Genomic DNA, 72089 nt, shown 5'->3' on the forward strand with positions numbered 1-72089 from the left:
ATGTCAAAGAGACAACAACCCGACCACAGAGCAGACAGCAGTCGAAGTCCATCAATATTGCAGCTTAAAATCCTGTTAATTATGATTCATAAAACATACGTTGACATAAGATAATGCTTTCAAGCAACCGTTGCAATTGTTTTTCTCAAAATTTATTAATTACGAGTAACACATGTGGAGCAGCATCTGCCTACCCTTCAATGTCACCTGAGATCGCTTTCGTTTTTTGTGGGATTCGTGTTACTCAGTCTCTACTTTTCTATGATGTGTTCTGTATACGGTTGTTTGTCTTTTGGTCTATTTCCCTTCTTTTGCCATGGCGTTGTCATTTTATTTTCGACTTTTGAGTTTTGGATGAGCCCTTTGATATCTTTTGACGCTCTTGTAAAAATTAATCATTAATACATGCAATCAATAAAAAATTATATCTAACAATATTCCAAAATATCTAATAAAGACGAACAAAATATAGTGGTAAATTAAAAGATGTATTTTAAAATGTATCCCTACGTACTGCATTTTATTACATTCATGAATGTTGAAACATATTAATTATTTATATTTATTAATAAACTTTACTTTGGAATTCTCAACACTAAGGGGCATAACTCCTAATATCATACATTCACTCTGAAAATGTCTACACGACTGACCACGATCTTAAACTATTAACGTCATTATTTATCATGGGCCTGCTTTTGTAAGAAAAGGTTTGACCAGGTTTAAATTGACAGGTAGAACAATCGCCTTGTTGATTTTGACATGTCTTAAAAGGTTTAAAACGCATGATGTCACTACCAATGGAAGCGGTAGTTGATTTCATATTTTTGCACATTAGCATATCGTTAGTTCAAAGGCGGATTTCAATTAATTTGTTCTACTTGTCCAATGGTTTCATATAGATGTAGGTCAACATCTGATCGTTGTTATCAGTAATGGTATCGTTGTCATACACCGTTATTGCATCAGTCCCACTCTTGTCATGGGTTACATGCATACTATCTTCTTTAGATACTTGCACCTGTTCAATGGGTTCATACAGATGAAAGTCAACATCTGGATCTTCATAATCGCTGTTACCAGTAAGTGTAACGTTTTGATTAACCGCGATTGCGTCAGTCTCACTCTTGCAATGGGAAACATGCAAACTGGCTTCTTTTGACACTTGCACCTCACAATTTATATAGTTCCATGCGTTTGTATATGCATTGGCATCCGATGTTTGATATATTATGTCTTCGGTTATTTCATTCACTGCAATGTTTCCTGTAGTGATTTGGCTAACAATTTTTGATATACCTCGGAATAAGTCACTATCGATTTCATCATGATAGTGCGTTGTATCGTCATCTGAAAGTTTTTGTTTCCTGTATTTATTCCTATAGTATTTCCGTATACAAATACTCATACATGTTACAATAATAAGCTTAGCTATAAATGAGACTTTGCATAATACCATGAAACGAGATTCGTTTGGACTATCTGAAAAAAATATTGTCATAAATGATAAACAAATGATTTTACATTACCAAATTGAGACAGTATTGTCAGTTTTCCTACCGAAGGTAGGTGGTTTTATCCATGCACTCCAGCTTCCTGCACAAATAAAACCGACCGCCATGAAATAGCACAATAGTGTTGAAAATTGCGTTACACATCAATCAATCAATCAATTAAACAAATCTAAACACTTTGCGTTTTCAGGTTTCTTGTACGCTTCATATTGTAGCAAAATTACATAAAAAAGAACAGTTTTAGTTAAAAATGAGATTTTTTAAAACATATTATTGAATTATCATTATATGGGGGAGAAACGATACTGCCTAAACAGTGTCGTGTGTATACACTCTTGGACGAAAAAAAAAATTGTCCGTTACAGTAACAGTCGTTCTACGACTGATATATTTGTCAAAATTGAAGCAGTTGATAAATTTAATTGTTCCAACTTTAAAAAAATGTTTGTCTCTAACAAAAATCGACGGCTTCAACAACAATACAAAGAGTTGTCACAGTCCTTATGGAACTGAAATAACTATTTTAAAGTTGTAACAGTTGATTTACAACTGCCTTAAATCGAATAACGTTGGAACAGTATATAAAAAACTGTTTCATTAAACGCAGACAAGGTTGTCACAGTTATGATACGACTGCTGTAACCATTTGAAAGTTGCAACAGGTATTTACTAACTCAAAGCTCTAATGAACATTTAATGCATGCTTTTCAGCTATTGAAAAACAAAAGTATTTTTAAATCTATTTTGATTTATTTTATTTAATTTTTCCGTATTTTATATTTGCATAGCAGAGGCGGATTTAGGGGCCAGTGTTGATTATATAGGGAATTACTGCAGTATGACTGGAGCGGCCTCCTCTGATGAAAATGTTTGGATCCGCCACTGAGTAGTTATGTTGAGTTCTGTATTGACTGAACTGTGTACTGTTTATTGTACCGAGTGATCTATTTTAAGTTCAAGTGTCTCAATAAATTGCACTTCACATGGCATTATTGAGGCAAAAATATTATGACTCGAGTTAATTTCTGTCTTAACCTATTTTCCTCATACATATTTGCTAAAAATGTATTAATGGATGCACATACTGTAAAAGACCAACACACTGCCAGAATATTTCATCAATGGTTTAAAAAAAGAATAAAAGTACGCCTTTCAAAATGGCACTTATGAGATACATAAATTTATATTATATCGGAACCCAAACAGAATAGAATTTCAGGCTTCAACCTTAAACAGAAAGATACTGTTAGGCTATTTATGTTACCATTATGCCACGAGCTATCGTCTGAATTGGTAGAAGATGTAGTTTCGTCGTTGCTGTCATAGGATGAATGTGTTTCTGTTCTTTCCTTAACTACTTTTGGTTGATCTATTAGAAAGAAGAATAAAGGCATAACGCATATACGAGAATATAAATTGGCGCGTAAATGTATTCGGTATACAAACATTTGAATTCATAGTTACTAGTATAGGCAGTTACAAAGGAAAAACTTATTTGTTGAAGATAAGAAATTTTAATACTACATGTAGCTACATGTAGCATATGATAATTAATAATGACATAAGAAATACTATTAAAACTTGACTTGTTTATTCCTTTGTTTCTCGGTATTTATCTTTTAATGTTACTGTTGTTTGTCTGTTTGTCTGATTTCCTTTTCGTAATGGTGGTATCCGTTTTTTCGACTTTGATTCTTCCTTGGATAATTTTTGTCTCTTTTTGATTTCAGGATGTTCGCTCCTCTTTTTTTTCAATTTTTGCTAGATATTCGGAATCATCTGGTTTTATCCATATAGTGCCATATTCCGGTGGAATATTAGACCTTTTGGTAGTCCTCGTTAATTCAAATCTTTTGCGATGGTGAATTTAGAAATATTTAGAAAATATGATTACTCAAGCAAAGTTCAACAAGTTTGGTTTTGACACTCTTTTTTCATAAGGCCCCTCAGGCATTCATGTATCCTTATATTAGCTTTTATTTTCGTCTATGATTTTGAGAGTTTCTTGAGGGAATGAAACACAGATAAGCGCTTTGCACACATGACGCCTATTCCAAGTTGCTTAATTTGCAAACACCCAATAAAAAAAAGCACTGGTGCATTTTGTTTTACTGCAATAAATTGCCTTCAAATGTCAAATTAAAGCTGAAGGGACTATTTTTTCGACCCCTTTTCGTAGGCAACCGGAATAGACGTACTATGATTTGGTGGTATTACACCTAACTTGAATAAGAAAATATGATATAATGTATAAGGAACCTAACACATTAAATTTTGGGTCTTCAACTTTAAAAGGAAGAACGCATTGAGTCTATTAGTGTTGCCAATCTGTCTTGAGCTGACTCCAAAGGTTCTAGGATAACTAGTAGTTGTTTTTTCAAAGGATTATGTGTTTCTCTTATATCTTTAACTACTGTTTGCTTGTCTATTTACAAGGAAACAAAAAGAAAATTATCAAGTTCATTAGTCTACAAATTAATGGCGTTACGAATATATGACACTGCAAAAGGGTGAAATAAAATTAAGAATGAAAACGGGAAATGTGTCAAAGAGACAACAATTCGACCAAACAAAAAAAAATAAAATAGCCCCAAGACCACCAAAGGTTTTTCAACACAGCTAGGAAATTCTGCATTTGGGCTGGGCTTCCGCTGACCCGTAAACAGAATGGATGCGGTACAAATGCTTTTTATTCTATACTACCAATGAAGTGAAGACAGATAAACGTAAAAACAAAACTTATTGATAAAAAATAATAAATCTTAATACAAGCATAAAGTTATAAAAAAAGTTTTTAGAAATCACATTAAAAAGTTTATTTGTTAATTGTTTTGTTGATCGGATATTATAAAAAAAATATTTGCTGCTGTTTGCCTTTTCGTAGGATTTGTTTTTGTTTATGATTGTTTTATTTATATTCGACTTTTGTTCTACCTTTGTAATTGTCACCTTTTTTATTATTTAGATATTTAGAACATGCATTTTCCATGTAACGTTTTTTTTTGCAGATTTATTTAAGTTGCTAATATAAAAATAGAGATGTGGTATGATTGCCAATGAGACAACTCTCCATAAGATACCAAATGACACTGAGATTAACAGCTCTAGTTCACCGTACGGCCTTCAACAATGAGCAAAACCCATACCGCATAGTCAGCAATAAAAGGCCCGAAATTAAAAATGTAAAACTACTTTCATATGAAAGAACAAACGGTCTAATCAATGTACAAAAAATGAACGAAAAACAAATTGGTATACAGCAACAAACGACAACTACTGATTAACTGGCTCCTACTTTGGGACAAGCACATACATACAGAATGTGGCGGAGTTAAACATTAGCGGGATCCCAACCCTCCCTATAACTTTTGACAGTTGTGTAATAGTACAACATAACAATCCATGTAATCAAACTATAATAGCTTTGTTTACATGTTTTACCGTATTGTACCCTCTTAAGAGAACTTTTTTAATCATAGCAAACACGCAAATAGTCAGATATTCAATATTATAATTTAAACCTATTTGATTATGTATTTTGTCAACACTCATAAATATCAGAAAAGATATCTATCAGATGTTCAATGACCATCGGACAAAACTTTTATAAAAAACTTGCATGTTTATGAAGTATAATTAGAGATATCTTATATCCCAAAAAAATGGTTAAAATGGGATATAAAATGTCTATCTATGGTCAGATAAGTTTTAAGTACATTGATTTAACGGTACAATACCAAAATACTATGATACTTAAAAAACAGAATGAACGAAAAACATCTTTCTTGAAAATAATTGAATATTTTTATTTGTGTGAACGCAGAAAATGCACCTCGAACCAACCATTTCTATATTGTTTTTTATCATAGCCATAAGCAGCAGCTGGTGAACCGTTAAGCAATTTAGTTGTCGTCGAGTAATTCATATTTTTGCGATGGTGAATTTAGAAATTATATCTAAAATTAAAATTCCTCATGCAAACTTGACCAAGGATGATGTTTGCATTCCTTTGTCATAAATCCCATCAAGCATTTATATCTCACTGGCTTTAATTTCCTTTTATAGTTTTGAGAGTTCATAACGAAATGAAAATTCAGAATAGTGCTGTAAACGCACGACATTAATTAAAAGTAATGTTATTCCCGACATTGCATTTAACCTGGCTTGAGTTTAATTTTTAAAAAAAGGTGTCAATTGAATAAATATATATGATATAATATATATAGGAAACCTATCACACTTTAAAAGGAAAAAAAGATACTTTGAGGCTACTAGTTTTACCACAATGCCGAGAGCTGAGAGCTAAGTTGTTATGAGTTGTTGTTTCGTCATGGTTACCATATGATGTATGTCTTCCTGTTATTTCTTCGACATCTGTTGTTTTTGCTATTAGAAAAAAAAATGTAAGTGCTCAAACTGATCTACAAATTAAACATAACGCACGCATATATGACACTGGAAATCTTAATACTAGCATATGGTTATAGATAAAGCGTTTTGAAATTATCTTAGATCTCACTTGGTAATTGTTTTGTTTCTCAGACTAGTGTATTTGTTTTCGTGTTTAATTTGCTGTTGTTTGTGTTTTTGTCTTATTTTTATTTTATTGTGGTATTATCAATTACTTTTTCTTCGAATTTTTTTCTACCTGTGTTATTTGCTGTCCCCTTTTTTATTATTAAAATGCTGTGTTCAGGAATCTTTCATGCGAAATTATGATGGGAAAATCAGCAGTATTATATTGTCTCTTCACCAGATTGCCAAACTATAATATCTTTTTTAACCAATCATTTGATCATAATTCAGGTATTTATGATTAACCATATTACAATGTTTTAGAAGAGAGTTTTTTAAATAAAAACAAAACACAAAAAGTCACATATACAGTATTGAAATATACACTTATTTGATTGTGACTTTTCTACACTCATAAATCAAAGAAAAGATCGCAATCACTTTCGTATGACTATCGTTCAGAACTATTATCAAAAACGTGCTCGCATTCTAAGGAAGTGGGAATATATATATCTTATATCACCAAAATGTTAATGTTATATAGTATGTAGGACAACCGGATGTGCCTTTTTGGCCAAAATGTGATTCGGCGGCGCTCAGTAGTCCTACGCCGAAATTTGGACTATTTTGCGTCGGCCGACGTCAACTGAAAAATGGCGCGCTTTTGTAAATTTTTTTCGTACGTTTGCGGCAAAGTACCGACGATAAACATTGTTGATTGTAAGCAAATCTATACGAGAAAAATATATGAATTTACATATTATTTTCTTTTTTGAACATTAAAATAAAAGGAAATCTCATTTTTTATATCTGAACATAGAATTTCGGATATTGATTTTCTGCACTGTAGGATAAAATGCCTATATTAAAAATGGGAACAAAAAAATACCTATCCTTCGATTTAAAAAAAGTTTCTACATCATATTCTCGCTAGTTTTTGGCATCGAAATTCGTAAAGAACGTGAGTGTTCAAGCCAGGGCAAAAATTTGTTCCCATTTTAATGTAGGGGTCGCAATTTTTTATAGGTTTTTCCTTGCATGGTCGGTAGATTTAGAAATTGGAAGAGTTTCTGTTTTTTAAGTAAATATTCATTCAATTCTCATGGAAAAGTGAATCAATAGATATTAAACCCTTTAAAAATAACAATATGTGTCAATAAATTGTAAAATAATAGATTTTTTTCGAAATTGAAGAAGGCGCCATTTTCGTCTTTTTATCTATTACGTCAATTGGTCTGCTATAATTATTAGCTGTTTCTAAAAAATCTCCGCCTCGATTTTTTTTATACTTTCATATAATTATCTTTGGTACATAATGTATATGTTATGAAAAAATTAGGCACTTCTATCGAGTAGAAATCGAGAACGGTCATCTTTATTTTGTATTTTCCCACTATGGGGGCGTGGTCCTCCCTAAACCTTGTTTCTGAAGTACACGATAGCTATTCTTCTCTCCAAAATAATTATCCACTAAAATTTATTGAAACATAACAAATATATTTTAAGTCATCAATAAATTCTAACTGCTAGAGATTTTTAGAAGCAGAATTGCCGGAATCGAACTCAACCGATGTTGTGTCAGTATATATATATATACTAGACCAACGTTGTCAATTTCCGGCGCCGAAAATGTCAACGTAAATGTCATTAAAAGTTGGATTCTTTACTTCTTTGTAGCAATTTTGTTTATCTGAATGCCAAGGAAGTCATGCGATATGTTGAATTCATATCAACGTTATACAAAAACAGGCCGAACCTGGCAAACTAACAGTTTTAGGCCTACATCATCGTGGGATTGATTTGTTGATATCGTACTTCGTTGATCAATCCATATTTATTTCGTGAATATTTTGTTAGTATGTTACCGGCCGATGAGTTTTTAATGAACATCTAATCTGAATAGGCCATAGAAAAGCTATCGGGTTTTTTTCATAAGTTTCCTTTCGTTAATACAGTTATCGTTATGTGTTTTGTTTTGATTCTTTTTTGAAAAAAGGGGGGGGGGGGGGGTTAATTTTGTCAAAGGCATGTGTCATTTTATTGATTCTTAATTTCTGGTTTGCAGTGTTGGTTAAAACTCTTCATGACTTTACTTTTTAAAAATTTAATGTGCAGTTTCTTAGGGCATTGGTATAAGATGTACATGTATAATGACTATTAGACTAGTATTAATATATCTATGCATATGGGGAGGACCATTTGCTATTCTAGGTAGGTGGTGGGAAGGGAATCCTGGTCTGTTCGCACTAGTACTTGTTCGCTCTGGGTCCTGTTACCAATTCGCCCTGTTCTTTTCTTTTATTTTGTCTTGTTTAATCACAAGCATATATTGACAGATATACTGTTCCCAGGTTTAATGTAAATTAGTTGAATGAAGTATGTAAAAGTTTGTTGACAATTTAGTGAATAAACTGCATAAGCCATAACGTGTGAGGTAGTAGGATTTTTTTTCTGGATTGACTTTTTATTTGCATCCATTGGTACACATGCTTTTCTTTCAAAATATATTTTCACTTTTGCATACTCACTGATGCAGAGTATTCATTTTCAGCCTCTATTGTGTCATGTTATTTAGGGACCTTTTATACATGTAGCTTACTATGCGTTATTGGTTCTGCTCATTGATGAAGGCTGTCAGAGACCTATACATATATTTATTAACCTTTTCGTCATAAGGTATCTGGTGGAGATTTGTCTCATTGGCAATCATACCCCAACTTCTTATTTTTATATTGGAACTGTAATCAAGTCGTAAGCAGGCAAACTGAAAGGGAACTGTAGTACCTTTAATAAATAACTACTGAAAAACAAGAGTGCACACGCTGAAATGTCTCACCTTCTTTTCTAACCATTGATTTTATGTTGATAGTCCTAAATATAAAGCTTTACTACAAGTAACACATAAACTTAACAAGATCCAAGAAAATGAGGTCAAGGTCAGATCAACCAAATGAGAAATACATGTACACCTTACAATCATTCAATAAACCAAACATAGTTGACCTATTGCTTATAGTTTCTAAGAAACAGTCTTAACCAAGAAAACTTAACATTGACCAATGAACCATGAAAATGAGGTCAAGATCAGATGAACCATGCCAGACAGACATGTACACCTTACAATCAATTTATGCATTAAATATAGTTGACCTATTCCTTATAGTGTCTAAGAAACAAACTTAACCATGAAAACTTAACATTGACCAATGAACCATGAAAATGAGGTCAAAGTCAGATGATACCTGTCAGACAGACATATACACCTTACAATCCTTCCATACAACAAATATAGTTGATATATTCCTTATAGTTGAAGAAAAACAGACCAAAACACAATAAAATGCTCCGCTGGGCGCAGCTTGATACGACCGCAGAGTTCGAACCCTGAACAGTTGGGGCAAGAATGGACACAACATTCAAGTTTGATACAGCTCTGAATTTGGATTGTGATTAAATATTTGACACAGCATAGGTTTCTGATACAGAATGAATGTGGTCTAAGAACTTAACATTTTTTAATTTACTTGTAATATGGTCCAATATTCAAAATCTAAATACATGGTTAGATTCAGTACATCAAAGAATCCAAAGAATTCAATTTTTGATGAAATCAAACAAAGTTTAATTTTGGACCCTTTTGACCTCAATGTGGACCAATTTGATAACGGGGCCCAAAAATCAAAATACATGGTTAGATTCAGCATATCAAAGAACCCCATATATTCATTTTTTGTTGAAATCAAACAAAGTTTAATTTTGGACCCCAACTTGGACCAACATGAAAACTGGGCCCATAATCAAAAATTTAAACACATGTTTAAATTCAGCATATCAAAGAACCCCAAGAATTCAATTTTTGTTAAAATCAAACTAAGTTTAATGTTGGACCCTTTGGACCTTAATGTAGACCAATTTAAAAAACGGGACCCAAAATTAAAAATCTAAATACATGGTTAGATTTGGCATATCAAAGAACCCCAATGATTCAATTTTTGATGAAATAAAACAAATTTTAATTTTGGACCCTTTTGACCTCGATATGAACCAATTTGATAGCGGGGCCCACAAATAAAAAATCTAAACACATGGTTAGATTCAGCATATCAAAGAACCCCATATATTCAATTTTTGTTGAAATCAAACAAAGTTTAATTTTGGACCCCAATTTGGACCAACTTGAAAACTGGGCCCGAAATCAAAAATATAACTACATGTTTAGATTCAGCATATCAAAGAACCCCATATATTCAATTTTTGTTAAAATCAAACTAAGTTTAATTTTGGACCCTTTGGACCTTAATGTAGACCAATTTGAAAACTGGACCCAAAATTAAAAATCTTAATACACAGTCAGATTTGGCATTACAAATAAATATGGTCAAAGATTTTACAAATCTAATGCGCCATACTGTGTTATTAAAGATTACTTCTTGAAATTTTTCAATATTTGAAATTTGAAAAAAAAATAATATTTGAAGAATAATTTTTTTTAATTTCTGAAATTCTTTCCCTCAAGATATGGTCATAATCTCAATTCAAATTTCCAATGGAATTTGCAACCATAATTACCCATTTAAATTTACCATAGTGCTAACTTAATCTATTTTATAATAGAATTTAAAATATGGTGTCAAATCTTTCATATGGATTTTTTTGGTAAAAAAGAAAAAGATGCAACATTTGCAGATATTTTTACTTGTCTTCCTTTATAAATATGCATTTCTTTAAACATTATTTAAAAGCAGTGTAAGGGAAGTAATCAAAATGTTGTATGTGGATTACCTCCCTTACACTGTTTTAAATTGTCTTAATTGTTCATTAACCATTACTTTATATAATTTAAAAGCAGTGTAAGGGAGGTAATTCAAATGATGTATTTGATTTATCTCCCTTACACTGCTTTAAATTATGTTTTGTACTAAAGTATTTGTCTATATAAAAATGCTTGTTTTTTGCCCCTTTTATGGCCCCTAATTCCTAAAATTTTGAGGCAATTACCCCAAAAAACAATGCCAACATTCCCTTTGTGATATGGAACCTTGTGGTACAATGTCAGAGAGACCCATACACTAACACACAAGTTATGTCTGGAAGTTACAAAAATGCTTATTTTTGGCCCCTAATTCCTTTACTGTTGGTACCATAACCCCCAAAATCAATCCAGACCTTCCTTTTGTGGTATTGAACCTTATGGTAAAATTTCATAGAGATCCATTCACTTAAACTAAAGTTAGAGTGCGAAAACCAATGTGTCTTCGAACGACGACGACGCCAACGTCATACCAATATAAGATCGCAAAATTTTTTTGCGGTCGTATAAAAACTTGACACTGAGAAATGAACCGTGAAAATGAGGTCAAGGTCAAATAAAACCTGCAAGACTGACATGTAAATCATAAAATATTTCCATACACCAAATATAGTTGACCTATTGCATATAGGATTAGAAAACAAGACCAAAACACAAAAAACTTAACTTTGACCACTGAACCATGAAAATGAGGACAAGGTCAGATGACATCTACCAGTTGGACATGTACACCTTACAATCATTCCATATACCAAATATAGTAGACCTACTGCTTATAGTATCTGATATATGGACTTGACCACGAAAACTTAACCTTGTTCACTGATCCATGAAATGAGGTCGAGGTCTGACGGGCATGAGGACCTTGCAAGGTACGCACATACTAAATATAGATATCCTATTACTCATAATAAGAAAGAAATTAACATTACAAAAAAATGTTGACTTTTTTTTCAAGTAGTCACTGAACCATGAAAATGAGGTCAAGGACAATGGACATATGACAGACGGAAACTTCGTAACATGAGGCATCTATATACAAAGTATGAAGCATCCAGGTCTTCTAGCTTCTAAAATATAAAGCTTTTAAGAAGTTAGCTTACGCCGCCGCAACCGGATCACTATCCCTATGTCGTGCTTTCTGCGACAAAAGTCGCAGGCTCGACAAAAATCAATGAAATATTCAAAGGATACAATGAAGCTAGTCATATGAAATATTTTTATACGCCCGTTTACGGGACGTATTATGGTATACCGTTGTCCGTCTGTCCGTCCGTCTGTCCGTCCATCTGTCCGTCGTCAACATGTCAGACATTAACTCAAAAATGCTTTAACCAATTTGCATAAAACTTTGGTGAATTGTTTATATCTATTGACGTGAGCTCCCTTTCGTTTTTTATAAAATTTAGATTTTACGTTTCCGAGTTATGGGGTTTTATTCATTAAAAAAAGGGGGATTTTCCAGTTTTCGGACAATAAGTCAAGAATGCTTTCACCAACTTGCAAGAAATTGTGGTGAATTGTTTATATCTATTGACATGAGCTCCCTTTTGGATTTTTATAAATTTTAGATTTTACGTTTCTGAGTTACAGGGGGGATTTTCCAGTTTTCGGACAAAAACTAAAAAATTCTTTCAGCAATTTCGTATGAAACTTTGGTGAATTGTTTGTATGTATTGATGTAAGCTCCCTTTAGAATTTTATAAATTTTACATTTTACATTTCTGAGTTATGGGGTTTTATTCATTAAAAAAAGGGGTGATTTTCCAGTTTTCGGACAATAACTCAAAAATGCTGTCACCAATTCTCATGAAACTTTGGTGAATTGTTTATATCTATTGATGTAAGCTCCCTTTTTATTTCCATAAATTTCTAATATGACATTGAGAATTAATTGAACTTTATTTGTTTATAGTCTGACAACAGATTTACTAAGTATTGGGGACTATTGCACAACAGCAAGAAATCTTTAATTGAATATAAATTCAATTCATATAACCAATTTCAAGTTCTTTGACTACATTTATTCAGAAACCTATAATATGTCACATATTTAATTACAATCCAAATTCAGACCTGAATCAAGCTTGAATATTGTGTCCATTTTTGCCCCAACTGTTCAGGGTTGGACCTCTGCGGGCGTATCTAGCTGCGCTCAGTGAAGCAGTTTATTTTGTATGTTGTGCACCTCTTTTCTCCTTTCAGTGGCAGGGACTATGTAACATAGTATGTTATATGGTTGGCTGTATCATAACTTGTGATAGGATATAGTTATGCAGTGTTAAATGCCATTCCCAATGGGACACAGATCCCCACGCAACCCCAAATTGATAGGAATAAAATAATTAAATTATTTCACTCAATCTCAACAACAGGACAAAAGTGAAGGAAATCAATCTAAGCATACTAGATTATTTAAGTATGTGATATGTGATAAATATTCAAAAGTGAGATTATTTGATCAAATCTAGCCTTATGATACAATTTCTTGAAAAAGTATTAAAGCAAAATTGATTTCTTCTACAACATATGGGCAAATGTCTAATTTTCCATTAATAAAGTCCAATAATTCTGGAAAGGCAAAACTTGAATTCGCCAAAAGCAAAATGAGCTTTCTGTAAATTACACTCATACAAAATAAAAGGGAAACACTTGAGGCCAGAGCTGAGGGAAGATATATTCGGTTGTCAAAAGTATACCGGTAAAATAAAACATATGGAATCTTATTTATTATATAACAGTGATATTGCTTTGATAAAAAATTTCATGAAAACAACTGAGTCAATAATCTGAATTTTTTCTAAATATTGTAACATTTCACTTATGCACATTTTAATGTTTATGAGTCTGTCATATTTAAAAATCCTCTTTTTACTACACTTTGGAGCCCATAGTCTGCTAAAGCTTCATTTGTTTAATCCTGCATTAGTTCAACAAAAATGTCTGCTAATAATCACTTGAACCACCTGAGTTATTTGGTGGGGTTACCATTCTGTACATGAATATATCTCTCTTAATAAATTTTGTATACATTTTGTAAATTGCTGATTCCAGGTATTAAATTTTTTTTTCTCCAGTAAAATTATTCTTCTGACACGATGTGTTGTGTACTGAAAAAAGAAAATATTTTGTTATTAAATTAAAGTTTGTTAATTCAATCAAGACGTAATGAAGAATGATAATTATAATATATTGTATTTCATTGTTATAGCCATCTATGACCCCAATACAGTCTGCTTAAGTCATTCTCTTATCTGAAAATATGGACAAATACATTAAAACACTTCATTAGGATATAATGCACATCTTGTAAGAGTTACTTCCCTTGTATTGTTTTTAATCATTTAAATTCATTTTAAATTACTGTACCATTCATTCTTGAAATTAGGTTTTAAATCCAAATGAAACGATATTGACATTTACACAGCATAGATAATAGAATAAAATCTTTAAACTATTAAAAGTATACCATTTGGCCTTAAAGTCCGAATGATTCCTTGGCCTATATCCTATAAATTTTAAGTTCCAATCCCAATTTATTACATTGGCAACTTTCATGTCTAACTGTTAAATGCAGAATATTTTCAGTCTGTTTCCTTATGAAAACAGTTTAAATACCATGTATATTATGTTTTTGTTTCATATTTGGGGGATTGAAATCATAGCACATTGTCAATAACCTACTTTTGTAACCCTAAACAGACAATTTTGGATAACTTACCCTTAATATATTGTAGTCCTATTGTTTTCTGTTAACAAAAATAATTTTGCTTTCAACATCACTGGACATTCCGTTTGATTACTGTTTTCTTGTTGTATGTACAGAATATCATACATGTACAAGTATTTTTGTTTGAATAAAAAAGTCCTCTGTTTTGAATTTTTGATCCATAGTGAACATCTTTCTCCATCCTGTAAATATAAAGCAAATTTACATACAATTACTATTAATGTTTATTTACCAAATTATTCAAAGCAAAATTAAACTTTGCATTGTTATTATCAACACATGAATACAAATTTGCCAAATAAATTACCAAGAAAATACATGTATTTATTTAAGTATTATAGATAAATTATGTCCCCAGCATTTTTGCTCAATACATGTACATAAAAGTTTCAGACAAAGAAAACATTTCAAAAGTCTTGAAAAATAATTTTTAGGTTTAACAAGGAGCAAATTTATGTTATACCAAACCTTTTGATAACATTTTTATATTTAATAGTTTGCATAAACATCATAACATGTCTATTGTACAATGCAAGCTGAAATTTTATACATTTTGGGGGCACTCAAAACCCAGTTTTATTTTAATTTAAATCCTGGAATATTGTTAATGGATTATCATTTCTAAGTAGATTGTTTATATAATCATTGGAAGAATATAACATGTCAGATATAACATGTATAAAGAAATTGTAAATTAATTAGTTTCTGGGGATTCATGTAATGCAAAGCAGCATGTGTACAAGCTTTTCAAATGGGTGGGTGATTGGTTAATTTCAATGTGTAAATTTCTTTTATAATTTTAGAGTTATGATTTAGAGGATGGCTATCTTAATTAATTTTTTTATGGGAAAGATCTGGTACATGTCTATGTAATCATGGTGATAACCGAACATAAAATAAACATTGCTCTGACAAGAGTGCTGACACAGGATGAACATGAATATTCTGTCCAATAAAAAGGAAAGAACAATTGTGTACAGATTGAAAAAAATTAATAAGCCATAATAGTAAAATAAGAAGATGAATATAATGTCCCCTTAAATTCCTTCTACCCACCCACCCACATAAAAATAAAAATTACGAGTATGGATAGTGAACACCCCATTGACAGAAACAAGTGCTTGTGATTGATTTCCATTTGTATTATATGTTAATATAGTAATGAAAGTTTTTTTAAATATTAAATTTTGGTGTATATGAAATGGGACGCCTCTGATTTGATAATGGACTTTTGAGTTGAATTTGAGACGGTCAGCAAAATTCATGTGTATTTGGGGGAGAAATTACCCCCTTTTTAGAGAACTTACAGTCGGCATTACACGTGATCATCCGTGCTTTCAAATTTGATTAATTTTGGTCCGCATTTGCTGTTAGAGGTTTACAATGTTCTATTATCTGAGCACGAAGTGATAGCGTGAATATTTTCCAGGGAGATTGTGAAGAACACTTTGAACAGTTTGAAAACGGATGTTGACAACTTGTGTGGGTATAATATTCCCGGAGACAAGGACGGATACCTAAGACCGAAATCCGAATATAATTCACTAGTGGTTGGTGTAAATAGTGTATTCAATATATGAAAAGGAAATGATGAAAAATGGGATTTCAATTTTCATGTTTCATATAATTTTACACTTTATTTTTGCCGTTTAAATCATTTTTTGGGATTCCACTTATTTGAAAATAATTAACTCGGTATAACTGAAATAATCCTTTACCTTTTATGTTGTGTGGCATTAAGTTTTAGCATCCAAGAATGTCATAAATGCATCTTTACAGCATGAAATGCCAAATCCAACGTCAAACAATGGCCGCCATTACGTGTTGACAACGTCGTCTAATGAACCGTATCGATTGAACGGTGCATTATCTAATAGTTTGATTATTAAAACTATAAAATGAAGAAAAAGATTATACAAATATATCATGCTTACAAGGGGTATTTCCCAAACATACCGGTATTTTTTAGCAAATACCCCTTGAAATCATCATATAATTGTTTAATTCCACCAAATGTTCAATGAATCCATATTGACCTCAGAAACTTTATTGTAATCAGGTATTGTATGGAGTTTCTGATTGAATATATATGTTTTGTATATATCGCAACCGTTTTATTCGTGCAGTCAATGGTATAAGCTGTATAATCATTTCTGATGTACAGTCACAGCTCACCGTAAATCTCCTTATTTATGACGTTCCGTTGAGTTTTATTTATGACGTTATTAAAAGTACAGGTTCGAGGATTTATCACGTAAGTCGCTTCAAATTGAATAATGATGGTTTTTATTCTAAATATTACATTAGGAACAGTTGTTGCAGTTTATATATAAAGAATAATCATAACATTTTTCTACTAGAATAGAAATCATTCATTGGGTTTTGCTAGCAAATACCCCGGCACATGGAATTCCCTAATGGAATACATAGAAAGTGGGAATAAATACCATTTCTCTCATCCAATAAAAATACAGCATTATTACATAAGGTGGCATTAATTTGAATTTTTGTATAATTGCGATAATTTTGCTTTCACGAAATGAGGAATTATATATATTCTTGATAAAATTAGGTTTTATGTACTTTTGTTTGGTGTTAAATTCGTACAATGGCAAAAACAATATATGTCGATACCTCTATCAAACTAAATAACAAAACATCCGAATAATTAAATCGATTGTAACGGGAAAGCCTGTAATTGTTTATTTAATAATTTTGTTTTATTGTAAATTGAATTTTATCAAAACGGAAGACATGCACGACTGTACACTTGACAGTGGCACGACTGAAATAAATAATACATTGTGTAAATATTCATTCTTAAGCCATCAACATCTGCACCTAATTAAACTATGGTATCTTATCTATAACACGTTCCATTTTATATTTCATAGGGAAAAAGACGTAGGTTTCAATGTCAAGAAAAAAATAATATGTATATCACGTCGAAAAATAAATTAGAATAAGTAGCTAAACTGCGCTAAGATATACTGAATTTACTATTATAAGGTATCTAAACTGCGCTAAGATGTACTGAATTTACTATTATAAGGTATCTAACTGCGCTAAGATATTCTGAATTTACTATTATAAGGTATCTAAACTGCGCTAAAATATTCTGAATTTACTATTATAAGGTATCTAAACTGCGCTAAGATATACTGAATTTACTATTATAAGGTCGTTATCGTCATATTCTATTTATAACTTTTATACACCGGTATACTACTGTTGCCTTTATGTACCTTCTACAATTAGGGATATCTCATATTCTACTGGTCCATTGTTGTTTAATAGTCTACATCTGTATTTCCCTTGGTTTGAGTACGACACCTTGATGATTTCTAGATTATATTCTCCGTTACTATGATTCCCAACCATTGCGATGTTTTGTCGATAAGTTCAGGGTTTATTTTCCCGTCTATTATGTAGGGCATATATTATGGAGGGCCGTACCATGTTACAGAATTTTGGGACTTCTTAGGACAAGATAATGTAACAGTATCTCCTACATCTGCATATATATACGCATATATATTTATATAACAGTAGAAATGGAATATAAACATTAAAAATTTGCAACTCAAAAAAAAAAATTCAAAGTAAAAGATATACAATCTGTCAATATTATCAAAATGTGAAAAAAACTCCGGTAATGTATTTTTTTGAAACCTCTAGCTGGGTTAAACACAACACATATAAAGTACGAAGTTGAAGAGCATTGAAGACCAAAATTCCTAAAAGTTTTGACAAATACAGCTAAGGTAATCTATTCCTGAGGTAGAAAAGCCTTAGTATTTCAAAAATTCAAAATTTTGTAAACGAAATTTGCGTATTTAATAAATGACAGTAAAAAAATCACAAATATTCTGTTTCATTTCTATGGAGTTAATAGCCTTTCATTTTGGAATATATTGTAAACCCCTGTCGACCACGTGAAGACGATTTGACAAATTAACATAAAGAATTGTAACTTAAAGCAATGGATAAGAAAAACAACATGTTTACCTATTTGTAATATAATATGACTTACCGGTAGTTCCAAACCATACAATCAAACATATTATTGATGTAATTAGCTTCATGATTTTTGACGTTATGTGGGATTAAAACAACTGAAAACAATTATAATTGTATTCAAGTGGATAGTGAAAATACGTCAATTAATAACTATATTGCAATATGAATTGTTCGAAATTATCATGTTAAATAATTTTCTCTTCCATGTAATTTGTGCTTTTTATATACTACTATTATGTCATCTAAAGACAACAGTTTTTTCTTCTTAATAAAATCTTCTGCCTGTTCACCATATTGGTTCTATGGAATAATTATAAATTTAGATTTTTTCATGCTTATTAACTCTTTGTTATCGCAGAGTGTATTTTGGGGGGATTTCTTGAGTTTTATCAAATTAATTGCAAAGGTATCAAGTATATTAACAACCATACATGACATGACACAAGGCCGTCAGTGACGAATTGTTATTAACTTTTATATATTTTGGTTTCTGATGGAGAGTTGTCTCATTGGCAATTATATTAAATCTTTTTTTTTATTTTATCAACGATAGGTTTCAGAAAGCTTAGTTTTATATGAAAGGAGGAGGTCCAGTAAGGGCCGATTTTGGCCTCAAATTTCAGGTTCATCTGATATAAGATTTTGGACACTTTTCAAACACTTAAGTGTCTACTTATGTAGATTCAATTAATTGATGTGAAAGATTTGAGCTGATTTAGTCATTAAAGACGCTCAAATTCAAGCTTAAATATTAAAAAACTATCAAATATGGTATAATATGTCACTTTTCAGATGGTTTTTGTCAAAAATGAAAATGACCGCATCCGTGTTCATCCACAACCTTTATATATGTTATGTATTATCATGAAATACAAATTACATTTAAATATTAAGAATGAACACAAATTCGGCCACTTCCATTTAAGACGAAAACCGTCTAACAATTAACTCAAATACTAAAATTGTATAGATTTCAGTAATTTAGCATGACTTAATGATGCTAGTACCCGATACATGTGCATTGTATTGTCAAAAACAGCCCATATTTATGCAACAGAAGTATTCTTCTTTCCATTAAATAGCTAAAAGTTTACACTTTAACAATTTTATGAAACTGCTATATTTGGGGGCCAAAAAGGGATCTAACTGAACCTACTCCTTTGTCATATGAAAAATTGCATGTTACGATATAAACCTCCACTGTATTTTAAAGTTTGTGTTAATCAATTTTTTTTGAAAGATGATATTCATCTTAACTTCTTATAGAAAAAGCGTTTTTTGTATAAAATGTATATGTATCAGACATTGTTATATAAAATTTTCACAAATAACCAGCAAAAGTAAATATATTTCGAAATCACTGGACATAATTGCAGGATGACGTAGTGATACACAATTACTTCACTGTTTGTCAAATAAAACAAACAGTATTTTTATTATGTGTGTGGTTTTATATTAAAAGTACCGACAATGCATAATGTAAGCTAATCATCATATGTCCGTTGCAGAACAATGTATATAAATTTAATCAATTATTTATTGTATATTAGTCAATTAACTTTGCATTTAAACACTTTAAAACTGGCGACGATAATAGTATATCATTGTTATGTAACATAATACGTTTTATCTAGGTATCATGTACAATAGGTAAACAATCCTATAATTCGAAAAACTAAAGATTAGATCATTCTGGGTATTTAATATAGGTATATATACACTCATTTAAAGTCACGTTTTACCGATTTATGAATTTAATAGAAATAATTTCCTCTTAAAGAAAGTAAAATAATAATATACTTATCATATATCATTATAACTTATGAACTTCATGAAAATAGTTAATAAAAGATTCAGCTTATGTTAAAATATTTAACTGTGTTATTTACTCTCCTTTTGATATGAATAAGTTATATATGGAGAGTTGTATCATTGGCACTCATACCACATCTCCTTATATCAAGTTATATAAGTATGTAATTTTAGATAAAAAAAAATAGCTCTATCAGATAAACATCAAGTATTTTATCGTTTTTAAATGCAGCCAGAGAGAATCCCAACAAGCAAGAAAAGAAGATAGCAGAATGGTGTTTGAAAATAAAGATACAAACCGGTTGGCAAGTTTAAAAGCGGTAAGTCGTTGGTTATGAGTAGCTTTATAATAGATCATGTGATGTAGATAAGACATAAAATAATGACCAGTTTTATTTCATTATTTTTCATGATTAATATGCAAGCTACATTTTTCAAAACATTTAATTCATTTGAATTTATCATGTGTTGTTGATAAAAAAATTATCAGTTTTATAGATTGAAATGCTAAAAATTTACGTCATTTATTTTAAGATTCAAATATTCTGAATTTTAGTTTTTAATTTATCGGTACAATAAAGAAACATTATCAGTGACTGTTTAAGATAATCTAATAATGTAAAAATTTTCATTACCCTTTTAACAAGTGTTTAACCTATATATGCAGGATTAATAACAAAAATCCTGAAAAAACTGTCTATTGTTTTTTGGGGCCCTTTATAGCTTGCTTTTTCGGTGTGAGCTTAGCCTCCGTGTTGTAGGCCGTACTTTGACCTATAGTGTGTTACCATTACATATTGCGACTTGGATGGAGAGTTGTCTCATTGGCACTCATATATTCGTTGTACCATATCTTATGTTACTTCACACTGTGTTGGAAATCATTTGCTGTAACATACGCATTATGTTTTGTGCTTTGTTCGTTCGAGATTTTTTAAATGATATATACGTTTTCTTTTACACTATCGAATAAACAATTTTTCTCATTTCCTGATCATCAACGTAATTTATTTTAGGGAGGAAGTTAAACATGATATCTTATAAATAAAATTTGAGGATAAAAATGGTATTGCCAAATAAGAGACGTAATAATTATTCTGAACGGCTCGGAGTTCGGTACTTTTGTTATCTTACCTTTAACATTAGATTTAACTGGACAGTAATTATCAAAGCCGTTAAAGTTTATATCACGATAAGTGAGTTTTATTTAACCTCATCATTGAGCCATTTGTCGTGGTTATTCCTAATATCAGAAGTCCATTACTAGACGAAGTGTGTAACCCGCTATATAGTAAGGCGATCACGTTGTCCCCGTACTTCCAACTGTGATTGAAACGGGATATGAGCGAAACACCCTACAACTTAATTAGCACACAGTTGAAAATATTGTTTGACCATCGATGTGTTAATGAATAGCAGATGCCATATTATATCAGTGTCATAAATCATTATGATGCGTAATTTAAAGGAATAAAAAATGTTTGTATTATTTATCAAATTTTAAAATCTACAATTATAACCATAGAAAAATTATCAGACGGAATAAAAAAGCTCACTTCTTGATACTCCTTCTTCAATTTCGACTGCTATCTTAAATCCTGCGTTACTGAGATCTTGACGGTATTACTTGAAGTTAGAAACAAATGTAGCGTTTGTACTAACAAACGATGAACGACAAACTGTGTAGACGCATTTTTAGCGAGTGCATAGTTTGTCAAAGTTTATGTAAACTTTGTAAACGTATGTTAGAAACAAATGATCAAAACATGTGCGCGCTTAGCCGTCTGCATCGTTTGTGTAAGAAAGAAATGCACTCTAAATTGTAGGAAAAGTTGTGATCACGATCTTTGTAAACAATGAGTAATACATATTTATGCTTTATGCAAGTATACTTCATACTGAAATACGATGAAGACTTATTTTCAAAAAACTAGCTGTGTCGACAATTTGATTTAATTTGTTCGAATACTAAACCAATCTCAAGGGATGAGTTGGGTAAAGAAACTAGGTATACTCCCTTGAATTATCCGGTTCCAACGGTAAGACCCTTTCTTACAAGTGTAGGATGTATAAATTAGTACTCGGCAGCCATGTCAGGTCAGAGGAGGGACTTTAAACTCAGTACATCGCTTATTCAGGTCGAAATAGTTTCGAAGTCATCTGAAGCAACAAATGTTCGCTTATTTTAGACAAATGAAATTGACAATGAGGGTTGGTTGAAAACAAAACTTTACGACAAAAGAGATAATTTCAGCTTCCCAATTGTGAATTTTCCATTTCTATGTACCAACATTCCAGCAGCGCCTGCATACGGAGTATATATCTCCCAATTGATACGATATTCCCGGACTTGTATTTCCTATTCTGATTTCCTTGATAGAGGATTGCTGCTCACAAGGAAGCTATTAAACCAAGAGTTCCAAATGGTGAAGTTGAAATCATCCCTTCGTAAATTTTACGGACGCCATCACGAGTTTGTTGACCGTTATGGAATAACCGTTTCACAGATGATATCGGATATGTTCCTTATGTCGTAACTACAATACCCTTCCCTTTTCACGAATGTGACCTACCGAATTAGACTATTTACCGGATTTGTAATAACATTAGCATCACGACGGGTGCCACATGTGGAGCAGGATCTGCTTACCCTTCCGGAGCACCTGAGATCACCCCCAGTTTTGGGTGGGGTTCGTGTTGCTTAGTCTTTAGTTTTCTATGTTGTGTCTTCTGTACTATTCTTTGTCTGTTTGTCTTTTTATTTTTAGCCATGGCGTTGTCAGTTTATTTTCAATCTATGAGTTTGACATTCCCTCTGGTATCTTTCGTCCCTCTTTTAGACAAATGTATTTCGACAGAAGCGAAGAAAATCCTATCTTTTGCTTATTCGTCACCGTATATAGCTTCCCTGGTGCCGTAAATAACCGATACATGATAGTTCGTCAACACAACGTTTTATTTTTTTTTTTAAATAGGCAATTATGACTTATATTTTGACAAAAAACAACTATATCTTCAAAATAGACGATACATTTTTAGTCCTACACGCATGACAAGGCAGATTTTATATGATTTTATAGTTTGCCATTGCGCGATGAAAAATTGTAGAGATGAATTCTTTTATAAAATTTTATATCATTTTAAATGTTGAAAACGAAGTCAAATAACTGACAATAAAAATCCACCGCACTATGTCGGCTCACTTCATTTTCAACAATCTGATAATTAAACAACACTCAAAGAGACTAATTAACAGCTATCTGTTTGATGATAATATTTCTACCCATGATTCCATAGTTGTAAAACGAGATTTAGGAGGACCACATATGACGCTTTCCACTGATTATGGGGACACCGTGATCGCCTTACTATATAGCACAGCTTGCAAACTTCGTCTAGTAATGGACTTCTGCTAATATCAATAGAAAAGAGTATCTCATTTTTTTCTTGATCGGTAAAATGGAAACAATTTAAAGCAAATCTTTGACAAATACATGTACATATATTTTTATAGTAGATTATAGTAGATAAGTCAGATAATGCATAATTTTACTTGTCGTATAACACACCTCAACTAGAAAATCCCTAACATATGCATTATCTTCAACTTTATGCATTCAACTTCGATACAATGTCAATTGTGAAGTGTTGGCCCATATATTGCAGTTTGCATCTGTTATCATTTTGTCACAATATCTTGTGTTTTATGTTTACTTGAATATTAGCATCTTTTTTAACATCATTAATTTTGATTAATTTCATAAATGAAAGTAAATAAAGTCTTATATTCTTAATTTTTCAATCAGTTTAAAAACACTGCAAGATGCTCTCAAAACGTTGCCATATCACGAAGGTTGAGCTACAGTATTTGTCTTGATTCAGGTATAAGGATTTTGTATAAAATAAAAATAATAAAACTACTATTGCTTACTAATTCCCTATACACCATCTCTGCTAGCTTACTGATACAGGATCATATTATTACTCTAGTCATGTTTGGAGCGTAACAAGAAAGTCGAACAAAACAATAGCAAAAAAAAGCTGATAAGCAACAAACAGGACAAAGGTTTTACTCCTTTAAACAAATATAAAAAAGGCTATAAAACTGAAAAGCCAAAAGAATTATAAACAAAAATTAAAATGGATCTATTTTAATAAATAAACATAATTTAGGAAGGCATTTTGCAGATACTCGATCCAAACATATATTTCTACATGTAACAGTCTAAATATTTATAGATATATATTTAGAAAATCTTCTTATCCATTTAAAAAAAAACACGGTTTATTCTTAATGATTGAAGAAATATGTGTACAAAGTTATTCCATGAGATATAACTAAAGGGTATCCCTAAAATGTGTCATATACAATTAAATGACATTAAGTCTTTGATGGAGTGTAATATAAATTATGCTAACACTATATGTCTTATATTGGATAATTGTTTAACGACTACTGTATTGCCAATTTCTATTTAAACAGATATGTCTATTGTAACTGCTTCATATAGAATTATCAAATGGTGAGTAATGACAACATTTTATGCGACAACACATCATATTAACTTATACCTTCGTTCACTTTAAATTTTCTAAATTTGTACGTGCTATTTTACGGCAAATCTCTGTATTATACATTGACAAATAATAATAGATACGAGGAAAATATCAATGGCACTGCAACTTCACGTGCAAAAACAGAGGCGAAAGATATCACAGTAATATTCTGCAGAAAGCCGAAAACAAACTGAAATGCCATTTCAAGATAGCAAAACGAATAAAAGATAATAGCATACAAAAAACAGCATACAAAAAACAGCATAGAAAAACTAAAGACTGAGCAGCACAAATCCCATTATAAACGGGGATTAATCTGAAAGGAAGAGCAGATACAATGATATGTTGTATCCGTCGTGTTGCTCATGTAAGTACTTACAGAGCAGCCATAACACCATGATTCATAATAAACAGATATCAAGGTTTACATGATCAACAAGATCCTGGATGTAATTTTAATAAATTGGAATAAAAATAACAGGTTTAGCACATATCTATTCCATGAAAATATCCTCTACAGAAAGGTGGTTTATTATTACTCATTTATTACAGGTTCGGTATCATGGAGCTTAGCCACTAGACCAGCAGTGTTTGGAAAAGATGTTGAATTACACTGTAATATGGATGATAATACTACAATCAACAATCACAGACATTGGAGTAAAGGAGACAACGTTAGAGAATTGGTGGTAAATGGCAAGACTGTAAACGATACAAAATATTCAGAAAAGTTAGACGAGGCAAACCGTACATCGATTTTAACTATTACGTCATTAGAATCTGGTGACGTGAACGTGCCATATACATGCCAACATGGTTTTCATACGTACAAGAAAGTTTTAAATATGACCGTGGAAAACTTCGAAAGTAAGTATCTCTGCAAAATTGTTGTATGTTCAATCGGATTTAATGTCATTTTTCCAATTAATATTTCAATTAGATATGAAAAAAATACCCTCTAAATTGACAAATACTATTGTCGTACCGCAGTCTCTACCGCGACATGAGGACACCTTATTTTGTGCCTTAAATTGTCACTATTTTAACCATGTAAGCGTACGAAAAATATAAAAATAAAACGTCTAGTGTTTATGTTTGACATCAGAAGTATACATATGACGTCACTTTAGTAAGATGCAAAAGAGAATGTAGCAGTTTCGCGTTTTTAAGTAAAAATATTTACAAAAATGGAATCTATTTTAGTATGTGGCATTATGGAGATAACTGTATAGTATTTTATACTTGGCTTTCAAAAACGTTATTTTATTTCGCAAATATTTGTTTACATAGCTTCGCTACACGTCGCTATGTTAAAACCAACACAGTTATCCGTTAAGTAAACAGTATTCCGCTTATATAAGTTGTAACCTGAGATCACCCCTAGTTGTTGGTAGGGTTCGTGTTGCTTAGTCTTTAGTTTTCTATGTTGTGTCCTATGTACTGTTGTTTGTCTGTTTGTCTTTTTCTATTTAAGCCATGGCGTTGTCAGTTTATTTTCGATCTATGAGTGTGACTGTCTCTCTGGTATTTTTCGCCCCTCTTTTGTAAACAACTATAGGTCTCCGAACGGCCGTACAGTAAAGCAATCTTTAAAAAGCCCCAGCATTACAAAATGTATAATAATTCAAACCAGAAAACCAACGGTCTGAGTATACAGAACAACAAATTAAATAAAATATGTTAGACATCACTAAACGACAACAACGGAATTTAATTTCAGACAGGCACATACAAAATGCAAATGTCAAACATTTAAGCCTTCCGTAAAAATGATGCAAACATTGCCTTTATTAAAATGATATTGTTAAAAGCATGATTTTTGTAAGATGAATACAGCTTATGTTAATCTAATTTGAATAGAGAAAACATATTTTAACAAAGTATATGTTATGAATTGGTTGTCGGTACTTATGAATACTTCGGTTCGGTACACTTTTCAAGAATGTGACTTACCGAATTAGACTATTTACCGGATTTGTAATAACAAAAGCAACACGACGGGTGCCACATGTGGAGCAGGATCTGCTTACCCTTCCTGAGCACCTGCGATCACCCCCAGTTTTTGGTGGGGTTCGTGTTGCTTAGTCTTTAGTTTTCTATGTTGTGTCATCTGTACTATTATTTGTCTATTTGTCTTTTTATTTTTGGCCATGGCGTTGTCAGTTTGTTTTCGATCTATGAGTTTGACTGTCCCTCTGGTATCTTTTGTCCCTCTTTTGTAGTTTTAACACGTGTAAGGATATCCGACAAATTTGAATAACCAGCAATAATTGTGGGGTTTTTGAAAAATATTTAAGATATCCTTAAACTGGATTGACCATGTTTTGAAAGAAAAAAAAAATATTCGATTATTTGGGTAGGGTTTTTTTTAATATTTCAGGATGTCCTGTAATATTTCATAACAACCTGAGATAGAAGAATGCATTTCCTGAAATCAAATTATGGAGGTCATTAAATACTTTTAAAAAGATTTCCATTATTATTTATAGTAATCCTAAATCAGACTATTGAGGTCTTGAAATATTTCCAAAAGGATCTAAAATTATTTAGCAATATACTGAAATCAGGATACGGAGCTCCATCAATGCAATGGTTTTATTACATCTGTGCCTCAAACTAAACATAAATAGTAAAGACAATTTATATTAAAAAATGTTTCTTTCAGGGTAAGCACATCATACCTCAACCGTCATATATATTTATTGCGTCTAAAAGTGAGAGCAGAAAACAGTTAAAATATAGTTCGGCATAACTGAAATTATCAACATATTTATATACACTTTCGAAAACTTACATATGGAATCCAATGTTAACTCTTAAAATATCAGTTGATAGCATTGCAATGACATTGAACGTCATATTTTCAGATCATCCAAACAGCAACAACACTATTTTCAAGCAAGATGACGACCATATATTATTTTTAATGAAATTTGAAAAAGTGTTTCCATTTCCAGCTTGCAGAGCGTCTATTGGGGTATGTTGTCAATTACTATAAAATATGCCTATACAAAAACAAATGCATTCACAGTCTTACAATGTTTGGTTAACAAAGCCCTAAAAAATGAAAACAAACAATCAAATTACCTTAAATCTTTGAAACTACAGTAGTTGTTTTTTTCTCCAGATATAACTTTTTATAACATTAGAATTATTCTCCGTTGTGTTAATAATTCTCTTATTCCCAAACTTAATTTTGAGAGTGCCAGTTTTATATAAAATGTGTGTGTGGATGAATATATCCCTTTGAAACAACTGTTATTTCTACGAGTAAGAATATCATTTTGATATGGCGAAACACTGTTTCTAAAACAAATTAGTATGTGAAATTATAGAGTGTATGTCGGTAAAAAAAGGAACACAAACAAATCTAGAAGCATATTCTTCCCCTAAATATGTTATGAAAAGAACAGTATTAAATTGTCTTCTTCACGAATGGTTTATCTTTAAATTGCATCAATTTTTCACCTAACAGGAAACTATCTGTCGTTTGAAGGTTTTATAAACTTTTTTTTGTAATATGCAATTTGATGTAATGTTCTCATCGTATTTTAAGTTGAAACAATGAAATACATTCGTGAAAGAAAATTGACAACTGAAAATATACTTATTCTACGAATTTTATTTATAGGGTAAAAATATAACGCAATTGTTGAACATAAGTTCCGTTCGAAATCATGTATTTTACAAAGTTGAAATTAGCCTGAAATATCATCACATCTCGAAAAATTGCATTCATCATCCGTTAGAGCTGGACTGCTGCGTCTGCACAAAGACTATCAAACAACGTTTTGAAACAGCGAATGAAGTGTGTCTTGAGATTGAACAAAACAAGGTATGTTTGATTTTTATCATGTATGATTGATGTAAAAATAGTTTTTTTTCTCATTATTAAATGTGTCACTGTGACCTCACTGAGATGAATAACAGCAATACAAGCGCTGTTCTTTCTTTTTTGTGTAGTTTACTGTGCATATACTGAGGTTGTTTCATGGACGGATATCCCACATCCTTTCTTTTCTATTGATTGTACACGAAAATGTTTGTTAAGTAAACAAAATCATTTAGCATCACTTGGCGTCGGTCGTCACATCTTAAAATAGAGAGCCAAATTTATCCAATCTTAGCCACAGTTATCATCGTTATATCTAGTTCAAAATATGTCGTTTTTTTACTTAAAGTTGGTGTTCAACTGTCAATTTATGGATGTCGATTTCAGATGCGTCTAAGGTGAATCTTTTGTGCATATTCCGACCTAAGGTTGAATACAGGATCATGTTGGATCTTGCTTTTTTTTTCTCATAACCGCAGATAATTTCCCGACAGGCTGTAAAGGAAATCCGTTTTGGAACTTTCATAATGAAGCGCTTGTTATTTTCTTTGTTTGGAATCGATTATGGAAATTTGCCCCAATAAGTTTTATTCCGAAATAAACCATTTGCAATCAAACATCCCAGCCTTGGATTTATCTTGTGGTATTATATTTCTAATAGAATATCAGACAATTCATAAAGAAGTCTGTTTTCCTTGTTATTCAATTGTTGGATGTTGACAGGTTTATCAGAGAGATGCCTCTAAAATATCTGGAGCACCATACCGCACATCGAGCGTCTGTCATACTATTTGTATGTCTCTTGTTAGGTTATTTGCTGTAATGGCCTGATCATTAAGTTTAACCGACGATTAGGCTCAAGCAAGAAAGACTATCAGGTACTGATACTTTATTCCTAAACCAATCTAACAAATGGTAAAAAGTCTGTGGTTGGCCACGAATTGTGTTCAAGATGACGTTTTTCCTTAGAAAGTTCTCCAGTACTGGGATAACCTTGCAATGTTCAATTTGAGATACGTGTAAGAAAGGGAAAAGTAGCGATGATGCAATGATTTAACGTTCTTACAAGTTCTTATAAGGTTTAAAGATGATTAATCCTCCTAGACTGGAACACATAAACAGATTAAGATTATAATCAAACGAACTATATAAATAGAGGAACGGCGTAACAGGATATTTGCGTTATATTTCCTTATACTTATCATATATTTGGCAGACTCTAGCTGGTTAAAGCCACTTGATTTGAGGGTATATCTATCTCAGTCTGAAATTTGCAACTCGTATATGATGTTTTTGAAACTCAGATATTTTTTAAATCAACCAACAGATAGTTTGATTTAAGAAAAACTGTCGCCAAAATTGCTTCAATGTTGTTTTTTTGATGAATAGGAAAACCAACACAAGCCGTGTTGTATAATGAAAAGAAGCGCTTATGAACAATGCTTCGTTGTATTTGATGGTCATGTTACGTACAGACAGGTTGTCGTCAATTTACTGTTCATTTAGGAATGGCGTTTACTTGTCGGACAAAACAGCAATTTGTAGCTGTTGCACTGACGTGGAACTACGTAATTTGTTAGACAAACTAGGCTGGCAAATTGTATTTTTTAACGGTGTTGGCGCTATCCTCACGATTAGGTTTAAACAAAACAAGACTATCAGTTGATGTTTATTTCTAAAGCAATCTTACAAATGGAAAAACAAAATACATATCAAATTACAATTTTACAATATGTTGAATAAATGTTATAATTAAATCCAGATGTGAAGGATTTGATTCGATAAAATTTTGCACTTACAGAACCGTTAAATTTCCAGTCTACCATGGATAAACGGGTCGAAAGCATCAACGAACGATGTTTTAATTATTTTGTATAATACTTATCATTTGTTATACATTTCAATCATTATACATTATACATTATTCTAATGAATCATAATTATGTTTAGTACATCAGGATCAAGACAAAGACCAGACTTTTGGACTCTTGGGACGTGCGGTATTTGTACTTTTACTAGTAGTGGTTGTTGGCAGTTTCATTGTTAGTATTGTCATCGACAAATGTGGAAAATGTACTTGACAATTTGATAAAAAACAATTTTACATTCTATGTAGCTTTTCAAATTGGTTTTGTTTACAGTGAACCCGAATACGTTACTATTAAAATAGAACATGCATTTATCTAATGAATTTAAGACTCATATAATCAATGAATCTGTAAAAATTACAAAATATAGCAATGCTATAATGGAGCAAATTTTCTTAAAAAGCAGATGTGACTTTTAATATTTAAGTTCAAACTTTTTAATTACTATTAACGCATCTAGTAAGATCTGATGCAATAAATAAATTATCAATTTGTCAAATCTTTAGCAGTCATACTATTTCCTTACTTGGAGAGACATGTAATTGTTATTGTTTAGTTCATCTCTTGCGTTCGTCGTCGTGGTGCATTCGTCTGTCGTTTTAAACCAGGTTTAATCAACCATTGTCTACCTAAGAAAATGTCTGTACCAGGATTATGACAGATGTTATCCATTCGTTTGATGTGTTTGAGCTTTCGATTTTGCCATTTGATTAGGAACTTTTCTCGGTGTTCGGTATTTTTGATATTTTACTTTTTAAACTTTTTCAAATGTCGCCTTTTTTTAAAATATTCTTCTTGATATTACCAAACTTTCTTTTAATGTTCCTTACGCGATCTTGTTTAAAAATAATATATCGTCAGGGTCTATCTTCTATGGAGTAATTTGAAAAATGTTTGCAATTTTTCTTTTTTTTATTATCTTTAAAACTCTTACAGAGAGACAAACACTTAAATAGTATAAAGTGCAAAGCTAATGAGACCTTACACATAAGTGAACATACCCGAAATCGTTAATTGGTTCCTATATATAGAGTTATTGAATTTAATTAAAGAGATCATTTTTACCCTTTTGTCATATTTGCAAAAACGATATACATGATATGCTTAATATAATTTACGTATGAGTCTAATTTGTAAATTGGCTCTTTTATGAGTTATTGCACTTAAAAGACAAAAGTTTACCTTGTTTTTGTTTTCTTGATGAAATTATTATACTTTGTATAGAACCAAATTTTCCAAAGCAAAAATGTTCTGCCAAAAATGACTTTCGAAACCGGCAATTGACCGTTTATAGGAGTTATTATCCTTTGAAGAAAATATTTACCCCTTTTACGGTATTTGCAGAAACTGTAATAGAAAGAAACAAATTGTAATAGGGATAATGATCGGCAAAATAAGGTTTATAAATTAGTCAACAATTTCTGAAATTTTCCTTATTATAGTTGTGTTCTTGAAAAATAATGGTCACCTTTTTTTGGTCGAAACTATATAAAAAACAAAGAGTGATTGTAGCTAGTAAAACATGTTCAACATCATAAGATCTATAATATAGTTATCCTTAAACCGTTTATTTACTCCAGATATTAAAATAATAAAAAAAATTAGATGCCCAGTAAAACTCATTCAATAAGTTTGGAAATTTACTTAGTCAATGATTATTATAGTAAATAGGATTGTGTACTAAAATGTGTAAGAGAAGAGGGGCGAAAAATACAAGAGGGGCAGTCAAACTCATAGATAGAAAATAAACTGAAAACGCCATGGCTAAAAATAAAAAAACACAACAGACCACGTTTAATGGTCGCACATTTTCTTTAAATTTTGAAACTGATATCAAATGAAAAACAAACAGCATTATCTATTTACTCACATGAAACAAACCGGGATGCGATATTCAGTACGTAGGTGAAACTGGACGATATTTATCAAAACGCACACAAGACCACCTGTATCGTTTTAAAAGACCCAATGAATTCAAAAGTATCATTTATCAACACAGTAAGAAGCACAATCATCCTATCAAATATTTAACAGTTCAACCTTTAGAAGTAGTGAATAAGCAGCCTGGTGAATCTCATTCAAAGTTTGTACGATCACGGAAAATAATTGAATTAAATTGGATTAAATAAATACAGACAGTCTACCCTCTCGGTCTTAATGATAATATCATAGGAATTGGTAATATATCAAGAACCGATTCTATTAACATTTTGGATATAGTTTCTAAAACTGTTCGTAAAAACCGTTCTCATGGGCGTAGAAAAAATCGCAATCAAAGAAAATTTCGGACCAACTATACAAATATTTTGGACCTTATTTCTATTTCAAAAAACAACGGCAGACATTATCTGTTAACCAAGCTCTGTTATTTACCTGTAAATAGATTAAATAAAATTTTAGAGGATTGCAACATAATTCCATATTGCAGTCCTAAGTATGAAATCGTTCAAATTATGATAGCATATTGTTATTCTAGTCTGTTCCCCAAAATTGATCGCCCTGAAGATCGTTCTGTTAAAGAACAAATTCCTGGATATTTTGATAATACTGAACTCCCTCTTATTTGTTATGTTTACAAGAAACCTTCCCGAAAATATGTGCTTAATTATAGCCAAGTGTGTAAAGATGTAAATATCAGTGAAAATACACCTACGTCATGTAATTGCAGTAATTTCGAAAACATTTATGGCCCCATTTCCCATGTTATAACAGGAGACCTTAACATCGTTCGCGACCGAGAGTTAAATTCGTTCCTCAGTAAAGGACCTAAATATCGTCCCCCGTCAATTATTAATTGGAATGAGTGTCATCCACGACTCACTCCGTACTTACTGTTTGAAATGGATAAAACGAGAAAAAGCTGACAAAAAATCTTTGGACTCTTTTTTTAATTCAGTAATGAACATAGTTGATATACGTATACAACATTTTAAAGAATATTTTACTCTTAACAACAACCATAAAAACCCCATTCCTCGTATCAAACATAAACTAAAAGAACTAGCCAAGGAATTTGTTTTTGTCCCGGCTGATAAAGCTTCTAATAATATCATTATTGTTTGACGTAAATTTTACACTGAGGTTTTGCAAAATGAAATCACAAATTCACAAACATTCCAACTGACTCCATTTTCGGAAAACGACATCTGTAACAAACATAACATTTTTATCTACTTCTTTACAAGCAGAACCAAATACAATGAAAGTCCCAACTAGGTACTGGCTTCCGAAGCTACACAAAACACCTTACAAATATAGATTTATTTCGTCTTCAAGCCATTGTTCCACTACTCAATTGCCTATTCTACTTACTAGTACACTAGGTACAATCAAAAACCTGATAATAAATTGTTCAAATAAGGCCTTTGAAAATAGTGGAATTAATTACTTTTGGAGTGTCAAAAACTCGTTGGAAGTAATTGATAAATTGCATGCATGAATTGGTGATTTTAAATCTGTTCAAAATTTAGATTTTTCTACTCTATATACCCCTTTGCCTCATATTCTTATTAAGAAAAAATTCACACTCCTAATTAAATGGGCATTTAAAAAGTCAGAATGCGAATACATATGTTTAAACTCTTTTAGGTCATTTTTGAGCAGCAACAAACAAAAGAATTATGTCAATTGGACATGCGTTGATACTTTATCTGCCCTTAAATTTTTACTAGATAACATTTTTGTTTGCTTTGGAGACTCCGTATATCGTCAAGTTATCGGAATTCCAAGGGGGACTAACTGTGCACCACTTATTGCGGACCTGTTTTTGTATTGTTATGAGTTATAATTTATGACTAAAATCAGCAAAGACCCATCGAAACAACATCTGATACAAAAAATTAACAATACTTTTAGATATTTGGATGATATATTGACTCTCAATAATGACGACTTCAGTATGTATACTAAAGACATTTATCCTGTTGATAAAGCTAATGACCACTGCCCTTTCATCAATCTTTATATCTATATCATTAACAGGAAGGTTTATACAAAAATTTATGATAAAAGAGATGATTTTTCATTTCCTATCGTTAATTATCCGTTTTTAGATGGTGACGTTCGCTTGTCACCATTTTATGGTGTTTATATATCTCAACTTGTACGATTAGCTCGTGTATGTAACAACGTCTTAGTTTTTAGCGAGAGAAATTTATGTATTACTGAAAAATTATTACAGGGTTTTCGATATCACAAACTAGTCAAAACATTTACTAAATTGTATCATCGGTACAAGGACATCATTCGTAAATATTACTCAACATGCAGACATCTTATACGTTCAGGTATTTCACATCCAATCTTTTATGGTAATATTCTTTACAAAACACAAAAATGTCAGTATTCACCTCAAAAGCTAACAAAACCTTTAAACAAACTTATTAAGAAGGGATTTAGTTTCGAAACTGTTGTCAGGTCATTAAAGATTGCATATTTTGGCTTTAATATTGATTCACTTATAGGGTCTTTGCAACGGAATTAAACACATTTATTCTAAAACCAGTTGTTGGCATGACACGGGTTATGTTCTTCTCATATATTTTATGATGGTATAATACAAAACCCCTAACATGAGGGATTGTGCTTAGTATTCATATGATGAAGACAGCATCTTTCGATCAGTTTAATTGAGGTCTGGAGCTGGCATGTCAGTAACTGCTGGTAGTCTTTTGTTAATTTTTGTATTATTGTCATTTTGTTCATTTTCTTTCGTTACCTATTCTGACATTGGACTCGGACTTCTCTTAAACTGAGTTTTACTGTGCGTATTGGTGTGTGTTTGTTTTTTCTACATTGGCTAGAGGTATAGGGGAGGGTTGAGATCTCAAAAAACATGTTTTACCCGCCGCATTTTTTGCGCCTGTCTCAAGTCAGGAGCCTCTGACCTTTGATAGTCTTGTATGATTTTTAATTTTAGTTTCTTGTGTATATTTCGGAGTTTAGTATGACGTCCATTTTCACTGAACTAGTATACATATTTGTTTAGGGTCCAGCTGGAGGACGCCTCCGGTTGCGGGAGTTTCTCGCTGCATTGAAGACCCATTGGGAGCCTTCGGTTGTTGTCTGCTCTATGGTCGGTTTGTTGTCTCTTTGACACATTCCCCATTTCCATTCTAATTTTATGCACTCTTCTTAAAGATTGCCGATATATTCCTTCAAACCTGTAATTAATCCCTGGCACTTTCTCACCATCATGCTGTTTTTTGTTCACAATAAGAACAAACTATACTAAGGAGTTAAAACAATGTTTGACTCATTAGATCAACTCAAACAAAATGATTAGATTTTTTTTCCGTTTAGTTTTTTGCACTAAAATCAGTCCGTTAGTTTTCGTTAGAATTGTTATACATTTTACATTTGGAGCCATTTATAGCATATGCCTCGCATGTTTGGGTTTTGCTTATAGTTGAAAAACGAACGGAGACCAATAGTTGATTATTTCTACGTCATTTTGGCTGGATGAGAGTTGTCTCATTGGCAATCATACCACATCTTCTTATGTTTATAAAGACACAAAGTATCGAACTCATACCTGGCAGTCACAGAAAGCTAGTTCAAAACAAACTACAATTGATTAAAAAAAATCCTAGTTGCGCGACTATAATATGATAATCCGATTGATTCACAATTAAGACGTCATAAACAGTCAGAAAAAAATGACCTCGCCCCGTGTAAATAGAGCGCTCGGTTTTCTAAAAAACACCACAAAACTATTTGACGGGTGCATTGTCTGATTCGGTAATTATAAATTTCTCATATTATTCACAATACCCTTATTGTCCAGAAACAGTCAAAATGACCTTTCTATATCCAATGGACCAACTTGAAATATATTAAAAAGTTCTCGTCCAGAATATGTAGAAATATATGACACAAGATGTTATGCTAAGAATAATAATTTATTCTGATTGAAACTTTTAATTAAGCTTTTTTTTTTTTTTTTTTTTAGTTTGTATTAAATCATTTATTAGTCGGTATTCAACCAACTGTTGTTGCTAACTAACCTATCATTATGTTGTATCGAGCACATTTAGACCCTCCTTTCACTAGTATACCCTTCTTATATTATCGTTTCAGTGAATGGTCATCAATTTTAAAGCCTCACTGACAGATTTATACCTCGTAGCTGGGAATGGCAAATAATGCGTAACAAAGAGTTTTTATCCCACGGCATTGCAACAGTGCTAACTATGTGTATGAAGCTGAATAATTCAGAAGATAGAGTAAACAATGTGGCATGCTAGTTATATTCTGAAGTTTCCTTCTAAATGTTTCCTTTTCGAGTCCAGCCTCTTTTAGTTGATATAAACAGTGTCTTCTAATTTTGTGCAGTTAGTTGATCAACAACATGTATGTTTAAAAAAAACGGTAGACGTTACCAATCCATTAATGTATAATACCTTTAAAACAGAACCGAACATAACAAAATTTTACAACAGATGTGGCAACTTTCAAGCAAGGACCGAGGCTCATTAACTCGGGAATCAATTTAACGCAGGACTAAGGGAAGTCCGGAGAGCCGACAACCTTGCTTCGGAAGTTACAAATGTGGGATGCAGGAATTACTAATCTCCGAGGATCTTCTAAACTACTCTCGGCCTACGGTGGTGTTTTGCATTGAAATTTATCAAGTTGTAGTTTTACGACTACTGATTTATTTTTACTACTGTGTGTTTTTGTTTTCCTTTATCTTTTGATTATGACATTGTCTGTCTTTCTTTGATAAACGGTTTTTGGTTACCTCTTGTTATCTTTTAACTTTTCTGAGAGAGAAAAATTGGACACTCTAATAATCACGTGGTTCCAATGAATATTTGGACTTTATGAAAGCATTTAAATTGTAATCAAATTTGCGTAAAATGGTCTCGGCACATTCAAGACTACTCAATCAGATTTTGTTAAATGGTTTCCTTTAAATTGTCAACGTTAACAGGAGCTTGAGCCAACATGAATACCAACCTAAATCAACTTAAACGTATAAAGAATATTTCTTCCTATTTATATCGGTTTATGGAGTTAAATAGTTTTTTTATGACTCTTTAAATGAAGAAAATGATGCAATTTATGGAAGAATAAGTATAAGAAAGTATACCACATAAGGACGATTAATAGAATTGTTGAACTTGTTTAAGTAAAGATATTAAGTAATTTTCAGCCATATGTGTGCTTTGTTGGTATTTATTAATAACGAGCAGTTATATAAGAAACAATTTGGTATTTGGGTATAAATGCTCATATATTTATCATATCTGTTTCACTTAAATAAGTATAATTGTGGCAACAAACGAACATCCCTTTTTTAAATGTCAATAATTGATAGAAAAATGAAAAACGAATTTAGTTCGCAAACTCAATGTATTTTATATATCAGAACAGATTTGCCGTTTTCATTGATTATCATAAGATGCTTTGTTTCATTGTCATAAGATAGTGTAGACGGGTTCTCGATTACGTCATTTCCATTTAACAGATTTTCGGTGTCTTCACCATCAGCATCACGTTCTTCGTGTATTCTATAAATGTTGCTTGGTTTCCATTGGGACGCATACACACAATTGGAGTCACCTACTGCTATGCCATTTGCATGACGCAACCAATTGAAATTAGTTACGTACTTGCTGTTTGCTCGTAAAACCTTGAAGTCCCCTGTTTCCCGTCTGGTAAAGAAAACGTCACCACCTGTATTCATAGAAATATCGCAAGGGTTTGCTTTTGTATTTATCTTTTTCAAAATATCGCCATTGAGATTAGTCATTATTAAACAGTCTATTTCAACACTTAACCATATTTTACCCTCAGAACAGGTGATGCCTCCACAGTTTTTCCCTATAAAAATCTTTTTTTCGGGTTTAAGTGATGTCAAATTCAGGGTTTGAATAAAACATCCCTCCCATGATGTAACAAGAGCTAGAATTTTGTCATACAAAGTTAAACTATGGGGTTCATATTCTAATTCAATTGATTTAGCTTCTGATCCATCTAGGTTGCAAGTGGCAAGCATCTTCTTTTCAACAAAGGACAGAAGTAATCGTTTCCCTGGAATCAAGCACCCATAAGATATTTTAAAATTTCTGCCAAATATATCTACCATAAAACAAGAAATTAGAGATAACTTTTTCTTTTCAACCTGAGAACTTACGATAGCCTGGCCCTGTTGGTTGATATCTAAGGTAGCGGTTTCAAGAACTGTCGGAATTTCAACAGTGATGGTTCCTAATGATGGGAAAAATGCTTCCATGTTTGACACATCTTTAGGCTTATGCAATTCTAGTCTTACTAAACCTGCAGATTGAATATCACGAATTTTCAGTTCTAGTTCATTAGTTTTAGCGTCCAATTTTTTTACAGCCTGGAACAAATGAATTTCATTTGCATAAGGGTGGAGAGAATCTATATCCTTTTTCCAGGAAGTTGCTGATCCTAAAATAGACTGAATCTCTTGTCTGTCCTTTAAAATTGATTCTTGACTTTCTTTAAATTTTAAATCTAAATCCTTATTTAGCCTTTCCTCCAACTTGTTTAAGTGGTCTATCAATGTTGTCTTCATCTTTGATATCTCAATTTTGATTTCGTCATTGCTTTCCTTCACATCATCTTGATTCTTCACTTGACTTCTTAGTATCCCCTCTGATACCTCAATCAAGTTACACAATCGTTTCTGAAGATCTGCAATGGTATCGCTATCTCTTATGCCGTTCGATGCCTTTTCTATTGACATTATAGACTTGCATTCTTGATGTGTTTCAGACAGACACGTTTCGCAAATCACTTTATCGTGCTGGCAGCAAAATAGGATAATCTTCTCATTGAGGTGTATGTTGCAACTTTGTAACAAATCGTTGATCTCTGAACTGAGTCCTTGTACATTCTCGATTGGAATAACTCTATGGGGAAACGATAATTTCCTATGGGATCTTGCGCATTCCAAACAGACAGGTTCACTACAATTACTGCACCATGATTGCGCGCTGTTATTTTCACCTTCCCTAAGACAACCTGCACATATTTTATTCTCTGCCATCCTGTAACAAATTCAATACAAAGAATTACGTACACAAATTGCTAATACTTATGTATTTTTTTGTTTGTTTGTTGTTTAAGGTTCACTGCTTTTTAAAATGTTAATACTTTCGGATTTCTTATATTTAGTTTCATATCATTGGTTTATAATTATTATTTAAGTTTTACATGTGAACTAATGTTGTTTTTTTACCAAACAAAATTTTATAATTTAACAAATAAATAAATAATTTGTGAGAGTGTATATCAGTACTTTGTATAAATTGTAGTAAAAATAATACAATGTCTATATTCTTTTCTTTGTCTGTTAGAAATAATTGTCTTTTGAAACGAACAACTGGAACAGAGCATGACTGCCAACCAAATAGAAAATGCTTGTTCCGGACAATAAAGAAGTCATATTATATATCTTTAAACGTTAGAATTTTGTTTTATACAATACAGTAATACAAGACACTGTAAAATGTTTTAATTTTACTTCAGAATAAAGAGGCGCATAAATATTTCCTAATCAGTGCATTCTCAGGGGCAAAGTCTGCAAATCAAAAAAAGTCTTTACAATTTGTGTGTTCGTCTTCTTCCTGTTAGTATAGGGGATTACATGTATTAAAAAGACTGAATACACTTTCAGATTATACACATCATACAAATATATCCGTCTGCTAGATTTCCGCTATCAAAGTAAATGTATATCGCTCCTAAAGATAACAACTGGAACAGATTGATCTCTTACTACAGGGTCAAATATAAAATTGGAGAATAGACTATTACAGGCAATGAAAGCTGATTTTATCTTACCAAAAACATTAAAATGTAAAATATCAACAAATACCACTACAAAAGTCCAAAAGTCTGAAAAGACCAATTTTTGTCTCAATATGCATGAACAATTACTCGACATTCTCAAAAAGTATGACTTATGTCTTAACTTTTCTTGACAATTTCCGATTTATGTTAAATTTGTATGAAATTTAGTAGACACATTCTCGACATTCTAAATATGGTCTTAAAATTTCTTGACAAATTCTCCTAATTTGAATACTGTCTTGAAATTCTCGACAGATTCTAGACTATCTTTTTTTCTCAGTATGGCTTGACATATTCTGAACATTTTTAATTGTGTCTTAAATTTACTTGATTATTCTGAGCTTTACAAATCATGACCAATAATTTAATTTTGGATGTAACACGTCTTCTGATAGGATGACGTTGCTATGTTTATCAGCTCATAGACATAATTTTGTCATGTGACCTTGACGTCATCAACATTAAGTAGGAATGACCGTAATATTTTTTCTGTCTATTCGAAATAACATAAAAAATGTGGTGCACACATTAAAATAACCCGCTACACGGGTTATTCAGTGTGCACCACATTTTTGATGTTATTTCTTCATAGACAGAAAAAATATTACAGTAATTCCTTAAATATACATGATATATCTTTTGCTTTATTTCTCTTTATCATGTTTATAGAATATACTGTTACTTCAAGTTACACTTATTACAACAAAAACAAATATTGGACATGTAAATACCTTTATATTTAAAAATATGGGTATTAAATACAAATGTGAGTATGTTGATATAAACCAATTTAAATGTGGATTTGAAAATTTTTCCGACAAATGTTGATTTATAAATATTATAAATAATTACTAAATGATGATATAATCCATACTGTAGACATATTTCATTTTTCATGTATAATATTCAATGTTACCATGGTAAATAAACAATTATTGTCTAAAATGTTGTTTACTATTATTAACAATGTATAATTTCATTCTAGTTCTTCTAAGTTTATTTTAGCGGTAATAGAAATGAGTATAAACAGCATAAGAAAGTGTTTAAACTGTCAGGAATGTATCGCTTCACAATTCAGGCGAAATTTGTTCTGTTGAGATAGTGTCGAGACATTCATAAGACCGTAAAGAATGTGTCGAGATATATTCAGACATCTTTAAGACTGTTGAGAATGTGTCAAGACATATTCAGGCATCATTAAGAATGTCAAGACTTATCGTGACAAGTTTAAGACATTCAAGAATTGGTCGAGACTAATCAAGACAGATTGTTGAGAAAGTATCGAGAAATTTTTAGACAATGTTGATACTGTCAAGACATATTTCAAGAAAAATTAAGTACTTATTTATGTCAAATTCAGACGTTGTCAAGAATTTTTACAAAATTTCAGACTACGAGAGAATGTCAAGTAAAAACTCATGCAAATTCAGACAAAATTGATCATTTCAGACTTTTGGACCTTTGTAGTGAACCGAACTCCAAGTGAAATTCGAAACGGAAAGTCCTCTATGAAATGGCAAAATCACATCTAACAAATGGAAAACAACTGTTATATTCCTGACTTGGTACATGCATTTTCGTATGTCTAAAAATGGTTGATTAAACAATGACTAACTAAGACTTCCATTTACTTTTGGTTATATCAAATCTAATTAAAATTTTCAGTAGTACATATAAAGTGCATGTACAATATTCTATTGTACATTTTAAATTTGAATAAGTGTGAATGTCTATAGCTAGTTGGTTGAGAACATTCATTATTTAATCGATAAGAACTTTTACTTGTTTTGTCAGCAGCCTATAGTAAGTGAAATAAAAAAAAAAAACTAAAACTAACCAATGTATATTTCACTGTATGGCTCAAACATGTTTTGAATTTTTAGAATTTTTAACATCAACGTGTTAATGATTAGCTTTCTCTTATTCCTTATTCTTATTATCATCAGTCTATATGTCTAGGATGTAAACAAAATATGCTAAAACTGAAGTTTGGAATTCATGTTTCCTTAAATATACATGATATATCTTTTGCTTTATTTCTCTTTATCATGTTTATAGAATATACTGTTACTTCAAGTTACACTTATTACAACAAAAGCAAATATTGGACATGTAAATACCTTTATATTTAAAAATATGGGTATTAAATACAAATGTGAGTATGTTGATATAAACCAATTTAAATGTGGATTTGAAAATTTTTCCGACAAATGTTGATTTATAAATATTATAAATAATTACTAAATGATGATATAATCCATACTGTAGACATATTTCATTTTTCATGTATAATATTCAATGTTACCATGGTAAATAAACAATTATTGTCTAAAATGTTGTTTACTATTATTAACAATGTATAATTTCATTCTAGTTCTTCTAAGTTTATTTTAGCGGTAATAGAAATGAGTATAAACAGCATAAGAAAGTGTTTAAACTGTCAGGAATGTATCGCTTCACAATTCAGGCGAAATTTGTTCTGTTGAGATAGTGTCGAGACATTCATAAGACCGTAAAGAATGTGTCGAGATATATTCAGACATCTTTAAGACTGTTGAGAATGTGTCAAGACATATTCAGGCATCATTAAGAATGTCAAGACTTATCGTGACAAGTTTAAGACATTCAAGAATTGGTCGAGACTAATCAAGACAGATTGTTGAGAAAGTATCGAGAAATTTTTAGACAATGTTGATACTGTCAAGACATATTTCAAGAAAAATTAAGTACTTATTTATGTCAAATTCAGACGTTGTCAAGAATTTTTACAAAATTTCAGACTACGAGAGAATGTCAAGTAAAAACTCATGCAAATTCAGACAAAATTGATCATTTCAGACTTTTGGACCTTTGTAGTGTACCGAACTCCAAGTGAAATTCGAAACGGAAAGTCCTCTATGAAATGGCAAAATCACATCTAACAAATGGAAAACAACTGTTATATTCCTGACTTGGTACATGCATTTTCGTATGTCTAAAAATGGTTGATTAAACAATGACTAACTAAGACTTCCATTTACTTTTGGTTATATCAAATCTAATTAAAATTTTCAGTAGTACATATAAAGTGCATGTACAATATTCTATTGTACATTTTAAATTTGAATAAGTGTGAATGTCTATAGCTAGTTGGTTGAGAACATTCATTATTTAATCGATAAGAACTTTTACTTGTTTTGTCAGCAGCCTATAGTAAGTGAAATAAAAAAATAAACTAAAACTTACCAATGTATATTTCACTGTATGGCTCAAACATGTTTTGAATTTTTAGAATTTTTAACATCAACGTGTTAATGATAAGCTTTCTCTTATTCCTTATTCTTATTATCATCAGTCTATATGTCTAGGATGTAAAAAAAAATATGCTAAAACTGAAGTTTGGAATTCATGTTTCGTAGAACGTGAAGACATCCCGCATCGAGCTTCATCAATCAAAGATGACAGTCATTTAAGGTTCTATGGTTACGTGATCGTGTTCACATTTATAGTGCCAAGACACTACAAACAAATTGAGTTTCGGTCCACGCTTTTTTTTTTCGTTCTTTACAAGTCATTACACATCAGCCTTATTAGCAGTACTGATTTGCTAAATTGAAGCGGAAAACATGAAATGATATTGAAATACGGAAGTGGGTTGGACACATCAAGGAAACGAATTTTGACTATCACAAGAAATATAAGGTGAGTTGGGTATTTGGAAAAATAACCTTTTTGTAATGGCAACATACTCGCCGCCCGGATTTGATTTTGAAATCTAGTAAACGGAGTCTAAGGCAACAAGTACACAATTCATCTATATATTACGAAACACGGTCAGTCTGTCAGTTTTAAAGTGACTTCCCGAAATGCTACGGGAAATCACCCTATCCGCATTATACACTTACAATTTTAGAACTTCTACGCAATGACAGAGATAGACTAGTATAAATCGTCTTTTGCCACAGAACGAGTAGGATTCCGATATTGTAAATATGATTGGGTTCTACTGTTCCTCCAAGAAGATAAAATGTCATGGATCAATGATGAAAAGCAAGGGAAAGTTATGCTTTTTTAAAATACATGTATAATATTACATTTATGTTGGGAAAACAAGTAACAATTTTAACATTGCCGGTACACATCATGTGTGTTAAAACATAACAAAATAAAGGACCTGAAGTAATGTAACTGCATTACATTTGAGAAGTATTCCATTGTAAATTTTGAATTTTCTTATTTCAAGCCGGACAGGGATTTTTTGGGCCACACTTCTACTGTTTTAACATATGTATTGTAAATATTGAAACCGTACTCGAAAGAAAGTCAGGTATTTTTATTACTTGTACACGTTTTGTATAAAACTTATTTATATTTATAAACACCTACCTTTTGCTAAATACTAGTCCTAATGTCGTTGCTAGCCTTTCAATTTGTAGCAATTATTTCAGTTAAATAATATTACACTTTCGTGTAGGTTAAATTATGAGAGAGTTTTGTTATTCATTTACACAATTATAGCTTTGGAAGTCAATTTCGGACAAAAGTGAATTCAAATTTCAATTCATTATCGCAAAATCACCAGAGCATGGTAATCAGCTATCAATCGTGTTCTTTAAATATGACGATTTTCTATAACTATTTTACAATTGAATAGGAAACCATAACTTAAATTTTGATTTTACGGGTGTTATTATTTACATTTAAGGTTTAGGAATTTTTGTCAGATGTTCGGACTTCTTTGGATTTTTCCCTCCAATACAGAGTAAAATATTTTGCCCCATAACACCCAATTTTCTTTACATATAAGACTTCAATAGCTCATAAAAGGTCGTTTATCAAATTTTTAGCAGATTCTAGAAATATTTTCATTCGATTTAAGACCAAAATAATACCAATACAAATATAAAATGTATAAGATCAAAGTCCAAGTCAGTCTTTTTCCGTCATTTAAAAAAAATCATACATCTCGACAGGAGCTCCTTAACCTATCAGCATTTTTAGCCTTTTCTGTTCCTTAAATAATGCTCTTCCGACTTATAGTATCAATTTGAAATTCTATATTTTTTAAATTTCACCTAAGTACATCATTAAAGACACAAAATTAGCGGATTTCCTTTATGCATACATAATACCAAGATTTGATGACTTTATTGCACATGAACTTTGAAAAGTACACCACTTTGTTTTCTTTTTCTTTTTGTTCAATTGTTAGACTTTAACATTTTTAAAATAATATTATAATAACTTTCGATCACACAATTCTCTTTAAAATGCCGTAACCTACAAGTAGATGTAACTGAGTAGTATTTATGCAGGGCGGAGTTCCGTCAGAATCATACCCTCATTTTAATAAAACGAATGTTATGCTTGCTTGCGTTTTGGTTTGTATGTGTTGTGTTCCGGAGATCCGTGATAAACTTAAACTTTTTTTAAAGACCTAAGATTTGAGTTAATATTTTATTTACCAAGAACACAGATGAAATAAATTGAACATAAAATGAAAATAAACGAGATATGACCTGTTGGATTCACAACCATAGGTAAGATATGGCTAGGTGGGTTGCGTAAATATGTATAGTCTGGAAAGTTACCTCTGATTAGCCTTCTCAATATGCAATCCGTGTTATATGTGTTAATTATAGTAGTACCAATCTCTAAGCGAAATTTATTTTTCAACATGGACAGTATTTTTGATACATTCCCTACAACCGTGGATACAACTTTCAGCTGTAAGGATGATAATGATTAAATACAATCAAATTACAGATTCTAACTTTCATGGAAAGTGTGTATGACAGTCATTACCATCTGAACAAAATGTATGTAATCCTTATCAGTCTCAACAAAATGTTTGTTTTTAATTCAACTTTCCTTGAATATATGTATTTCATGCACGGAATATTTTTAACTTGTTTATTAGTTGAACAATATATGTTCAAAACATGCAAAATGAATATGCTTTTGTTCTTCTAAAAGGAACTTTTTAAACTCTTTTTGCATTCTTCATGTTGTTATATTTCCAGAGATTTGATTGGCGAGTTACTCTTTCTTGTCAAGTTATCTTAACCTTCTAAATGTCATAATCTGCAATCCTTATTTGTCTCTCTTCAAACTCAAGTACTAGTATTAAGACGTAAACATAAATGTCAATTGCATAAAGTCTTTTCGGAGCAAAAAAAAAAAAATGATACATTATGATAACTGATATCCGTCTTTCCTATTTTCTCAAACGTGCGCTTTGTTCTCTATAGAATAGTTGCTTCAAAAACATATTCCTGCGCCGAATGTAAAGTGCAGAAACGGATAAGAAAGGAAATTGTCTGCGCATGCATTTGCATTTATATATGAGGACGACACTTATCCGCTAAAAAAATCAATGCTTCGGAAGTTATAATTACGACTACTTTAAGGAATTATGTCCTCATATTTCAATGATCGTAACCATGTTTGTTGATTCGATGCGCAAAATGATGAAAATCATAACGCATGGGCCGAGCGTACAGCTGTTGTTGTTTAAGATTACTGGAATACAATCCTAATTTATCATATACCTTTCCTGAATATGTGAGTTTTTGTTACATGTGTAATGAGCGGAAGAAAACAAGCCATTTATGCACATCGAGGCTGATAAAACATAAGATGTCACGTGTTCGAACTAATTTGGATTATCAGCCTGGATGCGTTCATACATCAGTTTTATAATATAAAAAGATTAATACATGTCCTTTGCCATATCACCAATGGTATCTTCCCGAGCCTATATCTGCCGGAGACGTCTCTGAAAGATACCCGGGCCTATATGAAAAAGTTAATGTATTGCTTAATATATATATATATATATATAATGCTTTGTATACTAATAATAGTTTTGCATTTTTTGACTGCGTGACGTTCGTTTCTCAATAAATACCATCCATTTGTAGCGTATCTTCAATATCATTTTGGTCCGCAGCAAACACCTAAGAAAAGGAAAAAATCCCACTTATATTAATTTTAATCCAATAAATTTTTTTTCTCAAATACTTTAAAAGAGGGACGAAAGATACCAGAGGGACAATTTATAGTAGGTCAACTCAGCGGTTCTTCTTTCAGTTTGCTGACGAGAATTGTTTAACAATAGAACGTTTAACTTAATTTTTACGTATTCACGTTAAATTGTGACCAAACATCTAATGTATAACATGAAATATTATACTACTTGAGATTACAACGTTTATTCAAATATCAAAGTTTGATTTAAACGTTATTGGTAGAATAGTTATTTGTAAAATAAAACAAATTGATTACGTGATCTCGAGCGTTTTTGTTAATAAGTAACAGACAGATGGCACTGTTTAGCAGAAAATTATATAATGTGATAGTCTTTTTAATAAAACTATTATGTGCAAATGTATAATACATGTATACTTAAAATTGAGAATGGACACGGGGGAAATGTCAAAAAGACAACAACACAACCGAAGAACAGAAAACTGCTCTAGCCACTAATGGGTTTCAACATAGCGAGAAAATCTCGCACCCAGAGATGGACTTAGCTGACCCCTAAGCAAAAACGTATACTGATTATATACCTGCACTTGCATAAAAGATATTTCTATCCGACGCAGCACATGTGTTTGTGCATAACAATGGCTATAAGTACCCCACATAATATTTGCCTCATACACAAATTCCCTTGCATGCTCAAACAATATGAACAATAATAAATTCATTCAGCTGCCGTATTCAAAGAATTTGTTGTATGAATAAAGCAGTTTGAGGTTTTTTTTTTATTAGGGAAACATATATAGTTGCCTTTGAATTCACGGTAGGAACCGAATCTCATCATATACAGATTATTTTTATTGTTGGAAGTACAGATAAGCGTTGAATTGTATACCAGTTTCAACAGACTACAACAGAGCTTGATTTGATAAATGTTGATAAATATATAAATATATATAAATTGCGGTTTTTATCCATCGCAATTATCAAATGTATATTATATTATATATATAGACAAGTCTAAATTGAAAACAATGTTCAAACCTATGATTGCGATGGATAAAAACCGCATTTTTTATACGTGTGCATGCAAAACAAATGTCTTGGTAGAGGGATCTAAATACAGCACAAACAAAATTTACCAAAAGACCAAAAAAGTGAAAAAGTATATTTTAACAATTTCAACAAAGTATATATGTATATGTACAGGGTTGTATTAACTCCTGATAAACTATTCTTTTTGGTTTTGATTCATTTAACTACATGTTTTAACATTAAATTACATTTTCTACATTTGGTAATGCATTGAAACAACCGTTATGTCATTTGATCTTTTCCTCTTTACAAACATATTTTTGTCCCCCCCCCCCCCCCCCCCCCCCCAAAAAAAAAACGCCGATGAATTTATTTAACAATTGAAAGTAACTATAAGTGTGAATTTAAATTGAAGTCAGTGGCAAAACTAATTAGTTCTGTTCAGCAATTTTTAGACTATTCAGTATGACACTGATGTGTACAGGTTACCAAAAACGACTGAAATGTATTTAATTACTAACAGTTGATTACCAAATGATTTACTGTTCAGTCTTTTAAAAGTTGTTCATATCAAATAACCGTATCAGATCAAAACATGTTTTACTAGTGATAAGATTTGATAAATGTTCTAATCAAATTTTCCATACATTGTATTCATTTTTTGCGCTTCCCATATCATATCGTTAGGTTTTAAAATGATAACTCACAGTAGTGAGTTATATTAATTTTTGTATTACCTGGTTACTGAAAAAAGATGCGCGAATATCCTTGTCTTTATCTAAAATTCAAAGTGTTCATGTTAACGTATAATATAACAACGTCCTATAAAAGTGTTTTTGGTGTTTTTCTTTGTCTTAACAAATGCGATTTATCACGTTTAACGTGTTATTAACGCGGTATTTGTGTTATTTGAAGAGCGTCCCAACGTAATTAATAGAGTTATTTTGAAAATATACCAATTGATTTTCTATGTATTGATACATATCAAGAATTCAAACAATAAAACATCTTTTCAAAAATAACTAAAAGCTTTTATAAAATTAGGTTCCATTCATTTCCCCCATTAATATTACAGGAACTTAGAATTCATATCTAATTTCCTGAATCCTAATAATTTTGATGTAACTTATTTCCGTAAAAATCAAATAATTCCCCTTTTTATATCGTCTATGTTAATATACCTGCTTGCTCTAGTACGCCGAGTGCATATGCACCTTTTGTGTATTTTGCTTTCACTAGTACAATTGGTATTTCCCTACCTGCAACAATCCATTAAACTTTTATAATATCAATATAACATTGGTATTTAAAGACACATAAGGATCATAAACTGCAAGAGGACTATTGTTACCAAAAACCTTGAAAATTTTGTATGCATAGATGGACATATCTCAACTATTTTGTGCCCGAAGATGTTTTTATATAGGTTTTAAGTTCGTTTTACGTAGCTTATGCAAAAGTTTTTTTATGGTAAAAATCATCGTCATCATTTCATTGTTCCGTTTTCTGGTGTTCAAGTTTAACAGTACACATTTGTTTTCATATTTGCGGATGTTTATATTTGATTTCTTGTTAATCATAATTGTATCTATTGACTAAATTATTAAATCTCAATTGGTTGAGTGGTCCAGCAAGTAATCAATTTGAGCAATACACCCTATACGTGTTTAGCAATTTTAAGTCATACAGAATATGGATAACATAAAAAAAAACAGAATACAACACAAACAATTATTAAACGTCGTTTTCTTTTTTCATAATCAATAAGAAGCATTTACGTAATTGTAGCAGGAAATAAGCACGGTTCACCTTTATAGAAGATATATGTTAGCTCTTATATTTTTTTCGAGGTCAACTTGAAAGCCATAATTTAGTGTGAACATTGTCTGACCAAAATTGTAGATCAAAAGTTTAAAGTGTTTCACACGTCGTCAAGTTTACCTTTAATTAGGGTGCATGTATGGCTCCTATCTTTTATTTGAGGTCAACTTGAAAGCTATGATTTAGCGTGAACAACCACAATTGTAAATGAAAAGATTTTTGTGTTTCGCTTTCGTCAAAAACTCAAAAAAAATATTTCGCTGAAAATATCGGGCTCCAGTTTATTTGCTGGTCCCGATAGGAAAATTATGAATCATTCCAAAGAGAAAACGAACGTCACATTTATCGAATGTATAATTCATATTGGAATTTTTCTACTGTTGTTTTTCTCCTTTCTTTATACAATACAATTTTCGAACAAATAATAACAGACATTAAACAACAACAACTACTAAATTAAAGGGTACATCAGATGAGACATCATATGAGAAATTTATCACACTCAGAAACGTCAAGAAAGTCATAAGTATAAGAACTTATTAGCAATGCTCATAAATCAAGCACTATTGAAAGGTGGATTCTCTCTTGGAAAAAACAAAAGTGCTAGAAATTAAAGAAAAAAGGCGAAAGATACTAAATAGCCATTCAAACGCAAAAGTCGATAATAAACTGACACCACGAAACACATCAGTTCATCAGTTTCTCGATAATAAGTTTAATTTCGATGAAAATGTGGAAAAACACAGATAAGTGTGTTAAAAATAATAAATAAAGTATACAAAAATGAAAAATTCTACTTAATCACATTCTTTTAAGTTTTTTTATGTCTTGAATAACTAAATGACAACAGAGCGAGTATCATGATATAATAGTGTTTACTTTGATTGATTGTAAAAAGTAAAACTAAAAACTCCTCTTAGGCATCAGGTTACCTCCAATTTATAGGAAAAAACTACAATACAATTAGATCCAATAACTCATATGGAATTATTAATATATATAGATACCACACAGGGTCCTTGATAAATTAAGATTGTCTTCATAGATCATATTGTCAAGTTCCGTCCGTACGCAATAACAAAAAGTATTATCCTGTAATATAGAAAAATAATCACTTTTACAATACATGTATTCATTGAAATTAAACATAAATTTTCAAGTGCTACATGGTGTCTATGCTCAGGTCTGTTCGAATTTTTGTTTTGCATATTTATAAGTAGTTTGTGTCATACATGCTTTGTAAACTTGACCTTCCACATCAGTTGTAAAATAAAAACGCGTTATAAAAGTATGTAACACTAGAAAGCTACTGATATTTCAATACATTCAATGACCAAATTAATCAGACATGGACAATATTCAGTCTACGCTTCATGAATTTAGCAATGAAATTTTCATTTGTTTTAGAACAACGTTCAAGATTTTTGTATTGCCGTCAAAGTACTAATATATTCGTTAAAATTATTATTCTTATGATTATCTATACAGAAAATTACCTTAATGAAATCTGGAATTTTAAAAGCGTCCTCTAAAATACATTTCCGGCTTTCCTGTGATACGGTTCTGTTAAATATAGTTTGCTGTATTGTGTCACATTTATGCTTGAAGTATTCAGAAAGATTACATTGACCGCCTATCATCTGTATGTGCGCTTTTATTTTGTCCCATATTTCGTCAAATGCAGGCTTTTGTAATTCGGATTTAAAGACTGCGATTTTTGTTATTTGAATCTGGCATTCTGAGACGACATCGACTGATTTAAACAATGGACAAATTGTGTATAGCAATACAAAATTCAGCTCATTGTCTAAACTAGATAATGTGATATCTTTGGACGCAGAAATAGAGTGACAATTTCTTTCTCTGTTGATTTCTGACTGGTCGTCTGTCTTAAAGAGTAGTTTCCACTGTGTTGTCGTTAACCTTGGCTTATAATACTCTGTAGACAATGAAGAGAATGTTTGATTGATTCCGGCATTTTCGTAAATTGAAGATAGAACTGCTTTATGACTATTTAAAATATCTTCAAGTTTATTATTTTGCAAACAAATATTCCAGAACATTAGGAAACAGTTATTCTTTAGAAGTGTGTTAATAGTACTCGATTCCAAATCCGTCACTTGAATGACAGCCGATCTTCTGACAGCACGTTGTACATCTTCAAACTGGAGAAAATTCTCATCCAAATTAGTTAACCAATCAAACAAATTGATTTTTTTCCCTCGGAGGAAATGTTCAAGTAGACATCGCTTAACCTCTGTTCCAGTGTGAAAGACTGACAACAATCTATCGTAGTTGTCTCTGTCTCGGCTGCAGTTTTTAATTCTAACTTCTACTCCATCGTAATTGGATTCGGCCATTTTTTCTAAAATTAAAATTTGTCTTTAATATCCTTATTCAACCATAACAGTACATCGAGTACATTTTGTTCTAGTTAATAGTTGTATAATCATAGTTCATTTAACTTTTCTGAGAATTACATCAATAATAAAGACAAAGATATTTCCCAGAGAATGGTAATTTACAATATACAAATTGCATTCAAAGCACGATGTAGTAGGTCGAGTTTATCCAATTCATACGGAACTCTTCTCAAAATGACTCAAACCATGTGCAGATTGCCTGTTCTGTTAAGAAAATTAAATTGTCTATGATTATTTATTTTTTTCAAAATCATATATTATGTTTAATAAAAACTAAAAACATGGATAACAGATTTTGAAATTCGTGAAAACCGATGGAGATATTTCTCTTCCAGTTCTAATATCTTATATGTGTTTATTCTTATACTTGATAAAACTATATCAATTGATTCATTAAAACAAAAACGCATCTGCATCATAGTTCACGTATTTAAGTGATTCATGTTAATCTTTTATGTTGCAACCAAAAAAAGAGTTTATGACTTAAATTGTCTGTGAATAGTAAAATTGAACGACTTAACAATAAAAATACTAAATAAACCATCGAATAAGAAAAAATTACCTACACTTTAGGAGTGAAATGGCTATTTTTGTAATTTCTTTACCAATTTGTCTTATATTCAAAATAATTACTCATTAATTAGTAAAGTACATGTGTGTTTGAACTTCTGCAAACAGTTTTAAGCAATGAAAACAAATTGATGATAAGTCCTATGTTTAATTGCATACATTCATTATTTTATTTATAGTCACTACGCACTGAACTCACAAAATTTCACCTTAAATCTTAAGTTTTATATTGAACAGATAATTAGTATTTTTTGATGGATTCGATCGAGTAATTGTTTAAAAAAATATCTTTAGCGTGGCCCGAACTGACCTGACCAGACAAAAGAACATGCAAAAACGGGAAAGATATCATACATCCTCAATTCTTCGTATACACAATGATAATAGACTATTTAAAAGTCAGGGTTGATCGAAACGTTTGTCATTATTTGCCATGTTTTCTGTATTATATTGAAATATATTTAACACGTTAAGTATTTATCTTGTCAAAACAAGTCTATACGTTATTCGCAGTTTATTTAGTTCGTTTTCCACATTTATATACAAGAAATAAGTTACATATCAATATTCCTGTACGGGAACAATATCGAAAATCATCCATTTGATTGCGATATTAATCATGTTAATGTTAAGGAAGATTAAAAGGCGAAATGAATGATTGGCTGATATATTTATAGATGAAAATATTCCACTACAACAAATGTACAATATGAAGATTATGATAAATGATTTATGTTCTGATATTTTCATATAATATTCACCACATCTTGCATATTGAGTCTATAAATTATTGATTTTTTTTTCTCATCCGATCATTTTGTTGTCTGCCTTTTATCAACTATTCGGATCTTGTTGATCATGCTAATACATCCCAAAAATTGTAAGAAAAAGATTGTGTTATTGAAAAAAAATAAACATTAATACTAGATAAAGGTACTTGCGTTACCAAAAATCTGAAACAGAAAATAAAAAAACATTTGTTGTTTTATTGAACAGTTTGGTAGCTGACATTTGAACCTAAGGTTGAGTAATAACGTTAATTTGAAGATGATGACATGTCATAGATGTGTAGTAAACAAAAAGAATTGTGTGTATTTGTAAAATGCACATATATTTTGTTAATTGTCGTATACATGTTTGTTAGTTAACATTTAACTTACCTTCAATATATAATGTATACCGTCCGCCTATGTTTCCAGTATGCAACAAAATGTGCAATTGTAGGATTAAACTGGATGTATGTATACAAAGCAGTTATGAAACATACTAATCCGTATATATTCTTTATTTTAATAATTGTTAGGTTTCTATAGAGCACACAAAGGTGAAACTTGTTTAGTATAAATTGTTGTATGTGTGTTGACCTTAAAAAGAAAAGAAAATATTATAAGTTAAAGGTAAATTCAAACAAGATTTGAAATCAAACACCACAGGGAAACAAATACAGACTTTAAAATGTATGTTTTTGTTCGCAACCTCGCATGTAAATATACCTGAACAGGGTTAATACACACAAATCGTACATTTGGTTTCGCTATTATGTAAATGAAAAATGAACGAATACATAAATGAATGAGGAATTAAATGCGTAATGAATGAATATCTGATAGATGAATAGATGACAATATGTGCTTTAATCAATATCAGTTACTAGTAAACAAAATGTGCAAGTTGATTTTTTTGTTCTAACATCTTCATATAATATTCGCCACATCTTGCATATTATTTATTCATAATTATTGATGGTTTTTTTCTTTTTATTTTCTTGTATGTTATCAACCATTCTGGCTTTGTCGCTGAATATATGAAGACGATAATTGTTTTATTGAAAATTGAGTTCCTAAACTTTGAAACAGAAAATAACAATACATTTGTTGTTTTATTGATGAGTTTGGTAGTTGACATTAAGGATGAAGACAAGCAAACCAATTGTGTGTGTATCATACCAACTTAAAAAAAAATCATACCGGTTAATGCATTAACTTTTGATTGTATATTTCAAACTTTTGCAAACTGCTTATCTAAAGGATATTTATAAACTTAAATTTTCTCTCGCACATAGCGAGGGGACCGCCCGTTACTAAAAAGTTACATATTGATGATGAAATTGGGAAATCAAGCTCACGTGAACTTCACCTCAAACGAGCTTAAACATGAAACTCACATGAACATTTTCATGTGAATTTCACGTGAATTGAGATTCACATGAAATGAATCTCACATGAAATTTTTCACCTGAATTTCACGTGAACTTTGAAAAAAAAATGATAAATTTGAAAATTGAAATGTTTTCTGAACAACTCAAAATTCACGTGAAGTTCATGTGAGTGAAATTTCCATGTGTTTCAACCATTAATTCGGGCACAATTGTTTTCCCCGAGACGCCAATTTTTATGTGAACAAAACACTACAAACTTCTGAGAGTCTGAAAAGACCAGATTTTGTGCTCGCCCAGTAAGGTCGAGCCCAGATTTTACTTGACTAGACTCGACATTATCTCGACAGTACTTAACTGTACTTAACTGTAATCGACTTTGGTCTCGACTTTACTTAATAAGTCTGATTCAGTACTTGATAATCTTGGTGTAGTCTTAAATGGTCTTGTCAAAGACTCGGTCAGTCTCGACCTGTGTAGACTGAGTCCTGACCTTCAAATTTAGTCTTGACTGGTCTGAATCAGCCCATCTAACTCAATCATATATTGATCTTACAAAATTCCAGGTTATTTGGTAGTTTGGTTCATTGCTGTGAAATTAAAGGATTTAGTTGATAGGTAAAAAAGCAAGAATTTTCAGTTTTGATTAAATTCAGATAGTCATCTTTAATTATTTCTATAACTTTTTTAAATCAACTTGGATTTTCATAAAACTCTACAGCTATCTCAATTATACATTGATTTTACAGAATGCCAGGTTGTTTGGTAGTTTGGTTTATTGCTTTCAAATTTAAGGATTTAATTGATGGCTAAAAAAAGCTAGACTTTTCAGATTGTCACCTTCAAATTTGTTTATTACTTTTTCAAATTAACTTGAATTTTCATAAAACTGTACAGCTATCTTAGTTATATATTGATCTTACTGAATCCCAGGTTGTTATGAAGTTCGGTGTATTGCTGTCAAATTTAAGGATTTAATTAGTCTAAGTAAAAAAAAGCTAGAATTTCCAGTTCAGACTAAATTCAGATAGTTATCTTTAATTTTTTTTCATAGTTTTTTTTCAAATCAACTTGGATTTTCATCAAACTTTTAAGCTATCTTTATCATATATTGATCTTACAGAATGACAGTTTGTTTGGTAGTTCAATACTTAAATATATATCCCCCATTACAAATGATATGCTCGAAAGACCTTCCATCAAGTATATATTACTTATTGCTAAAGGTAAAGCACCACTGCAAATATCTTGTTTGTTTTGTTCACACATTGTTGTCAATTTAATGGATTTTTATACGACTGTTATACAAGAGGGAGGTTTAGTTAGCTATAAAACCAGGTTTTATCCACCATTTTCTACATAAGGAAATGCCTGTACCAAGTCAGTTGTTTTTTTCAATTCGTTTAACAATGTTTAATGTGTTTGCGCTTTTGATATTGCGATTTGATAAGGGACTTTCCGATTAGAACTTTCATTGGAGTTCGGTATTTTTTGTATTTCTCTTTTTGTTGGATCAAGTTGTTTGCCTACTTACAGACAAACAAAATAGTTCGCTGCAAAACCGCAACTAGCGATAAATCACTGAAATCGGGAAAATAAATTGTTACATAGAAAATGAGACTTAGTTATATTGAATTGAAACATTCACAGATAATTGATAAAAATTCTGATACGATAAAAGTAATTACATTTAGGACGACCATTACTGCAGACCGTTTCTGTTCGTTGGATAGGTGTGCTACAAGAAGTTAGTTTTGCGCTTATGTAAATGGAACATTTTGTTAGCAAAAACAGCGGTCTCACTAATTAGCAACAAGAAACGAAAAGAAGAAAAAATAAGTGACAAAAAGCTAAAAAAAAAAAAAAAAAAAAAAAAAAAAAAAAAAATTAGCGACAAATTGACAAATTTACCGACAAGGCAGTTTATATACTATCAGAACAATTAATTTGTAGAAAAATCAATTAATTACAGTTGATTATTTTCTTTTTTATTTTATAAAGTTTCAAATTTTGTTATTGTTAGTATTTCTCTATTTCTTGTTGCCCAATTCGCCCTCTTGTCGCTAATTAGTGACACCCGCAAAACAGTGGTAGAGATATAAATTATGGACCCTAGAATGAAAACAGATTTAGAAAAAATCCTGGAAGACCCACTTTTCAAAACTATTTTCAAAGAAGTCTGCTTTCTCTTAGAAATGACACATAGATAAAAAAAAAAAAAAAAGGGGGACACTTCATCAACAATGTAATAACAGTAAAGAGGACCCTGATTGTTGTAGTCGTTCTTGAAGCAAATCTCCTGCTTATGATATGTAATAAATAAAGGCAACAGTAGTATACCGCTGTTCGAAACTCATAAATCGATAGAGATAAAAACAAATCCGGCTTACAAATTAAATCTGAGGGAAACGCATCAAATATAAGAGGAGAACAACGACACAACAAAAACACAACATTAAAATGTAACACACACAGAAACGAACTATAATATAACAATGGCCATTTTCCTGACTTGGTACAGGACATTTTAAGAAAAAAAATGGTGGATTGAACCTGGTTTTGTGGCATGCCAAACCTCCCGCTTTTATGGCAATTATTGATATCAAATTGTTGTAGTAATTAGATAACTAATTGTATCATCCAGCTATGTCGGTGTTTCCTCCGAATCAAACCGTAAACTAAATATATCGTATAAATTTCGTTGAACCAAACTAAAATCTAATAAATGAAGGGAGTGATTAATTATCTATACCATAACACACGAATATAACAGAAAATACGTTAAGACATTTGACAAAATCCGACGAGAACAACAAATATAACATCAAAATTAAATACATGAATTTGGGATAGAAAGGTACCGTGACACGTCTTATAGCAATGCGGTTTCACACTCAACAAAACAGTCACAATCGGGAATAAGTCACGTTCGGTAATTAAAATATCTATACCAAATGCTATACCAACTGTATTCTGTAGGACAAGAAATGTTGTAAGATTCAATGATATAGCATGAAATGCGGAAGTAAGAACAATATCCAACCAGAAAACGAATAAACAATTAAAACGGTTATCTGGAAACAATCCTGACTGACAAATCATCTCGATTTTCCAACGGCTGAGATAAAAATCCGAAATGGTTTGGCAGATATAGACAAATGGCGCTAATTGTGTCTGAAAACGCCAATGCTGCAAGAATTATTGTTGATGGGGAAATAAAATCTCTTCGCAGACAGGCTGTTTAATGACAAGCAGTGTGGCTGATCCACAAATTTAGGGTAACTGCAAAGACACCCGACGATCAATTACGTGATATGCTTTTGAAGATGACAAATTTTCCATATAATCTTTTGCTTCTGATACTGCCGAATTATTCACAGTTACATTTGCATCTATAACAACGACTTTAATCCTCCTGAAAATGCATGAGATATTTGCCACTGGACGTTAATCAACCTACAACAAAACAACAACGACTATAATTATTGTTAACAGATATGTTTTCTACTGTACCATTATGTTTTTTACTGACTTCACAATTTTCGATATATTTTACTCTAAAAACAATGAAATGAAAACACTGAACCTAGCAAACCATTTTCTTAAACAAATGAAACTGCACGTTGCCTTTCCTTCTATATAATTTAGAAGTATATATTTGCACGGATAATCCAACTGCTCTGCTTGTTTCGATAGCAAGGCCGACATGCATATATGTAAGCACGTTCCAATATGATCTGTTTGTTTTTGAAGCCTTATTGGTAAAAGTTACAAGTAACCTTTAATTGTAAGTCATTTCTTTAATTTCGTTCTTTGATCATAGATTACAGATTATAAAATATTCTGCCATATATAATTAGGAAAATGTAATCAATTAAAGAATATTTACAGCAATATTCATTATTCCGATTGCACGAGGTTACAATATGTAGACTTTGTCTTTTTTTTTTCCTTTTTTCTCTCGTCAAATTGAACGTAGCTAAAATTTTACCATCCATGGATCAAGGTAGAGAAAAAACCTAAAACATACTCATGATAAAGTTATCATGCATACATAATTTTTTACAATTTGTAACATCAACATTATTTCTATCCGACTAATATAGAACTTCACATAAGTACATTAAGTGTTAACCTGCTTCATTAGTGGCAACTGTTGTCAAGAAAACGGTTTGTGCTTTGATAAAAAAAAAACAGCTTAAATAGAAAGCAATGGATTTTCAATCGTGTACAGCAAATTTCAATCAGTTTGATTTCATATGCTATACCAATAGCTGGCAATATTGATGGAGTTAATTTCCACAGAACTTTGGATATACCCTCGCATGCATCATAATCCGTGCTTTTCATTCTGATTTCTTTTTAATATCATTTTAAAGCATCCGCATAGAATATAATCAATAAATAATATGTGTTTTAATACGATTTGAAGATATAACTAGCTAAAGTAAATTAATTTCCGATGAAGTACTTCTCAGGCAGTATTCGGTCCATTTAAATAAACTAAGATATTACTATTAGTTAAAAAAGGTATAACACTTTACAAACTATGATGATTAAACACAAACTAAGCCAACGAATGGAATGATAACTAGATTCAATATAAGACAGACTATATCAAATCATTTAAAAAACACTTATTTACATACTACTATTTAAGAAATAGTTCCTTCATGTCATGCTCTATGTTCATTTTAACATTGGTAGGCATTATATTTGTCGATATTTTACACTGAGCGTTAGCGAGGTGTAAAATATGGTTAAATGTAATGCCTACTTATTGTATTTTTATAGGTCGAAGCGTACGAAGATACCTTAGAAATGTTTGGCTTTTCACGTTTCCTCCGCGTAGAGTAAGTACATTATACTTTCACATTTAATTAGTTTAAAAACTAATAGCAGGGTAAATATATGTTGTTTGATAAACAATATATAATAAAAGTTTATGTAAGCTGCTAAAATGTATATGTTTTATTAGGATAAATGAAAATAACGAGAATGTAAACACTAAGTTTGTGCGCATGTTTCAAACATATTTTGTGCTTATTAGAACACGGCTTTGTTTACAAGGCGTCATAAGGACGTCATATTAGAATCAACTTTTCTTTAATATTTTTTGGCCCTTTTGAGTAAATAGTTCTTCATTTGGTTTAGTTTTATACATCATCCTTGGCTTTCAAATATTCGGCTTTGTGCGTCCTGATAAAGATAAATTCAAAAAAAACCGTCGGACGCTGGAAATTTTGTAAGCACTGAAAATGCTAAGTATTATGATATTGAAACATGCCTTTTTACAATTGATATCAGCTATTGTCAGTACATTTGATACCTTAATGTCAACACTTCAGACTCATATATTTTCGAAAGATGATTCTCACTCAGCATTTTTTTCGAGTGTTACTAAACAGAACAAGACATTGACAGTATAGTATAGCTATTTTAATAAAACGCTAAATGTTACATGTTACGTGATGTATATAAAACGAATGACAAGACACCATAAGACAGTTAATTATTAAATCTATCTATTTACATATTCAACTTTCAGTTAATATTTTGTTACCGCTTGACTTTTCAGTATAGAATGTATTCAGAAATAGCTGTCTTACAGCTCCCGTTTGTAATATTAGTTTCATTATTAAGGTAACAGAATTTTGCTGATACTTTAAACCAACTTATTTTCGCGGATACTTTATTTCGAATATTGCTCTTTGTACCCTATTTCGCGGCAATTTAATTTCGTTTTTTTTTAATTTACACAATGTAGATGATTAAGGAAAATTACAAATTTTACATATTCGCCACGATTAATATTCGCGTTATTTTTCTTCTCGCGAAAGTTGCGAAAATAAATCGCACACAAAAATTAGTTAGTTTACAGTATTCTAATCTCGTAAACCGATTAGGAAGAAGCAAACCATGGCAACAAACAAATATTGAAAAGCGAGACAGGGTGAGCGTCTCTCATTATGCATGCATCACCCGCCATGCTCATAAACACTACCCAAATTTCATAATTGGAATAAGGACACAATTGGTGAAATTACAGATCGGACACTTTAGCGGTATCTGAAGATATAAGTACACGAAAACAAGTCGATAATGAGTTGAAACACCGTGACATCGTATCGGTCAACCAATACTTGTATAACTAATGTAGTGTTAATTTCAGTCGTCCTTCCGCAAACCCGTATTAATAAAGTCCGTATAGTGTGAACATGTTCAAGCCAAACGTTTTAAATGAGATCTGTAAATTGCAAGCGATAATCACACTGTGTAGACCGGAGATGAATACAGCTTAATATATTGTATTTACAGCAGTTGTTTAAGACTTATATTGCCCTCTTGATGTCCTTTGTTTATTTTCGTCGTTTGAATTCTGACCAGCAACATATTAAACACATATGTTTTACAAGTTAGAATCTTACTTTATTATGCCCTATTTTGTTGCTCATTTGATGATAACAATATGATAGCAAATAATTAATATATTTCTACTTAATGTTTGACAAATGTTCTTCAACTGATTTTTATAGTTCGTTCTTATGTTGTACTGTTACACCACTGTCCCATGTTAGGGGGAGGGTTGGGATCCCGCTAACATGTTTAACCCCGCCACATTCTGTATGTATGTGCCTGTCCCAGGTCTGAAGCCTGTTATTCAGTGGTTGTCGTTTGTTTATGTGTTACATATTTGTTTTTCGTTCATTTTTTGTACATGAATTATGCCGTTAGTTTTCTCGTTTGAATTGTTTTACATTGTCATTTCGGGGCCTTTTATAGCAGCCTGTGTGGTATGGGCTTTGCACATTAGTGAAGGCCGTACGGTGACCTATAGTTGTTAATTTCTGTGTCATTTGGTCTCTTGTGGAGGGTTGGCTCATTGGCAATCATACCACATCTTCTTTGTTATATATATTCTATGAATATATGATTAAATTCCAAGTTCTATTTAGTAGATGGAGAAGATTATAAAACCCATGTTGAATTGAAGCAGAAAACACCAAACAGCCCAACGACGAACAACAGTCAACACAACAATGACAGCATTAGCGTTAAAACAAGATACGTGAGCACAACCCCTGTGTGAATGATCCACAAGTCTGGAGGAACGGTAACACTTAAGAGAAAAACATCTCTTGAATATGTCATATCAATTGCATCTGAAACCGACGAATTATACATATTAACAAGACTTTTTTTATTTAGATTTTGCTATGCGCCTTTATGTCGCTGAAATAGCGTAAAAAGCAATTTATTCCCGTCTGTAATAGGCAAACATATGTTCTGCCGAACAATAGATATTTCTCGTATTTTGAAGAATAAATGTTTATCAGGTAATAGTCAAATATATTTTTTTAATCTTTACTGTCAATGATAAGTCTTTCCTAAACACCGATAACTGTTTGTTTCCAAACCTGTTCTTACAGGCTCTCTTCTTAATAATAAACTGACCAGAAATTGTCTTCTCTAACAACAGTCACAATATGAGAGCTAGTGAGTTAGCAAAATTTCGTCGTTAGTTCAGCTTTTAAGTGTAACCATATTCTTCAACTTGTTAATGTCATAAGTATTATTCTTTACAAACCACATAAACAGCAAAACAGTATTCAAATCTACAGACCAGCACATGTTATTTTTTGTAGATACTCGTAACTCCAACCGAATCAGTTGTGCAACAAACCTGTTTCAAACGTATTAATTTCAGATAAGTGTTTTCTATATACTTGACTTTAATATTGCCTTTGTATATTATTCGTAAACCAATCGTCGGATGACGATAGAGAATTTAATATAGTCTGATTAAAAACATGTTCCTAAATGAAAATAAATACGCACATTAGTAAACATGCTTGTTATTGACGCATTATTAATTAAAGTTGCAGGTACTCTTTGATCAAAGTGATTAACTTTAAACTCATTCCGAGATTATAGCCCATGGAATGAGGGTTGTTTCATGTTATTGTCAATAATGCTCGTAATTGTATGTCTTAATGGTCCGTGTATATTTGCGTCCATTCGTTTTTCGTTTTGAAATATCAAAAACAAAAAATGAAAAACGAAAGTGTTTTCATTTTTCGTTTTTGATTTCCCAAAAACCAAAATGAAAAACAAAATTGTTTTCGTTTTTAGTTTTCGCTTTCTCAAAAACGATAACGAAAAACGAAAGTGTTTTCCTTTTTCGTTTTTGATTTTTCAAAAACTAAAATGAAAATCAAAGGTGTTTTCGTTTTCCGTTTTTGATTTCACTAACCAAGAAAGGCATCAACATTTGGAGTTAATTTCTGTATTTTGCTCTATTTATTTCTCGTTTTACATTGTACAGTTTTCTTTTCCTTTTTCATAGCCATTGATACCCCGGTGTACTTACTACTTAATGTAGACAGAATAGACCGCCTGACTTATGATTTGAACTAAGGTGATTAATGAATCAAAGACTTTCAAATTTCCGTGTTTTTATCTGTAATGATTAAACGATTAAAGTTTTTATGATTGACAAGTATATATATAGATTGTTGACGATATTGAAGTGAGTGTGCAATCTGTGAAATAATTTCTGTCATTTTTAAATCTTTGAATATGTAAAGCACTAGCAGGATGCCTAATCTCCCAAGGTAGTGAATCCGGTCACTCCTTTATCACAGTCATCTGTTATGGTTCATTATCCATAGGATGTGTAAATTTACAATTCTAGTGCTACTTATCTTAAGAATAACAACTGTATGAAACATTTTAACCTAGTTTTGACCACAGGAAAGTTTCTGAACACGCATAGTCAACTTTCTAATGTGTTTAAATCATTTTGATGTGATTTTTGGGATAGAAGGTGTGTATATTCTTAAATCATTTGATAATAGGTATAGTAACTTTATGAGATATCGAATAAGAATATTAGATAGTTTGGATGGTAGGTCTTTCACTTCTGTATTCTTTAATTTTAAAGGTAATTTTTCTCTATTCTTTATATTTTCCCTTTTCTTTATATTCTAACACCCCATTATTCTCTATTCTTTATTCTTTTTTCTATTTTTTCTATTCTTTCTTTTTGGGGGGGTCTTTTTTTCTATAGATTTGATCCATTCGTCTTTATTCTGTAAACCCTATCCAGACCCTCATAAGAATACTTGATGGTCACCATGGCATTCACACATACCAAACAATACACGTAAAACATTTTCACGTTGAAATATTATAATAAAACTGAGAATTGAAAGGGGGAATGTTTCAAAGAGACAGAAAACGAACCAAAGAGCAGAAAACAGCCAAAGGCCAACAACGGGTCTTCAACACAGAAAATCATGCACCCGGGGCGGGCTTCAGCTGGCCCCTAAACAAAATGTGTACACTTTTAGTTCAGAGAAAATCACACTAAACTCCAAAACATCTAAATGAACCAAAATTTTAAAAATATACAAGACTTAAAAAGACCAGAGGTTCCTGACTTAAATATATATTTCTTTATCTCAAATAAATCATGTGCATATTTAATGAACCATAAAATCAGTAAAATTTGTAATGTGTTATTCCAGTTACACTTCCTATATTGGAATACTGATTTTTTTTTTTTTTTATCTTTTTTCATTTTCAAATTATACTGTGACAGCAAATGTACATTCATTCATAATACTGTAAAAATCATTATTGAAAGTTTATCTATATAAAATTTGTAGAACTATAGGTTGCAGTAAAATAATGTAAATTGGAACAAAGAAATTACTCTTTTTTTCTTTCTTCGTCATCCCATTCTTTTTTCATAGCACATGCTCATGTATATAAACAAATTTGGTTTATAGTGACTTTAATAGCTTTACTTATCAAGGATTACCATTTTCAAAACCAGGAACAATATGTTTAGGTATGACGTCATTCTGTACACGAAGGCTCAAGTTAATTTGCAATATATTTTTTTTCTTTCATTAAAATGCTTATTTTGTCAATTTTTTCTATATGCAAGTGTCAGTTATTCTTACTTTACAAAAAAAAAACATAAAGAAGAAAAACTCTTTGTTATACTCAAGATTTCTCAAAGCTTGTTACTGTGTACATGTACATGTAGCTGGTAGTCATCTACTTCTCACAACTGTTAATTGATGGGGATTTTTTTTTGGGGGGGGGGTCAATCTTTTGAAACTATGTTGTAAGAGGATCATAATGCGGTTTTTAAGAATGATGGGGGTGGGGGTTACCAACAAAAAATTTCATGTGAAAAATTTATACCGACCCCCTCAGCTGATGATAAATAATGACCATTCCCCGAATATTACACGAACGTTCAAGCTCAGCATTCATGACAGTAATATGTATACGCTATTTAGATTATTAAAAAAAAAGTTCACACTCCAAGTCGAGGTTTAGGAGGCCATCTTATGAGTCACCAGGAATCAGTCCAAAGAAAATGTCTATCACGATGCTCGGCACATTATTGTACTTCCCGTCTTACTTGACTTATATCAAAATATAAAATATGTAATGAAATTGCTACGACTTTTTTTATTAAGTCGCAAATCACAAAACATAAGGTTGTGAGACTAATTGAGTTTCATCCTTTTCCTATTACTTTGCCTCAATAATTGGTGTTTTTTTTTGTTCGTTTTGACTTTGCGTGATGGCAATAAAGATATTTTGAAAGTCATTCATAACCGTGAACTTGTTGGACCATTTTTTTATCAAGCAGGAAAGCATCAAAACTTAATTGTTGGCAGCATGTTGGGTCAACCACAGAAATAGCCATAAGCACAGGCACTTGAGAAACACGGGCTTTCCTCCGGGTGCGGGTCTTTTTTTTGCTGTGTTGAAAACCCATTGGTGGCCTTGGTCTGTTTGTTTGCTCTTTGGTCGGGTTGTTGTCTCTTTGACACATTCCCAATTTCAATTCTCAATTTTATTTTAACAATTTTACACATAAATTTCCATAAACTCAAAATGCTATTCAGCGTTACATGTTGCATGCTTTTGAAAATACAAATTTGCTTTTACATGTTTTTGTCAAATTTTGCATCGAAGGCCGCCGATATTCACAATGAATTAGTGTTGGAAAGACAATACATAGCTTAACTTCTAACACAATTTTGGATTTGGTTAACGATGACCTTCTTGTACGTTTTAGAAATAAATACTAGAAAGCAAAAATTTGAAAAAAAACGCGATTTTGAGCTATTTTTAGGCGTTCATAAGTTGGTGATACGTTTAAAATTAAGCGATCATATTGTAAAACCCTTAGAGTGTTCACTTTGGGATGTGGTACTACGAATCTAAATAAACTTTAAGATTGATAAACATTTTGTAAATGACCCTGGTTTGAAATAAATCAAGAGGTTTGGTTTGGTTAACTATTTTATTTTTGTTTATTCATTTTGACGATAAAAACTTAAACGTTGCCAAAATCTTTCAAAGGACACTCTCCAGCATAGACGACGAGAATAGAATTCATGACAAAAAACTTTGTTTCGTTGGTCTTGTATTGCTGATCATTTAGTCTGCTTAAAAAAAAACAAAAAAAAAAACAGTTTCTCTCCAACATCTCTAATTTTTTATCAAAAAACAAAAGAGGGTATGAAAGTGACTCGTTAGTAGATCTTGCCTTATCGGTCATTTTTGGAATTTAAAGTGTCTATTTATCTATTATGATTTTTATCATGTAAAGCAAAACCCTCCAAAAATGATAAAAATCGTCATTACCTAAAAGGCAATAATTCCAAGGAGACGTCGGATGATTTCCTAAATATTGTTAATTGTAGATATTGTCTTGCTGATTATTTTTGCTTAGTAAAGTTTCTATTTATCTATTATAATTTTAAAAATATACATTTGTAAGGCAAAAACGCAAAAAAAAGGTATAAATCATCATCCAAGGGCAATAACTCTAATAAGGAGTCGGCAGACGATTCGACAATTGAACTTATTTGTAGAACTTGTCTTGCTGATCATTTTTTGCATTTTAATGTTTCTCTGTGTCTTTTATAGTTTTCAAGATAATAGGCAAAAATGAAAAAAAGGTAAAATTTGTCATTTAAGGGCAATAACTCCTATAAGAAGTCGCCTAACAATCTTGGCATGTATGGACAACAGAGCTCAACATGTTGAACATTTTTGCTCATGTCAGTTTTCTCTATTCATAACGGTTTTCGAAATAATAAACAAAACTTGCATTTCTATCTTATGTTCTATTTTAGTCATCGGACACATTTTTCAAACTAGATACCCCAATAATGATTGTGGCCAAGTTAGTTTAAATTTGGCCAAGCAGTTTTAGTTGATCTGCACTGATTTTTAAACTTGTCCGATATACATATTAAGCTAAGACGAGGACCATTTAAGCTTCCGTATATATTTGCTGTCGCTATGATCTTAACACGTATCTACTGTACAAAAAGAACGCCTTCAATAATTGTAAATAATTTTAAAAAGGAAGACTAATGACCAATTTCCCCCTGAGTTTTATTCACACCATGGCCATTTTTAGCTCACCAATGGGCAAAGTGAGCTTTTCTCATCACTTGGCGTCCGTCGTCGTCGTCTGTCGTCCGTCGTCGTCCGTTAAAGTTTAGAAATCAGTGCAGATCAACTAAGATTGAGTTAATGAGAGTAAATGCAACTATGTAAGTTAATTTAAAATAGAGGAAAAGAACGACAATAAAAATAGTAAAACTGTTGAGTTTTAACTAGTTTGGCTAACAATAAGAACTAGAATTGTGTTTTTTGCTGTACATGTTCTGATTTTGTGTCATGTATGGATACCATATATCCTTTCTTTCTATCATGGAGGTATAAAGTCATTGTGAGAAAAACGTCGTTAACAATGAACGTAACGTTAAATAATGCATATGCTTTATAGGAGTTCATTTCTGTACCAGATTTAAAGTTTAAGTGTGCTTTTAGCATTACAGATGAAATATAGTTTAACGTCTTTTCATTTAATGTAAAATTAATCATATTCAGCTACATGACGGTTGATATTCTGTACGTATTAGCTTTTTAAAGCACTTTTTTACAGTGTTCTTTTCACAAGTAAATTGTGTATGACATGTTCCCTTGGTGCCGCCTGGAGTCAAATTACAAAGTATAGTAACCCCTCTCCATCAGGTACGAGGTATTTTAATCAAATTATAAATACTTGTATGTATACACTGTGCGTCTAACCCCCAGTTCGCCATGCACCACCGTCCCTTGGTGGCTTTTGCAGTTGAATTTCATATCCAATGAATTGTAAATATAAACAAAATGCTCAGCGGGGCGCAGAATGATACGACCGCAGATGTCGAACCATGAACAGTTGGGACAAGTATGGACACTAAATTCAAGCTTGATACAGCTCTGAATTTGACTTTTGATTAAATATTAGACACAGCATAGGTTTCTGACACAGAATACATGTGGTCAAAAACCTGAAAAATTTTGAAAATTGACTTTTATAAAAATAGGAGATGAGGTATAATTGCCAATGAGACAACTATCCACCAAGGTTCAAATAAAGTTGATGTAAGCAATTAAAGGTAACAGTAAGGCCTTCAACAATGAGAAAAACACTATACCAAATAGTAGGCTATAAAAGGTCCCAACATGAAAATATGAAACAATTCGGTTGAGAAAACTAACGGCCTAATTTTTAACAAAACAATTAACGAAAAACAAATATCACAGACAAGAACCAACGACAACCACTGGTACTACAGGCTCCTTACTTGAGACAGGCACGTACATAATGTGGTCAAGTATCCAAAATCTAAATATATTTGTACAAGGTTAGATTCAGTACCAAGAATTTAATCTACTAGTATTTATCAATGGACAATAACAGCTAAGTTTGTCAAGGGGTTAGGTTCATAACAAATATATATATATATATATAGCATTCTGAAAATTAATTTATATAGAATAAAAACAAACCTACCACGAAGTTCTTAAAAATATTTACAAAAGAAATGAAAAGAAAAAAAAAAACAATTCACAAAATATCATTCATCATTAATACAATATCTTTTAAAAAAATCCATAAAACTTACCTTTAATTATTTTTTAAAAATACCTATTATTGAATAGAAAATTCAAAACTATATTTATACATAATTTCGTCTATAAAATAAAAAAATGCGGTATCTATTTTTAACCGTGAATCTACTTACACTTTCTATCAATTGTGTAATACAGGTCTGAATTTTGATAGTGATTAAATATTTGACATATCATAGGTTTCTGACACAGAATGAATGTGGTCTAAGAACTACAATCAAAGTACTGAAGTACTGAACATCGGATGACAGCAAGTTCTGGTGGATGGTCACAAGCACTTGTCTCAGAAAAAAAATCACATCTCATACCTGAAAGTAAGGTTAAGGTACATAGATACATTTTTTTCTGAGACAAGTTCATGTGTGGATGATGAATAAATGACAGGAAATTCATGCTCATCGTATTAACTGTTATATTGTAGTGATATAATCATTTGTTTTCTGTATAGTCTGGTTTGGTGTTAAATATTATATTAATATTTGTATAACAGTTATATATAACTTTCATCCATTTGTATATCATTCTATTCTACTATTCTAATGATAGTGCAGTGCAAGTGCATGGAGGACACTCTTCTGTAATAATTTGTTTTTCTAATAGATTGGATTTGAGTACTGGCAATCATATTTTCCCGCGTTTGTTGCAACGTTCTTTAGATATTCTTCCGCATGCGTTACCACAAATTTTCGGTATTCTTAATTTGTTATTGATATATATATTTCTCACGACAAAACATTTTTCATATCAATTATCTTTGTTTTTAAAATTATTTTCATGAATATTTATTGATGAAATCAGTACATAACAAGCGATAAGGAATGTTATTTTGCACTCGATAATATCCGCGTAATTATTCGAAATACGTTCGGTTATCAGTCAAAAACGCAAGTCACGTGGGTAGAAATGTGTGTGGCAACATAACACCGGAATGCCTTCACGGTCATCCACTGTAAAAATATGAAATTGAATATTTACCTATAATGATCCAATATCGAACATACAAATACATGCGTAGATTAAAAAATTAAAAGACCCCTGGATTTCAATTTTTGTTAAAATCAAACTAAAATTGATTATGAACGCTTTGGACCTTAATGTAGACCAATTTGAAAACCGGGTCAAAAATCAAAAATCTAAATACATAATTTTTTGGGGCCCTTTATAGCTTACTGTTCGGTGTGAGCCAAGGCTCCGTGTTGAACACCGTACTTTGACCTATAATGGTTTACTTTTTTATAAATTTTGACTTGGATGGAGAGTTGTCTCATTGGCACTCATACCACATCTTCTTATATCTATACACGGTTAGATTCAACAAAGCAAAGAATCATTTTAGTCTATATATATGTTAAAATTAAGCAAAGTTTAATTTTGGACTCTTTGGACCTTCATGTGGACCAAATTAAAAACGGACCCCAAACAAAGAATCTATAAATATACGGTTAGATTCTGCATATAAAAAAAACCAAGAATTCAACCCCCAAAATCAGTCACAACATACCTTATGAAGTATGGAACCTTGTGGTACAAATTCATTGAGATCCATACACTTATAATTAAGTTATTGTCCTGTAACAAGAAAAATGCTTTTTTTGGGTCCTTAATTCCTACAAAGTTGGGACAATAACCCTCAAATCCTTTCCCACCTTCCTTATGTAGTATGAAACTTTGTGGTACAATTTCATAAAGATCCATAAACTTACATGTATACTCAAGTTATTGTTTGGAAACCAAATGTCCTCGGACGACGACGAACGTCATACCATTATACGACCGCAAAATCACTCTTTTATGCAAGGTTGTGCCTGAGATGGCAATGAACGTTGGCTTTTTAATGTCCATTGGCAGATTAAATGCATATTCAGGACGAGAACATGTTATTGTTATATGAATTATTAGCCCTGCTTTGGATTAGCCGGACGTTCTACTTCGCGATGTTATAGTTCGCAGGAAGACATATTATCCTACGAGGATTAAATATTTTGACTCCTAGTCGACTAGTTTCTGCTATTACTTTTTAATGCCACGTGCTTGTAGAGAAGCAGCAAAAACAATTTTAAAAACTTTGGTTCGATCAGACCGAAATTCCCATAACCTCCGCAATTTCATGCACATCTTCACATTACAGGTTACAAAACAATGTCATTGGGTTCCAAAAAACGTTTAGAAAACTATGTCAATGTGCTTTCCCATAGGGTTTTATGCAGAACAATTATCGAAAATCTATGGTGATTTGCAAAATAATTGTCTAAAACAAACTCTTAACTGAACAAAGTGACTATATCCAAGTTATAGTTATTGCATGAATACTGTCTTAATTTTAATATTTGCTTTGTTTTTACCTTCTTAATTTCTCGATCATTTATACCGAAGTAACTACTACATTGTACATGTAACAAATGTTTTACGTGGTTTCATGTGAAAGACAACTCTGTTCTTATGAACTGATTTTTACACCAACAAGGTATAAGTTGGGGAGTATCACTCGAATATTTTGGCCTGTTTGAAGTCAGGAGCCTTTAATTCTGTTGTTGTCGTCGGTAGCTGTATGCATTTTTTTTTTCTTCAATTATTGTTAATCATAAAGGGGCCACCATTAACAAAATTATATTATTTTGCACGTGGG

The 72089-nt window shown here is 31.5% G+C and overlaps 1 protein-coding gene and 2 long non-coding RNA genes across 4 annotated transcripts; 1 reads left to right on the forward strand and 2 right to left on the reverse strand.

The window, feature by feature from the left end:
• Window positions 1-13553: 13553 nt before the first annotated feature.
• Window positions 13554-16263, reverse strand: LOC127718083 (uncharacterized). Its single transcript, XR_007989552.1, has 3 exons — window positions 15877-16263; window positions 14561-14751; window positions 13554-13949 (listed from the first exon to the last, which is right to left on the reverse strand). It is a non-coding gene; the product is annotated as an uncharacterized LOC127718083 (long non-coding RNA).
• Window positions 16264-20637: 4374 nt separating this feature from the next.
• LOC127718088 (uncharacterized) lies at window positions 20638-37869 on the forward strand. Of its 2 annotated transcripts, XR_007989558.1 has the most exons (7): window positions 20638-20721; window positions 24885-24924; window positions 25511-25825; window positions 27826-27935; window positions 28590-28793; window positions 30741-30832; window positions 36737-37869. It is a non-coding gene; the product is annotated as an uncharacterized LOC127718088 (long non-coding RNA). The 2 variants fall into 2 exon arrangements; XR_007989557.1 differs by lacking the exon at window positions 36737-37869 and having other exon boundaries at window positions 30741-33686.
• Window positions 37870-39666: 1797 nt separating this feature from the next.
• On the reverse strand, window positions 39667-54643 carry LOC127718736 (uncharacterized). The gene is made up of 6 exons (XM_052224791.1): window positions 54459-54643; window positions 51802-52932; window positions 51313-51397; window positions 49666-49743; window positions 49222-49262; window positions 39667-39681 (listed from the first exon to the last, which is right to left on the reverse strand). The coding sequence occupies exons 2-6, from the start codon at window positions 52663-52665 to the stop codon at window positions 39667-39669; spliced, it is 1083 nt and encodes a 360-aa protein (XP_052080751.1). The 5' UTR covers window positions 52666-52932; window positions 54459-54643.
• Window positions 54644-72089: the final 17446 nt, after the last annotated feature.

This window comes from Mytilus californianus, unplaced genomic scaffold (genome assembly GCF_021869535.1).
Source record: "Mytilus californianus isolate M0D057914Y unplaced genomic scaffold, xbMytCali1.0.p SCAF_10, whole genome shotgun sequence".
Classification (NCBI taxonomy): domain Eukaryota; kingdom Metazoa; phylum Mollusca; class Bivalvia; order Mytilida; family Mytilidae; genus Mytilus; species Mytilus californianus.

What these genes read in the sequence shown, in the direction of transcription:
- LOC127718736 (XM_052224791.1), bottom strand. Translation starts at nt 52,665, where the DNA reads ATGGCCGAATCCAATTACGATGGAGTAGAAGTTAGAATTAAAAACTGC. An exon ending in AAATTCCAGATTTCATTAAG is followed by an intron (nt 51,398 to 51,801) that starts GTAATTTTCTGT and finishes TCTATATTACAG; the next exon opens with GATAATACTTTTTGTTATTG. An exon ending in CGGCGTACTAGAGCAAGCAG is followed by an intron (nt 49,263 to 49,665) that starts GTATATTAACAT and finishes TTTGAATTTTAG; the next exon opens with ATAAAGACAAGGATATTCGC.